Here is a 72,089-nt window from a genome sequence, read left to right as displayed (position 1 = left end):
TATAATCTTTTCACAATTCTTAACAAATTATAATGTATTTTGTACCAACCATAAAAATTTATTCTGTTGGAGTCGTTTTCATTGAACCAGACATAAGCGAAAATGAAAATACTCAATGAAAATGTTAGCGAATATCCATTGGTACAAGTACAAAGGATTAAAAGGAGAGTTAACAACTCTCTTATAGATACTCACTTTGTTAAAATTACCTTTTATTCAGATTGTTTAACCTGAATACATTAAACTTAACTATGTTCGAATGAAGGTAGAAACATTTGTCATCCAGGTTAAACAATGTTTTGGATGTTTTTTCATACGGACACGTAGCCAATTCTCCTTGCAAAAATGACAGACTCTGTAAGGACTGTGGGGATAAATATCACTCTGATGAGTGCACACAACCTCGAAGGTGCACATACACTGTTATGGCCCATACAGTAGTTTATCAAAAATTATGTCCAGAATTTAAGAGACAAAAATTGATTAAAAATAGAATGAGTCACCATAAAGAGGATTATTTTAAGGCTAAGCCTACATTACCCAATATCATACAAAGCAACAAAAAGCACACAATTTAAAAGACAATCATACGCTGATAAAATCAAAACAAATTTTTGACTCTGAATATCCAGAGTTACCTGAATTAACACATAATATATCAACCAAATATCAATACATATAACAGGTTCTCACCTTTGAGCGATGTAATGGAGCAGGATGACAGAGCTAGTTCAAATATGTTCAAGTATAAAAAACCTATATCTAGGGAAAGTACAATAAGCTACAATAGTAAATAAGCAATACAATCAAAAGCATCCAACCAGATATGACAATTCCACTAAAAGAACCACAGAGTCATCAGATATACTTAGCTTAGGTAAATCAGTACCCTGGACATAACCCTAGTAGTGTAAGTAGGGACCAATTGAAAGATCTCCTGCACAGTAAAATTAGTGAAATAAGAAGCAAATTTCTTAAAGTCAATTTGTCAAATGTAAATAGTGGAAAAAAAACAAATGGAAGAGATTTTTTCTTCCTTCCTCTCCAATGAGAGTCCACCCAAGGGAAAAACTGCTAAGCCCCCAGATAAACTGAATAAATTAGTTTACTGTTAAGAGGTAGTAACACAAACATTAAGAGATAATACGTCAGGACATGTCAAATGACCTCAATCTGATACAATGGAATGCTAGGTCTCTAAAGCCTCCCATACAATTATTTAAGACGGAAAAATACATATAGGTTTAATTCAGGAATCATGGTTAGATGAAAATGAATCTTTAACCGATGATAATTATACATTATTAAAAGTAAACAGAGATGACAGCTATGGAGGTATAGCTGTCATTATTCATAAATCTATTAAATATAAAACCATATATGAATTCAATGACAATGTAGTAAAATTATTAGCTATTGAAATTAGAAATTTTTAAAGTACCTATTGATACATACAATATTTATTGTACTAATAAATAATATACCTCGTTCCTTTTTGGAAAGACAAACTTTTTTAAACAAGGATAATGGATATACAATTATTTTGTGGTGACATGAATGGACATCATCCGATTTGGGGCCCATTAAAGGCTAATTCAAGAGGCAATACTATTTTTGAAGAATACAGTAATTCATCATTCATATGTATAAATGATGGTAGGACTACAACCATACCAACATTTTGTCATCAACCAACCGCTATTGATCTGACTTTTGTGACGCCTAACCTATATTCACTATTAACATCTTGGGAAATAAATAAAGATGCACTAGGTAGCAATCATTTCCCAATTTCAATCAAATTTGACATAACTAGTATTTGTAATAGGCCTAATAGAATATTAAACAACAATGTAGGTGAAAGTAAAAAATTCAATTTTAAGAAGGCGGATTGGAGTAAATACAATAATTTAATAGAAAATAAGATTAATAGCATACTAATGCAAAATTGTAATATTAAAGTGTTGTATAATATCATTCTAGAAGCTGCAGATAAATCTATACCTAGATACAAAGTGTGTAATAATATAAACTTCAACTTTAGGCCTAATGCATGGTGGACAGATGAATGTTCCCATGCCGTAGCTCGCAGAAGACTGGCTTTCAGTAATTTTTAAAAATAATATGTCCGCACTCAACTATCACAAATTTCAACTAGCTCAGGTAGCAGCTAGAGAAACAATACAAAATGCAAAACGGCTAGGCTGGGTTAAAATATGTAATGAGATAAGCAAACACAAATCTTTCTCCACTCGCTTGGAGAATGATCAAAGAATTAAAGTGTAATCAATCTAACTGTAAAAATGGAAGCCTACTTAATGATAATGAACAGCTTTGTGAGAATTTTATGAAACAAATCACACCAGATTATGTTCCTAATAGAGAAGATTTTGTTTCATATAGGCCTATGTGACACTAATAACAGTACTTACCCTTTCCTAGAAGATGATTTTACATTCAAGGAATTAGAGTTAGCGATTTTGTCTAAAAAGAAAGATACCTCACCAGGTTTGGATGGCATCACATATAAAATGATAAAATACTTACCATCTAATGCACTACAATATCTCTTAAATGTTTTTTAATAATATATGGAATAATAAATCGGATATACCACAAATATGGAAAAAATTCAGAGTGATAGGTATATTGAAGCCCTCAAAAGACAAAAATGATGAAGCATCATACAGGCCTATATCACTTATTCCGTGTATGGTTAAAGTTTTCAACACTATGATTAAGAATAAGCTTGAATGGTACATCGACAGGTCAAACATAATACCAGACACTCAATATGGTTTTCGAAGGAAAAGGGGTTGTAATGATTATATTGTAACATTATTAACCGATATTCACACAGCATTGTCTTTCAATGAGACACTTATTGCCACATCATTGGATATTACGAGGGCGTACGATAATGTCGCGATCCCAGTTTTGTGTAGTAAGATGTTAGAACTTGGTATTCCTAATAAAATTGTTAAATACTGTCATCAATGACTATCTGATAGGGAAATAATCATGAGTCATTCTAGTTCAGTAATACCAAGACGCAATTATAAGGGCCTCCCTCAAGGCAGTGTTTTTGAGTCCTATATTGTTCTCCATCTATATTGCTGAGGTTAATAATTTTATACAACAACCCACCAGATCTTTACAATACGCTGATGACGTTTTTAATATATTCGTCTGGTAATGGATTTGAGAAATATGTTGGCCAATTGCACCTACATTTCAATGGTAATAAAAGTAAAGTAATTATTTTCACGAGAAAGAAAAATGTAAGCAATCTAAATTTGTTAGTGGAAGGATGTGTTATTCCTGTAGTGGATAATTTAAAAATTCTGGGAGTCACAATAGACAACAAACTCACGCTAAGACCGCATATTGAAAATGTTAGTAAGTTATGTTTGAAAGATATTGATATAATTAAATTTATGGCCTGTGGTACAAAAGGAATTCACCCTGATTTTTGCCCTACAGATATACAAAGGCCTTATAAGGTCCAGATTAGATTATTGTTGTTTTGTATATAGTAATGCTCCCAAAAAAAGACCTTCGTAAATTAGATTTAATTCAGAATCTAGCTTTAAGAACCGCAATAGGAGCTATGAAAAGCACGCCAAATTATTGCCTTACTAGCAGAATGTAAAATAGCCCCACTGGAAATGAGAAGAAATATGCTAACAGATAGATTGATATACAAGATTTGTACAGGAAAAAATCATCCTACCTTCTATAAAATAATGTACTTGAAGTTGTTAACTTCCAACTTTACATACTGGAGGAATAAAAAAGCTTCCACAAATTATAAAATCGGTAGATAGAATAAGCAAATACAATCTAAATTTTGATACCAATTTGGAATATAAAACCCAAAATGACTTTGAAAAACCTTTAGTTATGACACATATAAACCTCACATGTATTGATTAAGTTTATTATAATAATAGTATAAGTAAAAAGGGAAATAATATGACAGTATTAAAACAACACTTTCTAAAAAAAATTATAAGTTAACCTCTAATGCAAGTAAACAACATCTTGAGGCTAGCAAGGAAAGTATTAAAATATTCACTCATGGGTCAAAGACCAAAGAAGGCGTAGGCGCTGCCTTCTACATACCCGATATTGAATACCAGTGTAAAGTTTAAGTTAAATAAATATGTATCGAATTATACGGCTGAACTAATCGCAATCATAAAGTCAATAGAGTATATAAACAATACTGCATATAATAGTATATATATTTATACAGATTCTCAATCAGCGATCAGGGCAATAGAAAAAGCAAATCGAGGTTTTCCGGATACAGATAACATAATCCTCAGCCTTTTACATGAAATATTAGCTAAAGGCAAACATTTTGTGATCCACTGGGTTCCAGGACACTGTGGTATTTCGCAGAATGAATACGCAGACAAATTAGCAAAGGAGGCTATATTGGATGGAGTATAACTTAGATAACATTAATATTCCATCAACAGACCATAAGAAAATAACTTGCAATATAGTATTAGACCAATTCAAAGAACTTTTTAACGCAAGTACATCAGGTATATGGTATAAGTCCATAGAACAAATTCCTCCGAAACAATCATGGTTCAGAAATGTTAGGATTAAGAGACACGACATAATTATTATATGCAGACTGAGATTTGATCATGCCAGAAACAATAGCCGACTACACTGGATCAAATTATATTTCACTCCCTTGTGTCTTAAATGTACATTAGGAGTAGAAGAGACCATTAGATCACTTAATTCTAGGATGCCCAATGTACAGTTATGCTAGAGATCAAACGTTCATCAATATTAAGAAACAATTCAGTAATCGCCCATATAATTTAATTGATGTACTACGTACAAACGATCTAGATATTTACAGCGAAATTATTAAATTCATTAATCTACTCAAATTAAAAATATAAATTAGCAACACAAAAACATATACACCTCAGACATAATTGTTGCATCAACCAGGGTTCTTATAACCGTGGCCTACCTTTCGGTTTAGAAATGCCTGACAGGCCCCCAGGCGAGAAGACAACCCAAAACACCTATGCAAAAATTATCCTATAATAAAATCCATCTTAGAATTTTTCCCAAATCCTTCTTTGAAACTAACCATAACACTTGTAGACATTAATGTTGAACCCACTAACACAATAATCAAATAATTATAAACAAATAAGATCGGCAACCACAATATTGTGATTATAAGTAATTCATTGTTTTTAGAAAAGACTTTTAATATTAACATAGTCAGTGTACTTTCGTGGCTTCATGGTCAGTCCAAAGCCGAAGAGAGAAAAAAAAGAAAAAAAGAAAAAAGATGATGCAATTATTGTGACCGCCATGTTGACGATGCCGTCTGATTTGTATATGTGACGAGTCGTGTTTATTAGTAAGTTTTCTTTGTGTTTTAGTGTTGTGTTTAGTGTGTGGTGAGTTGTTAGATATTGCAGTAGTGCAAATAAATATATTTTAGAATACATAAATTTCTTTTTACTGAAATATGTTTGATGAATTATCGAATCTGTGTAGGCTATGGCAAAATGACTTGGCTAAAATTCATTTCACGTAGTTTGTTATTGTTTTTCACTCACTAAACGTTATTTTAGGCACTGTTTTAGTTCTGAAAAACAATTTTCACAACCAAATATATATTTACCGTAATATCTTTGGTTATGTACGATAACTGTTTGGACCATTCCAGGGTCATTGTTAGTCGCGTAGGCTATATACTGTTATTTTAGTAATACATGTAGTTGTAGAATCAAAATATATGTAATATATTTAGACACAGTTTATGGTTTTCTAAAACTACATAAAATTTCCCATCATATTTAAACCATATATTTATAAATTTGGATATAATACAAGCTTTGAAACACATTTTATACTTTGCTGTTTGAAAATTTTCACAAAAGTTTTGAGTAATGACAAAATGAAACTTTTTCGACTCTTTAAAAAAAAGTTATGGAATTTATTTTACTACTGCTGTATAGTTTACTTCATTCTGAGTAATAAAATATGCAATATAACACGTATTGAAGTAAAACTGTATTAGTAAAACTTTTGTTAGCAAACTCTTACATATACACCCTATTTTCACAATTTATGCGCATCGCTGCTTTTTGTTATATAGTGTTATTATAGTTTCATAAATTTGTATAATGCTTATGTGTTTCTGAAACTAGAATACATTTGACACAAAATGGCAATCTCACTTTTTTAGAGTTAGTTTTCTTACTATAACTTGGTTTGCTAGGTATGGTCCCCCCAAATTAAAAAACAAAAAATTTTAATTTTGAATTTCATGGAAAAACAAATTTTTAGTAAACATTTTTTTAAGGCCAAATTTAAATACTAATATTATTATATGTTTAATTCTAAACACAAAAATATATACTTCTATATATATTACTTTTAATTTATATTGTTAATAAATTTTTTTTAAACCCCTTGCACGAGGCTCGAAAACATGCCGCCACTACAGGAAAAAATGACCGCCACTTGGAGGGTTAACAATAAAAGTGAGTAATAAATTGTTTCATTAGAGGATCTTAATTTGACTGGTAGTATAAGATGATAACTATGTTCGTTAAATCTGTAAGCAGACCAGTACAATTTTATTATTCATCGTATTCCATCACCACAAGGAAAATTCACAGTGCTTTTTGTTTTGTATTAATTTCAGTAGATTATCGATGTAGAAATCGACTAAATATATGGTTTAAGCTTGATATATAGATTTTCTTTTTCTTATAAAAACTCTAGCATTGCTATGGTATATTATGTTTATTAAAGAGTTTAAATTACTAAATTTAATCTCATAATGTATAACTTATAAATATAGGGTTAATAATTTTAAGCAATGTTTTAACACCGTATAATATTGTACCACTGTGATGGCGGATATTGCAGTGATATGGTAGAATTGATACACACACAATTCACAACATTTCAGTGTGCACATCATTCTGTCTATTTTGTACCATTTACGCCCGAACAGAGTGGTTGAATTTCTAAACGCATGTTCACTCACTTTGGGTCCTGAGTAGCTATAATTTTATTATGGATTAAAAATCTAATTTAAAAAATCATCAGCTCCGAAGGTGATTCAGAATTTCCATTCTAATTAAAAATTATACTGTTATATCCATACAATAGTCACCGGATACATTTATTTTGCAATGTTTTAAACGGGTAAATTAAAATAAAGTTACAAATTAAAATGAACTTTACAATCTAGACACGAAACAAATGTATGTAAGGAATAATGCCATGAATTATGTCAAAACTTTAAATGTTGTCCCAAATATGCTCCTTCGATTACTATGAACTCAACAAAAGTTCGTCCTTATGGAATAACAAAATTATGTCATTTCTGAATGTCTCAATAACAGTTGTATGATGGCTTATTTCGGAACATATCCGAATTCGGTGGGTGAATTTGCCTAATATTATTAATTGACCAAGAGAATGTTAAATTACGTTACTCAGAGTGTTGAGTTTATTACAAAGTTATTAATTAAATAATTATTCGTTTGCTTTTCCTAAAGGCGTAATTATAAAACGCTTTAAATTGTCATCAGTGAATTCAGAGTTTTTAAGTATTTATATTAATCAAGGTTTCGTCCTAAAATGCACATTTTACCAAATTTGTAAAATTGGCGATTTAATCGCAAATTTATCTTAAAACAATGTTATCTGGCTGGGACCACTAACGGTTGCCCTATTAGTATTTTCTATTTTATAATGTTTTCCATGTAAACCCTATGCTTTTTTAACTGTAACCAATGTATGCATGCAGCCATGAAACAAATCAGCTGTGCCTAAGCCTGTTTTTAGTGTTCGACAGGTGTGCACTTCTCAAAGTTTATAATAGATCATTACACAGTTTCTGATTTCAGTTTTAGTAAAAAAACTAGCTCTGCTATAATCGATTAAAAATGAGTTTTCCTCTTTGGTTTACACAGCTTCGGAACATTATAATTCAATGATTTTCGTGACTTAGACTGGCTATTACTCACTGTCATTACACAACAATGTTGTGTTTTCTGTAAAAGGTATGTTTTGATCTACTTCTTCAAAGTTATGGTTCATGGTTACTCAGGTGCCTTCGCCTTCCATTGATATTTCTTCTGGAGGAACTCTTTCATAAACCTTTTCTTATTACCTAATAAAAGTAGTCTATTGTTACTTTCCTACTCAAAGTATTGCAAAACAAATGCAATATTCTTTCATGTCTGAAATATATATGCTATCTCAGTACACTTATAACTTAATAGTTTCATATTTGGAAACTAAAAATTACAAAAATGTTATTTTTACATTATCTAAGGAAAAAATATAAATTGAATATATAAACAAATTGTGGAGTCGCCTGATGAGAAACATTCGGTTTCGAAAGGCCTCGCCGGAAAAATTAATAAATTGGAAATTTTATGTATTCTTTACATTAGTAATACCTAAACTAACGGAAAAAAGTATGTCTAAAGTTCACTACTAAAATACTATTCTGGCTAACACTCACTGAACTGAACACTGCCCTTACTCATGGCAACTAATAACTTGTTGAATATTCATTTATGGGAAGCAAATTAGCTACCCCTGAGCAAACTTCCGCTGCAGAAGTCTATTAATTAATGTATCTGTAGAGCAACAACTGAAAACTCAAGTTTCCCTTGTGACACTCGTTTTATGAAATCCACGTCACTAATAAACCACATAAAATATTAGTTTGGTAATAGTTTTACACATTTATAATGTAGTCAAATTTTCACGTAGTTCTGAAAATCTAACTTTATTTTCACTAACTGCAAACAGCCTCTATTTTGGGTTTTAATACAGTTAGTTCTTATAGCTTGAAAGCTAGTATGTAAGTCATTACAGAAACAGATGTTTGGCGACTCAGAGGGCCAAGAAATGGTTCGAAAACATTTCCAAGAAGCCAAGAATCCATGAGAAAGGTTACATCACCTATATGATACTATACTAGAAAAACAATTATTGTATATGCTCTGAGAGTTATAAACATTACATAATGTATAATAATTAATCTTTAACTATTCCTTTTTAAACTTTGAATAGGCGCATTCTTGACAAATTTAGAAATACAAATATACTATGTGGTTTACATTGAATTAATATATTTAAAATTGCATTGTTTCTGGACGATTTTGGGAATTAGTTGAGATAAAATTTTGCGCAATAATCCAATTTCATATAATTAAAATTTTCTACAGTATTTATGTTAAGTGACAAAATATGTATTTACAAAATAGAACACAAATGTTTTATTTTCACAAGTCAAAACATCAAAATATATATTATTTATTACAGAACCGATTGAACAGAAATTAAAACAGATTTTTCCATTAAAATTAAAATTATATTATCTCCTTGTAATGATATTACAGGAATTGTAACAGTCATTACATTATGTCTAATACTAAACACTATCATTAAGACATGGATATTACGATATCCTCTTAAGATGTTTTCTAAATATGATTTTATAATTGATTTTATATACATTAAAGTTGTAATTTGCAAAACCAAAATTCTAATTGTGATAAATTTGTAAATAAATGATACTATAACAGTAAAAGAATTTTGCATAAACATAGTAGACGTAGGACCTCCTCTTAAACTATTAGTGAATAATTGTACGACTTTTGTGAACTTATTAAAATAAACCATATGGAAAGAGTAGAACACATAAAACTAGTTCGAATAAAGTCTATAATTCGCATGTCCAATTTTATTCACTGATTGTGTTGGAATACACAGGAGAGTGATTAATCAATACCCGTACCACTCATACCCGTATTATTCACATTGCAAATCAACATTGCTGAGCCCCTATGGAATAGTGTATAACTAAAACCCTCAGGGCAGATTTTGGTACGATTGATTGGGTAGGCATGATCGGTTTGTTCCATACATCCATATTAACCATAGTGTATGATGTCAGTTTTCATGAATTTATTCCATCAAAATTGAATATCAATACATTAATCAATATTTAAATCAGTCATTTTGCTAATGTTAACTAGAATTATGTGAAGTTTATTCGTTCCTTCTGAAAGGCACTTATTTATTATAATAAATAACTACGGTGGACTCATAATACTTTATGTTAACCAAGACTATTTGAATCTTCATAATATTTTGAAGTTGAAGTTGAATTAGTATTAAACTTCCACTCCTATTGCAGTAAAACGAAAATAACACTTTTATGAAGAACAGGTTTGAAAGTAATATCACCAGGAGAATTTACTTTTAGTTCCAATTGCACATACATTGGGTACAACAAAAATCGAAGCGTCATCATATCTATATGGATACACCCATGGATGTCCAGGAGTGGCACATCACTAACCGTAGATTTAGAGATATTGAGGTTAAAGGGTTAATTGATAGATCTAGTTTACTGCAGAGAATGACTCTTGGAAAGGATGGAGTCCAAGAATGATTGAGCAGATTAACACAATACTGATATTTATTAAAAACTACTTTTGGGCTCAATGGGCCATGATCATTCAAGTTTTCCTTATGCTGTATTTATATTACTGGCGATGAATTAAGTAAAGATACATATATACATTTAAAACAAACTCCAATAATATACTTTTCTTTCCCGTGAGGCCTTTCGTGCTCAAGGAACAGATCATCAGACCCACAAAACTTAATAAAAGTTTTATTAAGTTACGTGGGTGAATTCCAATAAGAAAAGAGCTCCCAGAATGTGAAGGAAGATAATGTGATTGCTGTTAAACTAACTGTTTAACACGTATAGTTGGAAAATGAAAAAAATGAATTATTGGACTGTAACAACCAAAATGTTAAGACTGTAAACCTTCAACTGACTTTCAGGAAATTCTGCGGTGAATGAACGGGCCCCTGATTATTTGCGGGTAGGGAACAATGCGTTTCTTTAATTTCAGTCTGTAAACCTGCTAATTAAACTTGCAAATGTCCAGTCTATTATTCCACCCTAAAACAAAACTCCGGATTCTTGAAAAATACTGCTCATGGTTGAACTATTTTAGAAATTTAAATTTCCAATAATCACTGATATTAATGTTTACACCAATATTGATTAAAAGGGAACTGAACTGGTTGAATACAAGTTTTAATTCTACCAGTTTGTTTCTATATAAAAAACACAGAGAAATTACTTTAATCTGTCAAGTAACCTTTTCATTAATTTAAATTTATATTTTTTGCGTCCTCGTGCGACATTGGCAGATCCGCGTTAGTCCTCTTTCTGTCTTCCAAAATACAGTAACAAACTTCAGAAATGCGTGCACAAACGATTATCACAAGTATTTTTGAAAATTTTAAATTAGCACTTGTCGCTGTGGAAGTGCTTTGAACATTATGGTGGTAATCTACATTCTACTGCTTCACCTTTACCGTAGCAAAACTAACCTTTTATTTAATTTTATGAATTGAATTGTGTGTGATGCCCAAGGAATATCTAAGGCATCTTCATAAATATTAAAAATACATTTTAAAGTGATTTTATAACAAATTTAGTTGTACAAAGAAATTAGTTATCGAGGTTTACATACGCATACCATAATTAGGTGTTAGAATCATTATAATGCGTCAAAAGTAGAAGTACGCCACACATTGTGTGATAGGCTTCACTAAAGTTTGCCTGAAACATTTCAAGGACATAACTCTCCCTTTATTAGAACAACAGGCAAACAATATTTAGGCTACACCCTTTATAAAAAAGAAAGACATTGTATTAGTCTACTGAGTGATAGGTTTAAAATATGCTCCGCTAAATTCTATAGTTGGGCATGCAATACATATATATATATATATATATATATATATATATATATATATATATATATATATATATATATATATATATATATATATCTAAACTATTACACTTATCTAGTCACTCATTCCTGCCTGTCTATAAATTATGTTTCATGTCGAATTTAAAGTTTTTCCAGATATCTTGACAACGATACAATGATTACATTGGGTTTAGTATAAGTTTTTCAATATGCAATGTGTGGGGATAATTATTCTACATGTGTTAATGTATCACGTGTTGAAATCTCTTATGAATATATGTCAATCTTTTAAAATGTATTTACTGATATTACGTTTACATAAAAGAACTAAATACGTTTGGCCATTACATAAAAATATGAAATTCAAAGAGCAATATTGGTTAAAAGGTTTACTTGCTCACCACTGATGGCATTCCGAGTCATTTGTAGTTAATGTAGTGATGTAATAATTTCGATCATTTTTAAGCATAACATCGTGAATTTTTAAAATATTTTAATAGTCGCAGCAGCAATTAGGTTTGGTATCTAGATTGACAGAGATCAATGGTACTTACTCGAGACTTATATTCATTAGAAGTGGATTGATCCAAAGCAAAAGCTGAGAAGCTTCGCTTGCTTTGATTGAAGACTCAAGACTAGGATGAGAAGATGCTTCAGTCTGTCTAAACCCCAACACTTGACACGAAAAAGCGTTTCATACCCGTTTCAATCTTAGAACATATTTTAGTTTTCGTGTTAGACATGTTTCGTAATGTCTGTTTCAGTTATTCTTCCACCATATAGCAGCAATGATTTTAGTTATTTGTTTTGTTAAAATTTTAAGTGTTTCATTATGTCTTTTATGTATGTAACCGATGCTTGTAACTATTAAAACATCAAAAGATCCCAGAACGGATGGTATACAATGTAGTTTAGGTTATCCTGTATTCTCCTTGTGGATAAACATGATTTAATTAAAATCGAAGCCGGTCTGTCAAATATTACAAATAAGGACTATTAAGGTAAATATTTAATTTATTTATTTTTGAAGCAATCCAGAGCCTTTCATATAACATCTTTTACCAGACACATGTAGTGCTATCACAGATTTAAAAAAAATATGCTGCTAAGCTTAGAAATCATTTCCCAGCGTACTACTGGAAGTTAAGACGAACAAGTTCACAATATTCGATCGATATGTCCATTAGTCTTGTAGATTCCCTGACTTTAAAACAGTCTCCTTAACTGCATTTGAACCTTTCTAGAGATTCAAATATTAATTATAAAAACACATAAAATGTATTTCACCCTATCTAAGTATACAGCATAATTGCAAACATAAAGTCAACTAAATGTTATAAAAAGTAAATCATTAATAAATATCACAGTATTTGAAATAGAAAAACTCTGGATAAGGTTATTTGAATATGGGAAGAGTAAGGGTCCCATTAAACAGCCCTGGGGTACACTAAACTTGGATTTTACATGCTCTGAATGAGTTCTACGCGCTTCTAAAACTGTTGGTGGTTCAATAGGCAAGATCTGAACCACAACTATTATAAGAGTCTAGTACCATATGCTTCAAGCTTATCAGAAAATGTGTTCCATTTGTTCGAAGTCCTTATTACAGTTACAGGACCCATCCAGCGAATGCTATCGATCCTCAAGTTAATATAATACGTCCTGCATAAAATCAATGATTCCTTGATTTTGCTGACAGTGCCCCTTTTTGAAGGTTACAAACTATTTGTAACACGTAAACAAATTTTTGGAAACATACCCAGAACTTATGATTAATTGAATAGGCTAAAAAAGAGACGCGGAAAAAAAATTTAATAGAAAGACATCTATGGCGAAAAATAGAAATGGGATTAACAAATATTTCAGTTGTTCATAGTATAATTAATATCGTATTTTTCTTGATTAGGTTAGGACCTCAAAATTGTTTTGGTCTCTTGAACTACATAGTAAGGTAAATATCGTGGAACAACTCATATTATTCCTGTAGATTTCCATAACTGAATATTAATTGCATTTAAATGTAATTTACAGTGACAGATAAAAGAAAAATTACGTTTTATACTAACACTAAACCATTCGGAATTTCTCTGCGCTAAACTGGCAGGTATGTATCTATGTATCTTCCAAAATTTACAGTCTTCTTTACAGGCAACCTTTGTTACATTTGCAGAGACTCAACTTAATAAGCAATGAGTCTAGGATAACGTATATAAAACTACTGCATTGAAGTGTGTTCATATATTTGTAAAGATGTCTCTAGATTGAGATTCAAAAATTTGGTTTACATTTTTGTCATAGAAGTAAATGAATATATCATAAATAAAATGATCAATACATTTCGATACACTCTTACATGATGAAAGTAGGCTTTATTGAGTTACTACAGTACTAAAATGGGAAACATTTACAACAATCTCAAAGTAAAGAAACATATTCAAAAGTTGTAATAAGATGTATAAAGTATATTGCATATACAAAACCACTGAACTAATATTATTTAAAATTTAAACTCTAACAATCAGGTACTCAAAGCGGAAAACAATTATAAGATTCATTTTAAAGTTCACAAACGTTTTCTGAAAAGCATCATGCATTTGAAATAATTTGCTTTTTGTAGAGATTTAGCTATATAAATTTAAGGGAGAAAATATCAAATTTTACTGATTAATAAATATTATAAGGTACACTAATTTTATTACAGTGTATAATAGTCAGTCGAAACTCAAAGATTGCCTTATTGAAAATAGTCTGGTTCCAAATAAAATCCAAGAAAACTGCTTTTATTTTTTCACGTGTGCTTATAAAAAGTTGCCAATAACTGTTAGAACTTTAAATAGTATTACGTGTGAGAAAGCAGTGCTTCTATATACTGTAGTGATTATGTGTCCCATGTTATGCATGCGTATTATATTACAACTGCAGTGATAGAAGTCTTTAAAGGTATATTACACCACATTAATTGTATAATTTAGAATACAAGCTTATTAGATTCAAGTTTAAAGATTTTATTTACATCTCTAACATCAACAAACTCTATAAGGGAAGGTTTTGTAAATTCCTGTATTAAAATATCAATCCTGTAATTCTGTTTGTAATCTCAACCATCAGCGACGAGTAACTTGACCTCCTTATGTTGTGAAAAACGCTATGTTGCTAACCAGCTCTTCATTTTTGGGAACAAGTGAAAGTCATTAGGAGCAAGATCAGGATCGTAGAGAGAATGAGGAAAAACTTCCCAGTTGAACGAATTTAAGAGTTCTATCGAACGGTTTGCCGTGTGAGATCGGGTATTCCCTTGCAAAAGCATAGTTTTGGATGACAACTTTCGAGCTCTCCTAAGGTTTTGCAATGTTTGGAATTACCCCTTAGAGTTTACTGTAGTACTATTCGCTCGAGAAAATCAATAACAAAAACACCTTACCTGTCCTATAACATTGTTGCTGTAATCTTCCTTGCGAACAAAATTTGTTTACATTTGGTTTTTTTAGGGGAACTGGTGCACCTCCACTCCATACTCTGTGATGCTGTCTCACAACTCACAAATTTCACCCATTCGTCTTAAGTTATGATTTGATCCAGTAGTGTATCACCATGACTGTGGTAGGCCTCCAAAATATCGAAGCTGCCGCAGTTCGTTGTGCTTTATGGTGATCTGTAAACATTTCTGGCGCCCATATTACACAATATTTGTGTTATCCTAGCTTATATTAAACAATTTAAAACAATAAAGTACCTGTGCTACCTTTGGAAAACAGTGAAAGGTCAGTTATTGTGAAACAGTGGAGATCGTCAGTCACAATGGTCCACTCTTCTCTTGATCACGAACGTTTGTTCCACCATTTTGCAAACTGAATGTACCTCTTCCCGACAGGAAGTTAATTTATTATGTTGATCTCGTACGTTAAGAACATTTCCTGATAAGTTTTTTGTTGGTTTTAAGATTTTTTCCAAAACAAACCGAATCACAGACCGCACTGCACAACAGGTGGGATTTGTTATTGCAATCTACATTTAAAATTTGAATATAACGAAAACGAGCAGTACGGAAAATATGTCTCCGTTGTCAAGGATGGACGCTGCCTGAGGTTCTACGCACGTTAGTCAATTTCCGCGCGTCTGGCGGCGTCAGATTGTTTGAGCTGTAAATAAAATCTTAAATATAATAATTTTAAGATACGCTGGTCACAATATTAGTATGGAGTTCGCTATTTGTGCCCAATGTTGTGTGGGTTTAAAAGTGAAACGTATTTGAAATAAATTACAACTGTTTGTAGAGCACGGCTGTGTTCTGAAAACTACTTTGTGTTACACATTTTAAAACGTTTAATTCCGTTTAAAAAGCCAAAATCTGTTTATCTAGTCTAGGTAGGTTCGTGCTTGGTCTGGAACTGGATCAGGATCACCAGGTAAGTTGTCACCGCTCCAGCCATCTGTATAGACAGAACATATTCTCAGTATGTATAGATAAGGGATATTTCGTTAGTTAACCAACCTTATTTGAGAATTTGTTCCTAATATAAGATAGAAATCGAGTCAGAGAGACCTAATAGTTAAACTTGAAATAGAACCTAAAACTATGTTCAAAATGTGCAGCATTAAATTTGTTATTGTAAAGAATTGATTCTGCCGAAAGTAAGCTTGAATAAAATATTTTTAATATTACAGGATAAAAGTGGTTGGCATTCCGACCTACAGACATGGTGTTCCAGTGAGAGTAACCATAATAATTCAGGATTAATTTATAACTTTGATGCACTGAAAAGATATAAGCTAACCTGAAATGAGTTTTGAAACGATGAATAAATAAAAATAAAATAATAAATAACTTTATTTGAAGCGATTTTCAACATTACATTGTTGTTTTTCAAAATAACTCAAGTAATACATTTCCTATCAAGGCACATACACATCTATCTATCATCATCCGATAAATACAAAATTAAACTAATAAAACCGATAATACATTACATTATACAGCTATTTAGGGGTGAAACACTCCTCCTCCAAAGCCAGTCTGAGTTTGTTTTCAAACGAGGAATATCCATAAGCTTTTAGACTGTGAGGGACGCTGTTGAATATCTGGGAGCCAAAGTATCTAAATCCATTTCTCCCGATCTCTAGCCTGACCTTGGGCACCTCCAGCATGGCGTCCTGCCGAGTGTGACAGTCCCTAATCTCAGCCCGGGTCTGTAGCATCCCCCTGAGGTAAGAGGGTTTTCCCGTCAGCAACACCTTGTGAACAAGGCAAGCCACCTGAAGTTTGAAAATGCACTTTATCGGAAGGCTCCTTGCTGTACGGCGATACTGGCTAACGTGATCAAATTTCCTTAGGCCGTACACAAATCTTACAACAGAGTTCTGTAACCTATCAATCAGGACCGTACCCTCAAGGGTCAATCTTCCCCCAAATTCATGAAGAGCATAAACAATAACTGGGAAAACCACAGCTTTGACAATCTTAAGTTTCACTTTCTCCTGGAGTAACTCATTACACCTAAACAATACTCTTAACCTATTCATTACAGCACGATTGATATTTTGAACACGGTTCAAGAAGATTAACTGCTTGTCAAAAGTAACGCCAAGGATTTTTACTGTGTCCGAAACCTGCAAAGGAACACCTCCCAAGGAAACTCCCAAGGGTCCATTTTTAAGAAAGACTGCGTTTGAATAGGGGTAAAAATTAACAAGTGAACACTTTCTTGATCGTTAGCCCAGAGCCTGACCCTCAAAAAATCCGCATTAATCTGCTGCATTGCCAAGGAAGACTGTAATGGAGGATATGACAACACAAGCTGAGTGTCATCAGCGTAGGAGTAAAGGGAACAGAATGATAACTCAAGATTAAGATCCGCAGTATACAATAGAAAAATAATAGGATCTAAGCAGCTACCCTAAGGAACCCCTGACTCCTTGAGAGCAATCCCTGAAAGACGATCATGCACCCTGGTTACCTGGGTTCTGTCGATCAGATAAGAGCGAAACCACATTGTTGAAACCTGATCAAAACCGTAGTAATGCGGCTTAGCCAAAAACATATAAAAATTCACTGAATCGAATGCATGTGAGAAATCAAGAGCAACTAAACTACTACAGATATTCTTATCCCTGGCGGAAAACAGTTGGTTTGTCAAACATAGTAGAGCAGATGTCGTACTGAAACCCTTCCTGAAACCAGACTGACTATCGGGCAAAACACCGCTGCACTCTAGGAAGGAAACCAACTGATTTGTCACAATTCTTTCCAATACCTTAGACAGAACTGGTAAAATGGAAATGGGCCAAAGCTCAGACACACGTGTAGGATTACTATTTTTGGGAAGAGGGATGAACAGGCTTTTTTCCATCCAGAGGGGAATTGGCCAGAGGAGAGAGAGAGATTAATGATATGGGTGATAGCCACGATACAGAAAGGACTAACTGCTCTGACCGTGTTGATTGAAATTCCGTCAATGCCAAAGGCTGCTGTGGAGATACTGTTGATAATGTTTTTTTACCTCACTCTCGCTCACCTGCCGAAACTGAAATTTATCTTGCACCTTTTCGCAAGTAGCGTGCTTATAAAAAGCGAGCCTTTCCGGGATCACACTGTTATCGCCGCCCAAGCCAGCAAAGTAGCGGTTAATTTGATCCGGGGAAATATTCACCGATACAGAACCGCCAGCAGTGCCTACCTTTAGATCTCCTGCGCGCAAGGTTGCCCAGAAAGATTCACTGCACTTTAACTTTGCCGCAAAATAATCTTTTTTGCCTTTTTAACGGCGTAATTGAGTTTATTGCGTGCGCTACAGTATGCCGCTTTCGCACGTGCATCATTACGACAGAGTAAATGTTTTTTTAATTGGGTTTTTGTGCGTGTCAGAAGCATTATTTCTGGATTTCGCCAAGGCGTCTTCCTTTTGGTCACACGCTTTTTTACCAATGGAGCACATGCATCAAATACCTGTGTAATTCCCGCGGTTAACATATCCACATCATCGTCAACATCACTCTGCAGTTCAACCCTATGCCATTCAATGGAGGAAAGCTCTGAGGAAAACATTTGCAGATCCACCTTTGACAGTTCTCTATAAGAAATGAATTTTTCCTTCATCCTTTCCTTAGTCTTGCAAGGAAAGTCACAGAAAACCAACTTGTGGTCAGTGATACGCTTGCCTCGACCATCCAAGATCCTAGACATGTCAACCACACCAACAGTCATGTTGCTCAGGGAATTCCTAACGATGATATGAACAATCAAGGCTGCGGTATTGTCTGTTTCGCGGGTTGGCTCATTGACGATCTGAGCAAGGTTCATCAATGCCAAGAGATTTCTGAAATACTTGAACTCCGGCTTATTGTTCACAAGAAGTTCAACATTAAAGTCGCCCATCAAAATCACCTACCTCATCAACTTGAGAGAGCATTTCAATGAAGAGGCCGTGGAACAGAGAAGTAAAGCATGGGTAAGGGATATTCGGAGGCTTGTAGACCACACAGACACACAAGCGTAACCCCTGAACTTTTCCCAACACGCATATGTATTCCAGCCGGCCATCAGTATGACCAAGATAGATCCGCTTCATATCGAATCTTTCCCTGAAGTAGACGGCGTTACCGCCGCCATTTGAAGGCAAGACAGGGCCGCACGTCCTATCAAAATGCCAAAATGAATAGCCCTTCAAACTGTAACAATCCGAAGACATAACAGGAGAAAGCCAGGTTTCTCAGATACTTAGGAAATCAAAGTCGAAATCCTCAACTATAGAGCAGAGCTCACTGAAACCCGTGTTAACTTGAACGAATGTTCACATGGGCTAATCTGCAGAGAGATGGCGGCCCATGACTGCGTTTCCCGACAAAGTGGGAGATAGAGGTGGTTGTACAGAGCTGGCCACTGAGGGCAAAACATTTAAAGAGGGGTGACCGTCTAAGGCTGCGGTCTCCGAAGAAGTAGGCGCTAGAGGAAGAGATACAGAGCTAACCGCCGAAGGCACTACATCCACTCCCCCCCGAATATGAGAGGAAATAAACTTGCCGAGAAGATGGTTCCCCGTTCTGTTAAGATGACAGACAATAGACGATGCAACAATAATTCTTGTCGTTTCAATAATAATTAAATTCTTAAAGGTAGACACTATTTCTCTTCTGAATATAGAAGATGTAATCGCACTGAAAGATATGTTGGTTTCTACCATATAGATAAATTAAAGCATTGCGCGTATCCATGTAAGACCCTGAATCAATCCAAACAAGACTTGATGCTTACGAAAGAGAAAAACATCAGACAACTTGGCTCTAAATGCAACAGTCAAAATAGTCTATAATTCTCAATAATAACAACCACAATAAAACCAAATAACTTGGAATATAAAATTAATCATGCCCTCTGCCACGAAGCACACGATCAACTTGGAATCTGTCACTTTTCATTTAAAACACCGATGGCACACAGACTGAAAGCCTAAATTTTAGGAACATTCCAAGTAATATACACACATTGCCAAACCCTCAGGTACGTACAACATAGCAAGATTTTATGGTCAGATTGCAACGTGATAGAAGTATATATAAATATTATTATATATATATATATATATATATATATATATATATAAAACACAGAGCGCTTACTTTTTCCAATTCAATTATTTTGTATTTGGCCGTATCTGTCACATATGCGTTTAAATAAGCAAACTAACATATGATCGGAAGACCAAACACCTGTCAAACGACTTTTATTTACGTTAAATTGTATAAATGGCAATAGCCTTCGTTAATTTTCAATTATTTTGTATTTGGCCGTATCTGTCACATATGCGTTTAAATAAGCAAACTAACATATGTACGGAAGACCAAACACCTTTCAAACGACTTTTATTTAAATTTATACAATTTAACTTAAATAAAAGTCGTTTGACAGGTGTTTGGTCTTCCGATCATATGTTAGTTTGCTTATTTAAACGCATATGTGACAGATATGGCCAGATACAAAATAATTGAATCGGAAAAAGTAAGTGCTCTGTGGTGTAATGGTAGCACATTCACCCGGCAAGTGAGAGATCCGGGTTCGACTCCCGGCGGAGCAAGTACTTTTTGTGGTTCAATGTTTATTGAAATTAAATAAGGCTATTGCCATTTATACAATTTAACGTAAATAAAAGTCGTTTGACAGGTGTTTGGTCTTCGGATCATATGTTAGTTTGCTTATTTAAACGCAAATGTGACAGATACGGCCAAATACTAAATAATTGAATCGGAAAAAGTAAGCGCTCTGTGGTGTAATGGTAGCACATTCACCCGGCAAGTGAGAGATCCGGGTTCGACTCCCGGCGGAGCAAGTACTTTTTGTGATTCAATGTTTATTGAAATTAAATAAGGCTATTGCCATTTATACAATTTAACGTAAATAAACGAAGGTTTATGGAAACACCATAAAAATTTCAAGTTGATATCTCAATAACTGCCTGAGAAAAAAGATAAACTAAAAAAATCAAAGTTTCGGGAAATTCAATAAACCGGTAGGCCTATCCTAGCTGTAGATGTCTTGCTGTGTTGAGGTCAACTGACTTCAATATTGTCCTGCTCAGTATGAAGGGTTGTCAGGATCCTCTTCTTTTTCAAATTGATCTTCTAATCTCTTTCTTTTTATTGCTCTAGAGTATCTAAGTTTCTTCTGTAGGTCTTGCGCTTTTTTCTGCCTTTCGTACTCGCGACGCTTCAAGTAATTTCATAGCCTTCACAAGATTTGTACCCGGCCATAATCCTAACTTTTCAATTATTTTCACTTTGCTCTTGAAACCATCATCATTGAAAGCACATACAGCAGAGTATACTTGAGTGTTGGCAACGTCACAAATACTCGCTTCGGAATTATGGACAATACTGTGTTGTTGAGTGACTCGTGGGGGTTTTGAGTCTTTCTCTTGCTAAATTTGAAGTACTGAGTCAGGAAGATCTTTCAAAATACTCTTTATTTCCTCCATCACAACTGTAGGTTGCTGGATATGCTTACTTTAGACAAACCAGATAATATTTAATAGTTAAAAATTTAGTAAGAAATTGTACTGATATTCACTCGGAGCTTACTAATCAAAAAATATTTTATATCGTCTTGGATGTCTCATTGATAATATCAATCTTAATATTCTAGAATATAATTATATCTACAATCCAAGTTGTTATAAAGAATAAAACATGTTGTATTGAATTGTTGGGGATTATTGAGATTTGTACTACCTTTACTCTTACTTTGTACCGTGAGATTTTCTCCAGACTGATGGAAAGGTACGGTGTGGTGTATGTTACACTTGTGATTACATAGTGTTTTTTATAATACATGTGTTTGGATTTGCAATGTTTAGTATTAATTTGTGTGGTTAAATTTTACTTTTAAATTCAAGCAATATGTTTAAATATAGCCTGGTATTCTTTTAAGTACTTGAAACTACCGACTGGAGCTAACATCTGACTTTTAACAAAGTAATAATTGCTTTCAAAACACTTTGCTTTATCCAGTTTAAAGTTTGTTTACTTTAAGTTTAATTGCGATTGAATTAGGAACTTAATACTAAAAGTATATTTATATCGACATGAGTATTAAGCTAAAGCGTTACCGATGTGAGAGTCTCGTTGTGGATCGGGAAATACTCGCGAGCAGATGATCTTGCGTTGTGATGAACCAGCTACAGCAGAAGCACCTCCAACCGGAAACTCCATCACATCAAAAGGATTAGAACAGTTATTAAAATCCTTTTGCGTACGAATAGTTAAAAGTTATTAGTTTAATTTAATATTAGCTTTATTGCCTTACTACTAACAAACCCCTGATAAACACAATAGTTCAAATATTCAAGTAAAACTGCTAAAAAACTCATCCAATGTATTCAATACTTATTTTCACATACTGTGAGGCCAACCATTTCTTAAAAACGTTCATCTTAAAACGTGTGAGCATTTTCTATATTGGTTGGGGAAAAATACTTTTTGGCCCAGCAGGGCCTTTTTTGGCCTGGGTACGTTGGACTCAGATATTAATACCGACTAAAAACCTCCTCTTTATTCGGCCTCTGTGAGTGTGCGTGCGTGTGCGTGTGTTTGTGTGTGTATGTGTGTGTGTGTGTGTGTGTGTGTGTGTGTGTGTGTGTGTGTGTGTGTGTGTGTGTGTGTGTGTGTGTGTGTGTGTGTGTGTGTGTGTGTGTTCTGGAAGACATTGCGTGACCAATACGATGATGCAATATATTTAGGTATAATGAATTACGTATAATGAATCGTAAATATTGTACCGTACGTAATTGTTCCAAGGCCCGTCTAGGGTCATAGTCTCCAAAAGCGGGCAGCTTTTTCCTTTTGCCCTCTTTGCGATAATTTCCCTTTACTTACTTCATACAAATAAATTATCTATTTAATTTAATTTTAATATTAAATGTATTTTGACTTCGTTTTGTTTTTTCTTATTTCTTTGAAGTTATACTAAAATATTTTACGGTTCTAAATTCCATCTAAGCACTTTGCTGTGATTCGTTCTCACGCACAGACTTTTGTAGCCATATAAGAATATTTCTTAATTATTAAATTAGAAATATAAATTTACTTTACACATTATATTTAAAAAACCAAATATTAGTTGGATTACATTTTTAAAAACAAACTTCAAATTAGTAATATATATTTTGTAAATTATTGTCATTATAAACGATTTTGATTGGATTGGATTCAAAATTTACGAGGTACATCACGATATTTTGCAATTAGGTTATGAATTCTACTACACAACAAGTGAAAAAAAGATTATACATCCTAAAATAGCCTAATGGATTGAATTAGATGCCTAATTGCTAAGTAGTGTAACCAGCTATAAACCTAGAATTAATTGAAAGTAATTTTTTTAATACTAACTATAAATTTATATCAAATGTTATAGGAATTGAGTTTCAAGTTATTAATTTGAGAATTTTAGAAGGTAAATTAAATTGCTATTACAAGTCTTTCACAACATAACATGGCAGGATTAAAAGGTATTATTTTTTATAACTTAAAAATCTTATTCTTATAAATATTTTTGTAACATCGTGTAAAACATTTGATCAGCATTTAAGTGATTACTACCTCTCAGCTCTTACTTATAGGAAGGTTTAACACATTATATACTAATATTGCACATTACATAACTTGATGTGCTTTACTTTAAAAAAATCATATATTGATTTTTAAACTAATTTACATGTCATAGGAATTTCTTAAAATGTATAATTGTACAATCATTACAAATCTATAAATTATTTACTAATACTCTTCACGTTAATCCCGTTAATATCTAGCATGTAAAACGTTTCATCTACAAGTAACAGAGGGTCCTATTTGATTGTGGTGCAAGAAAGCAACATGTATATATTGATGAGTAAAGGGATATAAACTTATTTAATTCACACAATGACAATGCATTACAGGGAAACTAAACTTTTACGAGTTTACATTACCTCATTTCTAATGTCTGGGTCTAAATCTGTGTTTATCAAGCTGCAGACCATCACCCTGGTTTCATCAGCCTGGAACAATTAAATTAATACAATAAAATTACTTTATTTGTATCATATTCCTAATGTACTTAAGGGCGAATTTAGGGCCATAAGGCTTTGTCTTACAATTAATCATAGTACAATATACTTACAAAGTTAAGTACAACTTATCCATTTGAAAAAAAAAAATATAATAAAGGTGTTTTTAAGAATTAAATACGAATAACTCATTCTTACACACATTAATTAGCACTTCATCCCTTGATAGTTTCCAAGCCCTTTAAAAGAGCAGGGAGAATGCTGATTGGCCTGAAATAGTTTACTTTAGTGTAAGAAAAAATTTTGTTTGTGGACGTATAAGGCCAGGCTTCCAATGTTCAAAGAAAATGCCAGTTGTTAAAGATTATTTTACACAAAAATCACCACAGGAAGTGTAGCATAAAGAATATTTGACAACATCTTTAATTTATATTTTTATTAGTTCCCGTGGATTACTTTGAATCCTGTTTATAGCTCTTAGTGTCACCCTGAAGGATATTTTTTAAAGTGAATTTCTCATACAGCAAGATGGGTGGAGGTTGGTTGTGAATAGTTCTTGCAGAAATGATTTAATGCGATTTGCATTATTTGCTTGTGTTTGCAGTAATAAATATTATTAAGATCGTTTGGTGGTGTACTGCAATGACTATCCGTTTTCTGTTTGCTCATACCTAAAGACATTAACATTTTGACACATTTCGGTGGACGAAGACCTTCTTCCAAGAAATAAAACTGTGAATATATATCGCAGCTGAGAGTTATGAAGGTCCTCTATTGTGGAGCTGACGTTCTAAGCGAGGATATCCGGGTCATTGGTTCTACGTGCTCTGCTGCACAAAGAGCACGCCGAGCCATAAGACTGCGTATAGCTGGTGCCTATTAATTACTAATACCTAGTGATCTTTAACCTAGTATCGTCCAGATTATCTGTACTTTATTGTGCGTGCAAAGTCTATGTGATTGTTGGTGAAGACGGCAGTCGGCGTTGCATCCCCGATACTCATGGTCAATGTAATTCGTTCTACCATCCAGAGTCCTCGCCTTCTTCACAAAGAAAATGGCAAACGCTTTCCTACAGACCTCAAGACGGTCTTTCGTCAGCTCCTCTCTAATTATTATTCCAGACCCCGCAGCTTCTTCTTCACGCCGAAGACCTTCTAACGATCCCGATAGCTTATATAACGCACAATAATCGGTCGGTGCTTCACGGTGCCATCAGGTTGTGGTTCGGACTTAGCGCCAACCCGGTGGGAGCGGCAGATATCAGCCTCCTAAAGGTGAGCTCCGAGCTTCTTCTGGCAGATATCGATGACCAGCCGATCTGTGTTCTCTCCAGTCGTCTCAGGTACACCGAAGGCAGGTCAGACGCTGATACTGTTCGAGGTTATCTGTTTTTTGATTTAGCTTCTCGGTGTATATTTTCGGTGACGTAGTCGTCATTTTAATGTGATCGGCCAGCTTGTCGACAAGTTTACCGAAAACATCTTCCTTCAATAACAGCTTATTTTCTCACTCCTCTATAACTTTAGTATCAATATCTTTATACATCTCGACTGTCGCTAGAATTGGCTTATCTGAGCGGTAAAAGGTTGGTGCAGATATCGATCTTTTTGCCTTATGAGCTAACCCCTGACGGGTTCTTCATGGTGGTGGTGAGGTAATCATTTAATATTCATACGATTTGTGGCAGAAACCACTTAAGTTAAATAAAAAAAGTTTTCATATAAGTGTAACGCAGATAACCAGGTATAGATTCTTACACGTTTGTACAGATAATGTATAAATAAATCTTCATAATATAAAATTTAAAATCAAAGCTGAAAAGACAAGCGTCTACACAGCAGACCACATCCATTCTCTTACATTATTTGTTCGCAAATTAAAATGCCTCAATAAATGTTTATTCCAGTGAGTCAACACTCAAAAGGTGTTACGTTGGAAACCGTAAAGACCGAATTAGTGGAAAAATTTAATTATGATAAAATGCACGTTACGTTTTGGATGTGAACTTCATCACGAAAACATCATTACTTAACTTGAGTCAACCCTTACTAAATTGACTGCAATATAGTTTGTCATATTAAGCAGATGTCCTAACGAGTATGAACTTATAGCACTTCCATTTCTTTTCAACAGATTATTGTATTTAATAAAAAAGTTATTATTAAAGGCTAATTCCTTCTCTCCTTAAAATAATGTAACCAAAACCGTTCTAATAGGACATATAAAACTGTGTGATAACGATAATATTATGTTTTGAAGGAGTTAATTGCTAGCAATTTTCTTAATACTAGACATTCTTATATTGCAATACTTAAAGCAATGCCTGTTTAAATTTCTTGAGTATGAAGTATTTTAATTTGGCTAAAAATTGAAGAGTACACTTAAAAATATTTGAGACAAGTCTCTTAGAGATTCTCATGGTTAATATTTCTTATTCGAAACTCCAACTCTAGATAATTCGTTTCAGATATTACTAAAATATGAAGTACTAAAAGCATAAACTATCTTTTATCAAAGGAGACGTTACCGATTTAGTGACTTCCATGCTTGAGTTAACCAGCAGGACCGCATAGCAGATGTGGGTCAGAACCCAGGCCGCCTGTGTTGTGGAGGCGAACACGTTACCATCTCTAATTAGCAAGAAGAAGAAGTAGGACTTGATAGTGACGTGGACAAATAAGGAGAACATAACGGCCATCAGCTGATCGTAGTAGAAGTCATTAGCCTGATGTACAACGTCACACAGCATCCAGTAGGTGTTCATCAGAGTCTTTATTTTCGTGATCTTGGAGAAAATTTTTCCTAAAATCAAAGAAAGAAATATGGTAGCTTAAATTATAAATTTTTAGGTAAAAAACTACTTCACCGTGTTTTTGGCTTAAAATATGCTATTAAAACGTTTTGTGGTAACCTCCGGTGTAAAGAGGTGATCTAATCTAACAATTCCACTCTGAAATCGGTTGCTAAAGTCAAAAGTCATTTACACTGAATACCCAATTGTATTCATTTTTACCACTTATTAAATGAGTACATGCCATTACATTAGGAATCCTTTGTCGTACTTATTTTAGGCATGAGAGAGTAAAGCTAAAACTTTCTAAATTCTAAGACAGACAGACCCTTCATCAAGTAATCTTGCATGAAAATAATACGACATTAGGGGCTATAACATTTTTATTTTGATAGATTCGAACTTAACAGCCTGTTCCTCTATTTTAGCGGTTTAAGACTAAGAAAATAATTCAAAACAGGTTCTCCATGTACCTCATGAGTGGTAATAACACATTGAATCTTTCCTATTTAACAGTAAATTATTCTTCTTTCCTAATAAAATTAAATTAATCAACACAAGACACAAAAGACAGGTAATAATATAGTTAGTGCTCCACTTCCATACTCGGATCGGTAGTTTGTTAGTTACACTTAGGTTTAATACTGATAACGAAAATCATACTATTGCGTTATTCGTTCTTTTGTTACATTTGAAATTAGTACTAAAATAATGATACTTAAATATTGTAAATCATGTAATTAAAAAAAATTTATAATAGGCTGTGGCTCCTAAAAATAATGTCAAAATAAAGATACCCTGAAACGGAAAATCTTTATTTCATCAATCTCATTGATAATTTGTAAGTTGGCATTCATTACAGTAGATAATACCAAAATTTAAAAGTTCATTCATATTTTGAGTAGAATAATAAGTGAGATATATGATGGACACAATATATTGTTTGTTATCAACGTACCGCAAACATTTTATTTGCTCATTCTCACTCAAACATACTTGGATGATAGATTTCATGGATAATGGTATAGAGTTTAAGATATTTTAGTTCCCTACAGGTGCTAGAAACAGATTTGTTTGCCCAATGATAAACAAGAACCCATTTATTTTAAATTCGAAGGAAAGAATAACATTATTGTTAGAAACTAAATAAAGCCATTTTGAATATTTTCTAAACAGTTAGTTCTTTAACTCTAGCTCAATAAAAACATAGAATATTTAATCCATTTATAAATACTAGCATGAAAAAGATCCAATTACAAGGTAATGAATAGCGTCTAGTCACTCTAACTTTTGCAAAGCCTGAGAAATACATTTTATAGAGTTATACATGGTTTGAAGCTAGTAATTTCCTGTCACCTATTATAATATATGAGATTACACCATTATATAAAGAGAATTATTTTTTATTTTGATTTAAAGACAAAACAAAGACATGTAACATGAATTAGATCATGGGACCAGTGGGAGGATTTTTACATTCATACATTACAAAAATAAGTAATGATATGGTCATATATTGTTGATGCATAACTTTCTTATATTTCTACACTGAAATATAAGAACATAAGAAAATATAAGAATATTTCTACACGTATATCATCCATATATTCCAAGAATATTATGAATAACACTATCTTAAAGGCCTTTAGTTTTACTTCCCAATTTCACACATTAAACCACCTTTAATTGGCAACGAGAAAGTTTACAAAATAAAAAACTATAATAAGTGTACTTACGTCTTTTTTGAATGTACTCAACATCAGAGAGTCCTCGGCAGAGTACCGTTCCATGAATTATGTTGTGTGTGATCTCCTCTCTTATTCTGAAGTTAACCATTCAGAAAGCCTTAGCGATTCTTTGAGCCACATGTGTAAACTGGAGGAGGAATGCAAGTTCGATAACGTGTGTCAACATGATGGGGATATAGCTTCATCACAAAGACGTGTGCCTTTTCTAAATCACGCATTGCAAGGTTTGCGAAGCTGATGATATACATTAATGTTGAGATGATGGTGATTGCGACTACCTCTTCTCGGATCTGGATCTCTCCTGTCATATAATGAAGACCTTTGTAGAGTCTCTGGAATGTGCTGAAGACGTCGATAAACTTCGGGTACTTCCAGGTGCCACTGAAGAACGTTGCACCTGTCACTAATTGCAAAGAAATCACATCGAGAATCATTGCGAAACCTAATGGTTCTGTTTTTACCAGGATTGGACGTGTCTCCCTTGATTTTCATATAGAGGATGATGCAACAGAGTACTTCTTGCAGCAGGGATAACGTCAAACTCCATATGAATCCTGTTAAGGAAAATGTCAGTTGCTTGATGTTTTTAGTTCCTGAAGTGCACTTCAAAGGCAGACCACCAAATAGTCGGATAATCCAGAGTAAAATATTTGGAAGATTATCCATGATGTGTTGATCCTGAAGTAGATAGTTAGAAAATAATATTCAAATAATATAGCCAGACGAGGTTAAATACTTTATTCATGATATTGGTTAAAATGGATTGGATTTCACAAACATAAATAGATTAGTAGAGTTTCTTGGATTGAACTTTATTGTTGTACATCGCTTACAATAATGGGCTGTGATTTTTGTTGATCAATAAGAATAAAATATTGAAAGGATTAAAGTGCGATGCGCTTTTGTAAAAAGAGTCCATACAATTTGATTATAAAACAAAATAAACATTGACAAAATAATATTAGGAAACAGTGTTTCTTAATAATTTTAAACTCAAAATAAGTAAGTGATTTTATTGCTAAAAGGGCTAATATGTATTATGATTTCATTCAAAAATGTTGAATTTTTAATGCCTTGCAAAATAATTAACTAAAACTCTAGAAATACAGTTTAATTAGTATTTAAGTAAGAAATTCATTCTGTAAGAATTTATAAAATATACTAAATTAAAGTAGCTGCAGAATTCGTAACATGATTATTGATATATAATTGTATTGGTCTATTAGTATTCCATTATTTTTACGCAGAGTTCCAGTATTTAAAATAAGTTTGTTTGAAATTCAATATTAAGGAAAATATAAGGAAGTGACGTTTACTAAGCAAAGTAAAAACTAGTTAAGCTAAGTTTGCTGTCATTAAACTTGTATGTTCAAAGAATTCTCACACTATACATGATACACGCTCTGTGCAAAACTGATTTCTGATCCAGATAAATAATCGGAATAATAATTACGTTAAATATCCTGAAACGAAATTTCTTTTATTCACAGGACACACTGATGCCGAAGAAAGTGCCGGCGTTGAGTTTCTTGTTAATATCCCACTTTAGGCTGTGCTTGTGCGATGTGTAATCGTGTTACTTTTCTTGCTCGCGATTCGTGCTCGTGTCTCGTGCTCGCGATTTGTTTGTCTCGTGCTCGTGTCTCGTACTCAAATCAAATCATTCATCAATTATGTGATGTTTTAATAATGATCAGGCGGGAACTACTCTCAGAGAAGCTGGATACATATGCAAATAATTTATTACACCGAAACAAAACCAATGCTCACCGGATGTAAAACTCATAATTGACTTACTTAAATGATTTTCTTTAATTGCTTAAAAACACATTCAAGGAGCCGAGAGGTAATGTTTTACAATAAATCTGTAAAATAATTATATATCGACCATCAGCCTTGTTAGTTTGGATGGTAGTTGATACAGGAATGTATCAGAAGGGTTAAAGGTATGAAGCGATAATTTTGTTCTCATATGTAATTCTTTCTAGCTTGATGGCACATAACTAATAGATATATAAGCGTTACACTATAATTGAGAGCGTAAGCCACCAATCTCAGGGTCTGTAATAGTTAAGTAATGCTGATTTAACATTGTAAAATAATGTCTTGGCCACTGAAATATCAGTTAAATCTGTTGCAGTACGAAGTTAATGACTGTAAAAGGAACAAATATTACTTATGGAATAATAAAAAGTTTTGATTTTAATTACGATAGCATGATAATTGTTTCTCACTAACTTTTAATTATTCCCACCTGTATCTCACATATTATGCTGCAGTAGGAAGCTAAATCTTGGGATTTTTCTATATTTTTAATGTTTTTATAGTTGACCATGAAACTCTCCGCTCTTTACTGTATATTTATAAATGGATACAATGAGGCAGTTTTAGCTAATGATTTTGCGCATTTCCTCATTGTATACGACTCGATTGGAAGTTAAAAATGAGGTATTTTAAACGCAAGGTTGCATTAAACTACCATTAAATTAAATTATAGTGTACTATAGTTTAAAATTGATATTATCTGTTATTTTCTAACCTGAGTGGGCAATATCTCATTTGAGCAGCTACAATGACAAGTTAAAATTAGGATTTTATCCCTCTAATGCAATTAAGAATTAAATGTTTACTCGTCTGATACACCCTATTTCCATTACAAGCGACGAGTGACCCAATACAAGATATAAATATACACCTATGTATTTGATTAGTAGTTGTTCTCCCCAGCTTCCCGTATAATCTACTGTATGTGTCCCCTTTTATGTTACACAATATCACAACCCTTCATGGTGAAAATTAGAATTATTACAGAGCTGTTTTAATTGTACCATTTCCCGATAATACCAATAATTACAAGGTTTTGGTACAAACTTTGCTGTTAGCTCTGATTTCATTACAAGCTCGGAAGCACGATCAGTGCATATTGTATCCATCGCTGTTGTGATAAATCTTAATTTGACATTAATAAAGTTTGTTACAAGTGCAGTCACCTCAGGGTTAGAGACCTCCCAACACTGCCAACTTTCCATAGAGTAATATAACTACTAACATTAACACAAGTCTACATTGCAAGTTACGTTAACATTAACACAAGTCTACATTACACGTTACGTTAACACACATGATCAAATTTCGCGTAATGGATTCCTTTTAAAGCTTGTTTTGTTGGGTGTCTTAGTGACATTGATGTAAAACTTCCAGATTGTTACTAGTTCCACTTATTGTGTGTTATATAGGTTAAATACATGTAAGACAAGGGCTCAGTAGCAACGAATTCACGTTTATTGTAGGCTAATAAAACTTGATACATATCGGAACTTGACATTCCATTCAGTAGTTTTTCTATTTTGTTATACTTTATTGTTTCCAAACCCCACCATGAAAATACGTGAAACACCTTATATAGCATTAAAATATTAACTCCCATTTTGGTTAATTTCTAACTTATTTAAAGATTATTAAATATAATTTAGCCCTTTAGAATATAATATAGTCCTCGGCACCTCCTACTTTGTTTGAATCTCTCCCCTTTAAGGGATTATTAAAGTTATGTAACTATTAATATAAAAGTTTTCTTTCTCCTAATGTGGTAGATTTTCTCACATTTTTTACCTAGTTAAAGTGATATAGCTGTGTATTTTATGAACTCCTCATTGAAAAAGAATTGGCCATAAAAATATTGAGACTCTCTGTACTTTCCAGCACATCCGTTGATGTACAATCTACACTAAACATACAGTTTTATCTATAACTGTGTGAGCTCCAAATATATTACTTACATTTTTGGACGGCTCTGTAAGTTTTTAAAATGACAGAAAGATGATTACCTTTAAATCTTCCGGGGTTTCATCACCACGAGTATAAACTAGACGATACCCATAACAACGGCAAAATAAGCCTAAATAATAGGACTAATTGTTTTTTAAAGTATATTTACACATGATTACGCTCAAACAAGCGTGGTTGAATTTTAAACTTAGGTTAAATATCATTAGCTTAAAGTACTTTGCACACTCACCATTCATGCATAATCTCATAAAAACGCTGTTTTAGGAATAACATCTTTGGATACTCAGGTTCCACAGTATTTTATTCTTCTACGGAAGTTTTCTCTCGACAATCCCTTAATCCCTAATCAACTAAAAATGCTCCAACACTAAAAAACCTAATTCAATGGAAAATTTCCATAGCATTAATTTAAAAGTAATTATTTGATGATTCATCCTTATTCAACAATGATTGATTCTGCATAAACGTGGAGAATATTGCGATACATGCACTACGTACAACATTATCTTTTAGAAAGAATCAACATTAAAACATCATACATTACATTTTAAGTACATGTTTTATTTCAGTTTTTAGTGCATACAGGTAAAACACTATCTGGGATTAACAATAAAGTAGACTATTTCATTTTAACTTTTATGAATATAATTTCATAACTTTGTTATAACACGACGATTAATATAACATCATCCTGCTATTTGTGGTCAAGAATATGAATAACTACTATTTTAAAATAGTAATTTGATATAGAAATATCATTCTTAAATTATGATTGTGACAATATAAAACATAACACAACGTTTTGCTCTTATTTTTTAATACCAAATCCTGTTTTTTAAATTCTAAACCGGTTGTTGCTCGGTCTGGAACTGGATCAGGATCACCAGGTAAGTTATCACCGCTCCAGCCATCTGTACAGACAGGAAATTGGATTATTATGTAAATACGTTTGAAGAACTCCATTGCTTCCTAGGCCAGACGCATTTTACACGATGACATGGTAATGTATGCGGGTCGACACTGTACTCTCTATGGGTCGGGAAGAATAATTAAACTACACATTTAGAGTAACATTGCTCTAGGACCGCTCGTAAAGGAACGGACGGGACGCGGAGGTTACATGACGGTGTCTGGTGGTGGACTCGGGTGGACTGCTGGCTGGCCAGCTTGGACCGTTTGGTTGTAGGGTAGTGGCGTGATGTGACGTCACAGGAGAGCAGCCCCTATGAGCATTCTTTATTCTTTTAGACCACATCGTATGTTACATCGCCTGACAATACATACTGCCAACATCACTGGTGCAGACATTAAATATCACTATGGATACCTACCAACTTAGTACTTCTCACACTAAATACACTACAATCCTCCCCCTTAAATACATAAGTCCCCTACAATTTTTAGAAATTTATCAATTACAATTTGTTTTTACAATTCTCCAATTTTAAATCAATTACAATGAATAAGAAAATTGACATTATACTCTTTATTTTTGTAAGTATAGATTATAGAGAACAAAATACAAACTCAATATAATCATTTAACACAAATCACAAACACTTCAATCAAAACCAATAAATCAGAATATAGCAATTAATAACACATTGAATGAACACAATTAACAAATCGATAATAATAATGCTTAAACAATATTAATTATATACAAGTCACAATTGGGTTGTATTTACAAGTCCATTTTGGACTAAAGGTTTACGATCCCTTAGATGGGTTATCGTCTAACAGGTGTCATTTGTTTCGGTGAAACGCTGGGAACTGTTATTGTTTACATTTGTACGTGGGCTGGGGCTTTGCCCCTGAGCGTTTTCTGTTATTGTTATGGTTTTGCGGAGAGGGGGGCAAGGTCGTTGCTAAAAGTACTGGCGACCTTGCGCTCGCTCTGTCCCGCGACTTGTATATCGATCGTTTCCTGCGTGTGCTCTGTTGCCACGCTTGCGTCTGGGAGGCTAGGCATTGTTGTCAACTCAGACATTTCCGGACTACACTGTAAACCTACCAACTGGTCGGATATGTCGTTTCCACCTCATGCCCGTATTCAGTTCAACTAAATACGTGACTGGTCCTAATCGTGAAACTACCACACCTGGTTATCCACTTATTTCTACCTCTGTAATCTCTGGCTATGATTGGTTGTCCAATAGCTAACTGTCTAGTTTTACTACCCCTATAGTACAATCGTTGTTTTTCTTGATTATCTGACATTATTGCTTTAACATTTGGGCGAATTAAAATCTAACCTAGACTTTAGCGATCTGCCCAACATTAATTGAGCTGGCGATAGATTGGTAGTAGAATGCACTGTATTTCTATAAGTGAACAGGAAGTTACTCAAAGCTAATTCTAAATCCTTGGAATTATGAAGAGCTGTTTTCAATTTATTTTAATAGTTCTGACTGACCGTTCTGCCAAACCATTGGTTTCTGGGTGGTATGGTGGTGAAAACGTGTGTTTGATACCATTTGACATCAAAAATTCTTTAAACTCTTGACTGGTATAAAGGGTGGTCCGTTGTCGGACACTATGTGGTCTACAATACCATACCTACTAAATAATTCCCCTTAATTTCACAATCGTGTGGTGAACAGCTGCCGTTGAAGCAACGGGCAACACCTCTGGCCACTTAGAGTACGCATCTTTTACCACCAAAAATAACTTGGACTGAAAAGGTCCAAAAAAATCAATATGAATTCGAGACCAAACTCGTTCCGGAACATTCCAATGATGCAGGAAAGCCTTGGGCGGTTTTGCTCGTTCCTCCAAACAGGCTGCACAGCTGTTAGCTAGTTGTTCTATGTCCCGGTCGATATTAGGCCACCATACATATGCACGGGCTAATGCCTTCATGCGAACAATACCTATGTGTGAAGTATGCAATTCGTTCAGAATGTTTTATTCTGAACCTTTTAGGTTATTACCACCCTGTACCCCCACATTAGGATTCCTTGCTCCAAGGTTAATTCCGACTGTCTAATTTCAAATGGCTTTAGATCTGGTTCAGTTACAATAGGCCAACCTAATTCTACATAGGATATTACCTTTTTTGATTTTCACTATCTACCATTGATTCTCTTTTTATGTCTACATAGCTTAATGGTATGTCATTTTCAGCTAAACACTGCAAATAGGTACCTATGACATTAATATTAAGGTCATCATCCGAGATTTCATCTTTAATCTCACTATTTACAGGTAATCTAGATAAACCATCGGCATTGCCATGGTTTTTGGGACTTAACATACACAATCTCATATTGGAAACCACTTAAAAACAAAGCGTATCGTTTGTAACCTACTGGCTGCGAAAGCAGGTAACCCTTTCTTTGGTCCAAAAATAGCCACTAAAGGCTTATGATCAGTCTTTAACAAAAACTGTGTACCATATAAATATTGACTAAATTTCTTAACACCAAATACAATGCTTAATGCTTCCTTATCTATTTGTGAATAGTTTTTCTCAGCGCTATTTAACACTCTACTTGCGAATGATATAGGTCTTTCTGTACCGTCGTATTGAATCTGACTCAAAACTGATGCAATGCCATATGGACTAGCATCACTGGCTACCACTAGTGGTAATGCAGGATCATAATGCGCTAAAACTTCAGCAGAGATTAACTTTTGCTTAATCTCTTGTAGTGCCTTCTTACATGCTAAATTAAATACAAAATCGGTATCCTTTCTTAACAACTGATACATTGGGGTTAAAATAGTGGATATCCTAGGAATGAAACGTGAATAGTAATTAACAAGACCAAGGAAGGCTTTAAGCTGTGTCACATTTTGAGGTTCAGGTGCCTTGACAATTGCTTCAAACCTTACTAGGTGCGGTATGCAACCCTTGTTTACTGATAACAAAACCTAAAATATTCTAAACTGTCACAGAAAAATTTACATTTGTTCTTGCTCACTGTGAACCCATTGTCTTCAAGTCTTTGACACACTAGTCTAAGTCTATGCATGTGTTCCTCATTGTTTTTACCTGTTACTAGAATGTCATCTAAAAAATACAGTTACCCCCGGGATACCTTGTAATGTTCGTTCTATTATTCTCTGGAATATTCCCGGTGCTGAACTGATACCAAAACATAGGCGATTGTAAGCATACAATCCTTTGTGTGTGTGCTAATTTGTACAATACGTTTGACTATCTACATCTAGTTTAAGCTGCTGATAAAGCTGAAAGATAAATCTAATTTTTTAGAGAATTTTTCTCCGTTTTGTAGGCTGGCAAATATTTCTTCAATTTTCGGTAACGGGTGTCGGTCTACCTCCAAGAAAGGATTTACAGTTATTTTATAATCCCCCACAAATTCTTATTTTCCCATTAGCCTTAATTATTGGTACAATGGGAGTCCCCCATTCACTGGTATCTACTGGTGAAATAACGTTCTCTTGTTCTAGTCTAGTCAGCTCGGCTTTCTACTTTTTCTTTAAGTGTAAAAGGTAACGTCCTAGGTTTAAAGTATTTTGGTACTACATTTTCTTTTAACTTTAATTTAACTGGTGCACCCTTGAAACATCCCAACTTATCCGTAAATACATTTGGAAAACTCATTGTACAGTAATTCTACCTTGTTTGTTGTTGTTGACAACAGACGGATTGACAGATGTTTGTTTGTTTACCTCTACAGGTGTGTTGTGGCTTTCCACTGACAGGCGTGCATGCGTCTGCCGCGCTGCCGCCTGCAGTTGGCACAACCCCCACCATGCTCGTGCGATCAGCTGACTGTACATTGTTTACATTACTAGGCACTCTAACTGTTAAATCTAATGCTTGCATCCAATCACGCCCTAACAAGGGATTAGCCCCATTAGCTACGATGTATAAAGCTAATTGTTTCTCTTTACCTCTATGTTGTACATTGACCATAACCTTACCTAAAGGCCTGATCTTTTCATGTGTATATGAAACTTAATACTAAGCTAGTTGGATACATGTTTATATTTCCTAACTTAGTCTTACAATCTTTTTCTGACATAACTGAAACACAAGCTCCACTATCGACTTCAAATACAATTTCCTTACTTTCCACTAATAACTGTACCGTTATTGGCTCAATTTTATTAATCTTAGTTTCTATTTCTTTACCCGTAAATAGATTTGGAAATGTCATACACATCGTCATTGTCTTTATGTTTCCCGTGATTATCTGAACCGGACTCTGCTGATTCTTTACTTTCCTCTACATAGTGCTGCCTACCTTTATAAACATATTGCTTTTTTATTGCTGTAAAAACTGTTTCCCTTTAGCTGAAGGCTGCTTAGACCTATTTGTAAAAACATTTTGGTTTGTTCTCATTAGGTTTGTTAAACATAATTTTTCGATCTACAAACTCTTTCAAGGTGTCCCTTCTTTTTTACAATGATTACACGTGTACTCACGAAACCGACATTGCGATGCTGTGTGTGATCCTCGCTTGCCGCAACAATAGCAGGTGATGTCTCCCAGCGCCTTCCCGCCGTCCGATGACCGTCTCGCTGCGATGCTCGCCGCCTGTGTCCTTTTCGGTATCGACCCGCTGCTCTGCATCCGGTGAATACGTCCTCCTGCAGTTGTCATCTGGGCCGCCCCCTTCTCAGCAAATTCCATTGCAGTAGCTAGTTTGCACGGCTTTTTCATAAGTGAGGTTCTCCTCCCCGAGAAGTCTTTTCTGTATCTGTTGGTCTCGCAGACCCGCGACTAATCTGTCCCTTAAGTAGTCTGGCAATTTATCACCAAATTCACAATACTTAGATAACTGTTTTAAATGCACAATATAATCGCTAACCGTTTCATGATCCAATTGATTCCGCCTACTAAATTTAAATCTTTCCGTGATAAAAGAAGGCTTGGGATGCAGATGATTCGCCTATAGTGTCCACAATTTCCTTGTACGACTTGTCAGACGGTTTGTCTGGTGTAATTAAGTCTTTCAGTAACGTATAGGTCCTTACAAACCCATAACTGTCAACAAAGTGCTTAGTTTCTTTGAATTATCGATATCATTACAATCAATAAAAAACTCAAATCTCTCTATATAAGACTGCCACGATTCTTCCGCACTATCAAAATAAACCCATAGACCCGATAGTTGCCATTTTGTTTTCTTGTACACTCCGTAATAACTGTTTAAAAATGTCCCCGGTAAAAATAATCGTCTAACGGCATTAATTGCAACGATTAAAATCAGCTTGTGCGCTGCTTACACCAAGAATAGTTTATATCGATCGGGCGTACCTTACTACTCCCGACCGTTGGAATGTCCGGAATGTCCTTGCACATTCGCGGTTATTTGCACGTGTTCATTACGCTTGTTGCCCTTCCGCACTAAAATCACTGTAATTCACTGTTGCAGTTGTTTTTCCTCGTCGCCACTGTAAGCGACGTTCCACTGTTGCAGTTGTTTTCCTCGTCGCCACTGTAAGCGACGTTCCACTGTTGCAGTTGTTTTCCTCGTCGCCACTGTAATGTATGCGGGTCGACACTGTACTCTCTATGGGTCGGGAAGAATAATTAAAACTACACATTTAGAGTAACATTGCTCTAGGACCGCTCGTAAAGGAACGGACGGGACGCGGAGGTTACATGACGGTGTCTGGTGGTGGACTCGGGTGGACTGCTGGCTGGCCAGCTTGGACCGTTAGTTGTAGGGTAGTGGCGTGATGTGACGTCACAGGAGAGCAGCCTATGAGCATTCTTTATTCTTTTAGACCACATCGTATGTTACATCGCCTGACAATACATACTGCCAACATCACTTGTGCAGACATTAAATAATCACTATGGATACCTACCAACTTAGTACTTCTCACACTAAATACACTACAGACAGCATTAAAAAACGCTTTTAATTAAATAAAAACACTGTATAAGCCTACACACAAACGCCTAGCATTAAATAAAATAATTAAAAGCTACCCTAGAAGTTTTATCAGATGTAAACAGTATTTAAATATAGAGAGATCATTCTTCCTATTTACCAAATACATCTCGCTATTATTGAACCCCTATGAAAAATATGATGTATCCTGGCGGCAATTTTCCGTCAAAACTGTACAGTCGTAGTGATCATATCAAGTGATCACGTCTACGATTCAAACCAAATCTACGATTTTTGTAAAGTTTTGTCACTTGTTGATAATAACGGTCTACAGAAGGGGGTCATACTGAATAAACTCTCGCTCATCTGAAAACGCTTTATATAAAAACTTGAACTCTTATCAAAATATTGTGACCATAATACTTTCTTAAATTTGTCAAATTTCACAGTAAAACTTCGCCAAGTTTATTCCAAAAATAATGTTGCATAACCTTTCTCACAATATTGTTCTCACTAATCATTGGAGCGCACATAAAAACTTGTTTTGTTATAAGATTGTACTACTAATATGGCAATAATAGAGGAGGGTGATTAATATTTAATATTTGGTTAAACACATGACTACTTGCAATAGTTATAACGCAGTACCAGTTTGGTGTGGATAAAATCAGTCTAATTTATTTAATTATATACTACGTATTATAATAATTGTTTGATATTATGATGTGAATTTTGTGGTTTCTTGTGTAAATAAAGATATATAAGTGAAGCAAAGTACCGATGTGAGAGTCTCGTTGTTGACTTGGAAAAAGCCACGAGTTGAGAATCTTGCGTAGCGGTGAGGCAACTGCAGCAGGAACCCTTTCACCTGGAAATCCATTACAAGACTTAAAGCGTGTGATGAAAACATATTTATATTTTAATTTTGTATTCAAGTTTTTTGGCACATATATAAAAATCCTAAATTTTTAATGTTCTTGAAAATACATTGCAAATAAAATTGAACAAATAAACTCAAACTCAAACAAGACTGATTGACTAATTTAATCAGAGTTAAATGCATGAAGAAATTAACTTTGATTTCAAACCACATTAAAATTTTTATCGTAGTACTGAAACGCATAGGTTTCTGCATGGATTTGGAAATTTCGCTGGATTTGTTAAGTGAGCTTGATAGAGTACAGTTTTGATATTTTTGATCTTTACTCCCACCTGTGTGTAATTTATTCCGAATAGCATGAATAAATACAGTTATTACACCATGCCGAGTTGTCCTAAAAAGATTTTGTACAACTAAGATGGATTAATCGCTTGGGAAAGCAGCATGTTTTATTCATATATATATATATATATATATATATATATATATATATATATATGTAAATATAAAACATGTATATATATACATACATATGCTTATATACGCTGGTAAAAAATAGTTCAAAGAATTCTTTTACTTCGTTTCAAAAGTAAATTTCGTATGTATACATATATGGAAACTTCGCTGTTTTGTTATTGGGATGCTCTTAGATATTCTCTCAGTAAATAAAAAATAATTACAGATTTTAATTGCTCCGCAACGGTTGTATTCATTCCTGTAGTAGTTATGCCACCTGGATTTATCCTTGATTTTGAAATAATGAGGTTGCATAGCTTTCCTTTCTTAACTAAGTGGTTACTGTAACCAGCGTATACATATTGATAAATAAAGGTTAATTTATTAAAAATTAAAATTTTTAAATAAAAATAAAATTACACGCATCAACAGTTAATATCCACACACATGCAAAAAAACACTCAAGAAAACTAATAAATGCGAAATATAGTTTAATTTGAATGCATGAGCGATCTTGAACAGGAGAAATATAATAATCCAACTGTTATCAGCTCTTTTGAATTTGCCGAGAGATTCCAGTCCATGAACCATATTATTTTAGTTTAATTTTAGCTTATTTTTCAAAATATAATTTAACGATTCTTTTGTGGTTTTATACGTGTTGAGGAAATTTATAAATAATAGCGATTTTCAAACATTTGTCTTGTATACTTTAATTGTGATTAAGACGGATTAGCCTACTCCCTGATTTTCCTCAATCGGTTATCCTGCCATCTAGGATCCCAAACCAGTTTTGTGGAATCAAATCGTTTGTGGAATGAAATACCTGGTTTTACTATTTAAAACTTCATCTAATCAGTGAACGAACTTTTATAGAAAGGTATATCACTAAGGAGTCATTATTTTCTCTTATACGAGAAAAAAATAATGACTCCTATTTGAATTTCAAGTTATTTGATACTTGTAGGCCAATGTGATGTTTTCTTTTTAGTTTGTTTTCAATGGCATGATGAAGACTATTTCCAAATTTCCATTAATAACATCTATGTATTTAAAAATTTTAAGTTTATTTTTATTAGCCTACCCATTCTGATTCGTTGAGACTTTTTCACGAAGTCTGTTAACAAAGCTGTTGTAACTAGCTACCTTACATGCTTGACAGCGATTAGGTGTAACATGCATTGTTAGATCTAGTCATTGGTTTCCTGAAAGCCCTCACAAAATTTAGTTTTGTTAGAATTTAGTTAAAAATAGTTCAAAGCATTCTTATGCTTCATTTCCAAGACAAATTTCATCTGATTTATTATAAAATATATTTTTTTACAAGTTTAATGTCTTGAATGTCTAAAATTGTAACTGGGCCGCTCAATATTTTACAAAGTAGTATTTTATTGCATGATTTATTTATATTAGGAGAAAATTAATTGAATTTGGAAGTTGTTTTTAAAGGGATGTTGGTAAAAAAAGGTCGCTTTGTTTTAAATAAAATATTTTATAGAAGATATAGTATATTTGTTTCATAGTAATTTGCATTTTATAGAAGATATAGTAAATTTGTTCCATAGTAATTTGCAGGAGAACGACGAGGGCATTTATCGCCTTAAAGCTCTGAAAACAGTTAGCAAAGCAAATTTTCTCTAAAGATTTCCTAAGACTTGATAATCTGAACTTTGGTGTGAACAATACCTACATCAAATGACAGCATTATATTTTATTTTGTATTTTGATGGTATCAGTCAAATTTAACATTTGAGGCCAAATATTACAGCCCCTAGAGAGATAGGCTTAACTAAACCTTAGCCAATAAGTAAACTATATCTTCGTTTACTAGGTATATTCATAAGACGTATGTTTAAAATTGATATTTTCTCCTAGGTCAGTACCAAATTTTTCTGTGTACGTCAATATATTTTAATTTGACACGTTTCACCAAATATTAGATAGAGAGTTGCGTTTATCATTAAACTATTTATAAAATCTAATTAAATAATACAGTTTTTCTCCATTTTAATAAGAGGTACAGTAATTAAAAACTCCATATAAACCACTACGATAAATATCTTTACCTCTTTTCTAAGGTTTGGGTCCAGATCATTGCTCATCAAATTGCAAATCATTGTAACTGTCTTGTCAGCCTGAAAATATATCAGTAATTTGAAACTTATAATATATTGATGAATTTCTCATACCAATAATATATTGACACAGGCTCTGCAGGTGGCACAATATAAATAGGAAATATTTATTTATAGGATCATGTACTTATTGTTTATCCATGTATAATATTTCCCGATTTGATCGCTCCTTAGGAAAGAAGGACAGATACCCAGGATCGAGATTTTTAACTTAAAATAAATATATAAATCAGGTAGGCTATATATTGAAATAATGGTAATGAGTTTCAGGACCTAAAAAAGCAATTCCAATTTGACAATTTTAATTTTTAAGCATTTAAGATCTAGTCTCTGAATTGTAAGCTATGTGAGGTTGGCCAAGAAAAGATTGCACACATTCAAAATAGTTTTTACATTTTGCGGATTCTTCTGAATCTTCGACCATGGAAGGATAGCAATATTTCGATCATTTGATGGAATTTATAATTTGTTTCAGGTATTATAATAACTAATACACGTTTGTCCTCGACTGTAATATCATAATAAATTACATATTTACATACTAAGGTTACATATTACATACTAATTAATGTAATCATAAACTGTTGATTTCTCAGCAGATGTCTTACACATTTAGTGACTCTTGTGCTTGAGTTCACCAGTATAAATGCGTAGCAGATGGACAGCAGTACCCAGACGGCTTCTGTAATGAAGGCTATCACTTCACCAGCTCTGACGTGCAGGAAGAAGAAGTAGGACATGATAGTGACGTGGACAAATAAGGAGAACATGACGGTCATCAGCTGATCGCAGTAGAAGTCATTAGCCTGGTGTACGGCGTCACACAGCATCCAGTAGGTGTTCATCAGAGTCCTCAGTTTCTCGATCTTGGACGGTGTAGTGCCTAAAAGCATAGAAACATCGACTACAAATGGTAAAATTTTTGCACTGACCATAATTCGTCACGATAATGAATAAGTCTGGGTGATGTATACAAGTGTGATAATTTAACCGGTAAACAGCGATTACTAGAGTTCTTGTACTATATTATTCACTATTAACTTCAAATATAATAACATTTTTGTATAAATCCTACTGTATTACATAAGTTAACCTCTTCAGTCTATTCCATAATATACATTGTCCAAGTTGCAGTGAGCCGCACTTATGTTTATTTGTTTATTATTATTATCTATATGCTTTAAGATTGTTTTCTTCGTTAAGCAGTCACCTATTTAAGATGTGGCATATTTATAACTGCTAAAGTTTTTTTACGATAATAAACCACTATTACCTTGAAAATCAATTATTACTACTATTTTAACCAGTTGCGGATGTTCTGTTTAACATTAACTATGGGTTATCAAAAATTTAAAACTGTACACACTATAAGTTAAGAAAAATAAATACAATGGTACATTTGCTTGTAATTTACTTCTACTAAAGATACTTTAGAATTGCTCATAAAGTACAAAATATTTTGTACCGCTGTTTCTTAAATATTAGTGCTTCCATTACATTTTTAATCCAATGGGTTTAGCTGTCACTTGGAGAATAAAGCGGATTATTCGCCCATGTTATTAAGGCATAAGTTTCGTAAATCAAGTAATTGAACCATAAACTGTTATAAAAAAAATAAATTTTTTAGCCTGTTAAAGATAATTGATAAAAAGAAATATCATTTCACTGAGGGCTATACAAATTCAGTAATGTATAATATTTTAATAATGAACCAGTAAAATCCCTCCAAATCCGTTAGACTGGCAAAATATCCGGTTATAAATGTAACAATTTCAGTTTTGTACGGTTTTGTATTGGTTTGTCCGTCCACTTGACATCTCATGGAGTAAATGAGTCAGACTTGAAATGTCGCATAAAATCTCAGCGATGCATGTCGTGCTGTAGTGTTTTATAACTTATACAACACGAAAGGAAGCCGGTTTTGTACTGTTTCTCATATAATTGATAGTTTATAGGGAATTTAGGTAGTGTTATTACTCCCAAATGTTTCTATGTTCTAAGACTAGCCTGAAATGATCAATATTACGTTATGTAGTATTTGTTTGAATTACACAAACAAATATGAAGATTAGAATTTAATTTGAATTTTAAATTGTATTTCAAGCCTAAAATTAATTATAGCCTAAAATTAAAATTAACTTCGTTAAATAAACAGAGTTACAAATATAATCTTCTTTTACTATATCTCTCTATTATTACTCAGTTGTAGTAGTAAGTGAAGTATCGACTAGAGTGGCACATAAGACAAAAATAAGGGAAAGAAGATAGATATCCTTTTCCAACGATAATACAAGTATCTCCCCTCCTCCTTATTCTTTTCTTACAAGATACTCATACAGGCCAGTACCCGTTAAGAAGGAGCAGAATACGGATTAAAAAAGAGATTCACCACTTCTTAAAGAATGATGTGAGTACAGAGGGATTTATCTCAATCTATTGAATATAACATAATCCTCTCTAGACAATCTCAATCGCAATAAAGCTTTCTAAGAGAGCATATGTATTTAATTATAAATTTCAACATATGTTGAATTTTTTTTAATTAGTTCTTTTCTATACATGTATATATGTGTGTGTAATATATATATATATATATATATATATATATATATATATGTGTGTGTGTGTGTGTGTGTGTGTGTGTGTGTGTGTGTGTGTGTGTGTGTGTGTGTAGGTATGGTCTAAATTTAAGATATGGATAGCAGTATGTATAAATTACACCTAACAATTTTTATTTATAACATTACACATTATATACAAATTTAATTTATAACTTTATATTCCTTGTATTAAGCAAAATTATTTACTCTTTGTACGGAATTCAAAATTAGTTGTATAATCATATGATGTTTCTTTTGTTTATTTTTTTTTTTGTTTATATATTTACTTATTTACCTATATCTCTTGAAAATGTCTTAAGACGAAATATAAAGAATTTTTATGTTCTTTTCTTCAATTTTTTCTATTCTTATTGAAGATATATATATATATATTTTTTGACATTCTGCACATAGGGTGTTTTTTTACTATCATTATGATAATTAATTTTATATTTTTATCCATTTATATGTTTTTGTTGATGTTCTTAGAAAAACAAAACTTGTAACATACGTGTTGTATGAAGAACTTCAACATCTGGCAGACCATTGTCCATCTTAGCCCGTTGATTTACGTTATAAGAAACCTCCTTCACACTGACATTAACCATTTCGAAACCCATGGCGATGCTTTGAGCCACATGTGTGAAATGAAGGAGAAACACAAGTTTGGTCCTGTCCGTGAATAGAACGCAGACATAACTCATCACCACGGACACTTCCATATCGTTTACCATGTTTGCAAGGCTGATCATGAACTGTACCGTATGGACAATGAAAAGTGCGGCGACCATTACTATGATCTTCACGTCCCGTACCTTATACTTAGTATCCCGGAAGATTCGCCCCAATGTGTTGGAAACGTCGACAATTTTTTGGTACTTCCAGGTGCAGTTTAAGAATGTGACAACCACCATTATTTGTAGAGATAGTACGTCCAAGATTACTGCGAACTTTATGGTTCTGTTTCCTCTATGCCTGAAAATTTTTTTTACGATGATTAAATAGAGGTGAATGCAAAAGAGTAGTTTTTGCAGTATGAAAAGTGTTATATTCCACAAGAATCCTGGTAAAGAAAACTTCAGACATTTGAAATTTTCATCCATTGAAATCCTTTTCAATGGCATACTACCAAAAGCTCGGCAAACCCAAAGGATATAATTTGGAAACATCTTCATGATGTATAAAACCTCACTTCAGACTTTCCTCAGAAAAGTAGACATTTAAAAATTCTAGACAATATGAATGTTTTATTCAACAATATTGATTAAAGTGCATAACACTTAAGAATGATGAAAGAGAGTTCTTGTTTTAACGTACATTGATTAATATCACATGCCACATGTCTATGATTAAATTGGAAATAATGCATTAACAGTGCTTTTATTTATGTAAGTTGTATTGACCCACTAATCGTTACCCGCGAATACGAACGCAATTTCGATACATTGAACGTTTTTATGCACTTCTGGTGTGAGATAATTTTATTTTCATTTTTGACGGCAATGTTTGCGATTAAGAAAATATTTCCAAAATTATATAATGATATTACAATCAGTATTACTTGAGTTTATAGCGAGGTGCTTTGCCAAAACCGTACAGCTTCTATATTCCAGTTAGTTGAAATTGATAATATGTACTTGCTAACGATTAATTTTTCCATCAAAAAATTCAATTAAAAATCTACAGTACAAAGAAGCCACGCAATCTTTTCCTGTTAGCGACATAATTGGACTTTTTTTTAAGGGAGAGGCAGGAAAAATGCAATTACGCACGCAGGTGGCCAGCCTGTAGTGTGGGACTCCCCTAAAAACGGGTTTACCCGATAAAAAAACCTCCTCTACTCTTTAGGATTCTAACCTGGGATTGTTTATCACATTACTTCAGGCCAGGCCTAAATTTGGCTTAAGCCCGTGGGGCTCGCTCCTTATCCAGCCGCTCGGTCAAAGGATCTGGGCCACTTCGCGGTCCAAATCGGGTTTCTTTTCCAGGAGGATGCCCCGGACGAACTGTGACAAACAAGTTCAGTTCTCCTCATCCTCCATTATCTTTTCGCAGACCGTATCCACCGAAAAAACCCCGAGTCTTCTTGTGGCCTCTAGGCGGGGCCTTTCCCAACGCAGACAGCGGAAGAAGATGTGTTCCGCGGGGTCGGGAACGCCCGGGCAGTAGATGCAATCCGATGAACCGGTCTTGCCCATCCGGTTCAGGTACGACTTGAAATAGCCGTGACCTGTCAGGAACTGCGTGAGGTAGTAGTCCACCTCGCCATGCCGCCTTTCGACCCATAGTTGTACCTGCTCGATGAGTCGCGCAGTCCATCGTCCTCGGGTTTCGTGCTCACAACTGTGTTGCCACTGCTGAAAGGTTCGGGCACGCTCTTCGGATCTTGCTGCGTCCTTGCCGACCTCGCCTTGTCTCTGATAAATCGCCTTCATCTCCCCTGCCAAGAGCTTGACAGGGGTGACTCCGGCAACCACCAGGACGGCAGGCTCGGATACTGTCCGATAGGCGGAACACACCCTGAGCGCAGCTTGACGCTGAACCCGGGCGAGTCGCAACCTATAAAATTCCTTGGTAAGAGCGTCTGCCTACACCTCTGCCCCATAAAGGAGCATGGACTAGACTGCGGACATCAATAACCGTCTTTTGCTGGACCGAGGACCCCCGACATTAGCCATCAGCTTACTAAGATAAGAGACCACCTTAGCAGCCTTGTCCGCCGAACGGAAGATCTGGTCTCTCCAGCTTAACTTATTGTCCACCATGACTCCGAGGTACTTGGCGACACGCGTTGACTAGACCACTTCCCTTCCCACTCGCAGCGGGACGACGTTGTCAATTCTCTTTTTTGAGAGAATCACGATCTCCGTCTTACTCAGAGCAAGCGAAAGACCGTGATCGGACATCCAGTCGTTGACCACTCGCATGACCTGGTTCAACTTTAGCTGGGCTAGCTCAACGTTGCGTGCGGCGATGAGAGCCGCAACGTCATCGGCGTACCCAACTAAGACGGTTTCCTCTGGCATCTCGGATCTCAGGAGGCTGTCATAAGCGATATTCCAGAGATCCGGGCCGAGTACTCAACCCTGCGCGGCACCAGAGGTGACTTCCACCGTCCACGCTCCGTCTCGAGTGTCGTATATCAGACGCCTAGAACGGAGGTAGTCCTCGATGAGCCGCAACAGATACGTTGGAATGCGGAAGGTGTCACGAAGTGCATCCAACATATCGACCTATCTCGCCAAGTTGAAGGCATTCTTGACATCAAGCGTAACAAGAAGCACTAATCGGCAGGAGAAATGGTTGTGGCTCTCGGCTCTCTCAACTGCTTTCCGTACTTCCGTAATCGCGTCGATTGTTGATCGTCCTTTTCTGAAGCCGTACTGACGAGGGCAAAGGTCCCCGACAGCTACCACAGCAGAAATCAGGCGGGAACGGATCAATGTTTCAAAAAGTTTTCCAGCCGTGTCCAGCATGCAGAGAGGTCTGTAGTACGACGACAGTTCTGGATCACCTTTTCCCTTGCTAATAAGCACCAGCCTGGCGGTCTTCCAGGGAGATGGAAACACTCCTTCAACCAAGCAGGCATTGTACATTCTCAGCAACAACCCGGGATTAATGGTGAAAATCTTCTTCAGTGCCTCGCTGGGAATCCCGTCTGGGCCGGGAGCCTTGTTGCTTTTCAGGGTGAGAACGGAGGTTTCCAACTCCTCAGTAGTAAAAAGCGGAACGCTCTCCACCCGTTCGAAGTCAACTAGTGGTCGCTGTGGATGTACAGGAAACAGGGCAGTGACGATCCTCTCCATGGTGGCGCCCTCCATGATGCAGTGTGGAGAGCGGGCGCCGAGTTTCTGGGTTACAACTTAGTAACCCATACTCCAAGGATCGGATTTGACGTCGTCCCGAAGTTTCCTCCAGCTATTCGCTTTGCTCCTGTTGATAGCTCGGCGGAGAAACTTTCTCGCAGCTTTGTACACATCCGACTTACGAACTCTATCATCTGCAGGAATTCTCGCTGTAGTGGCGGCACGTTTTGCTCTAAGGCATGTTCTTCTGAGTTCCGCAATCTCTTCAGTCCACCAGTAGACGGGTTGCTTGTCGCGGCGGAGTTTCCTTCGCGTCATAGGCCGGTCACAGGCCGAGACAAAAAGTTCCATCGTGGATGTTACTAAAGCTTCGGCGCCAGCCTCACCAGGATTCGCCTGCGCTCCCCGAGAGATGACCTCGGTGAACTTGACCACGTCCAGTTGGACATAATTGGACTTTGGCACGTCATAAAATGTATTAATAACTTATTAAGGCATGTCACATAATTAATCTATAATATACCATGTTTGTTACAGTTATGTTTATTGTGTATTTTCTTGTTTATATGATGTAAAATAAATTTAATCACCCTAACCTCTTTCATAGATGTAACGACCTAGAGGCTGTAAAAAAGAGTTTTACACCAAATATTAACCTTGCAGTTCGGACAGATCCACAAGCCAAACGTTCTGATATTTTGCTATATTTTGAACATCCTTATGTATTTACTAAATGAAATATTTAAATATCAGTGTGACGGAGTCTTGCAGTAATTTATGCCCTGTAATATGCAGATGAAATTATACCCCGTTATCCCCCCAAACCTTGAACTTGTTGTATGGACAAATTAACAATCTAAAGTGTCTAATATGAATTCAGTGTTGTCATAAAAAAAACTTTATACCTAATTTTAAGTCCAAAGGACAATTTATTTTCACTATACGGTATGGACACACACACAGATATGTGTACAACTTGTCAAGCCTTACTAGAGTTTTGTTTTTATTCAGCCAAAAATTTTACGCTTTTCGGTATTATTAACATTAGAAGAGGTTCCTCTTGGATTAAATTTATTGTTTTATAGCTAGACCTCCAGAGCTCTGCTCGAGAAACTAAAATCAAATATGTTTTTCAATCATGTTTATAATAGTTTTCATATTTTAGCCAGTTATGTGCTAATATAATACCAATAAAACATCAAAGCTTGCTTATGAAGAACGTTAATTTAAATGTCATAACCGTTTTTATTGAACATTATTATTAATTTATATAAAGGTACCAATGTACAGAAACTAAAAATTGTTTCAGTTTCTGATTTTGATCATTTCGTCGGAACGTTGGGATATAAGTTTTTGAATAACTGTGTACAGATTTCTCAAATTTAAATTGGGATGTATTCCGAAGTATTTGTAAGAAGATTCTTACTTTCATAAGATTATAGTTACTTGGTACCTAAATTAGATTTTGACGAATCCCAATATTACCGTACACAGTAATTTGAATCCATTTATTTACATTTGAAATTACTGTAAATAATAATAACTTAAGAACTTCTAAATAAATGCAAGAGAAGTAAAATATTAAGACTTAATTACCTAATATATTAATTGCTAAATACTTGAAAAAATTTCTTCACACAAAATTAAAGCACACCCGTAAACAAAGTCAGTAATAGTGCTGTTCCAGGACAAAATGCTTAAACCTGTAAGTTTCAAAAACAGTAAGTTTCCTTTTTTATAAATTTTCCTTTAAATTTCTAAATTTTCTTCCTCTAATTCTTTTGCATTTTCCCACTGTTTTATTCCTTCATCCATTTCCTCCGATTCACCTTCTATTTAACCTCCAAGTATGCAGTAACATATCCTCGTTTGATAAGTATACAGACAGTAGAAATATATCTAAAAATATTTAGTTGAAGACACAGCATAACTGTGCTCAGCATTTATTGTATGAAGTTTAAATTGGAAAGTAAAATTTTATAATGTTTGAACACATAATCTAACGTATTATTAAAAATGATGTGTATTATAAAAATATTTTATTACAAGCAAGATAATTTAAATTAATTTTGTTTATATTACTACATATAATGTATTGAAATTTATTTATTTAATATTCTTAGTTGTTAAAAATCTTATAACATATTTAATAACCGAGCCGAGTGGAATATTTTGATAGAACATACAGTATAACGTGAAGGAAACAGAGTTTGTCAGACGTTTGTTATTGTTCAGTGATACAGTTCAATCAGTGACGCTACGTTTTGAGATCTGTAATCCGATCTCTTCTTGAGGTAAATGACTAAACTAATGCAGGACTACAACCCATGTTAAAGTAAACATAACATACCAGAGCGTTGTGACATTTTATTCTATTTTTTTGGCTTCTGAGTGCAGATCTATTGTGACCTGTATTCTCTAGTTCAATTTGAATTATCAGTGTTTACTTTTTATTAACAGCTGGTTTTTGTTTTAGTGTACATGGAGTAGACACGCAACATGGCTTTTGTGGTCCCCTGACATTAGCCTGTATATTTTATTTATTTTATTTTATTTTCTTTTATTTATAAACAGTTGTTTTACATAGCCTTGGCCTCACCAAGTTCAACAAAACTTGTCGGTGAGGACCACTTGAAAAAGTATGTAGAATACATTGATACAAATATTCAACTTTTAACTTTCTTTTAATTTACTAAACTATAAACTCAAATTCGGCGGTTTAGGGCAGGCACTAGCTTAGATATCTTGTGCGGTAAATTTGATCGAAACAGTACATGTTTTTAAAATAATACTTAATAGTAATAGTTAAAATCAAACGCATATTTGAGTCCCTAAAAATCCTAATTAATTCTTCGCTCAGCAGCGACGAATGGCAACCCTGTCATCAGGAAATCTGACAACGCCGGCTACCGGAATTCCCAAATCTCCTTATCTCTAAACAAATAAGCAAATAAAACCTGCCCTCAGTCAAATCCCAATATGTTTCTAGAGTGGACAGTGCGGTACTCAATCCGCTACTCGCTTTAACATGACTGAAGAGGTACGGGAACTCCGGCGCGCGGTACTGTGTGTGTGCTCCCCTTACAGTGTTCACGGTGTCGGTGTTTGTGTGCGTTAGTTATAGTGTGTGTCAATGCTAGTGTGTTTAAATTATCCAATTAGGTTAAACATGTGTGTGCGCAACACCGTGCTGTGGTGCTCCCCGTGAGGTTTATAGCCATTCATAGCCACTAAGAACGGAGAGAGAAACAGAAACCATAAATAACATTCTTAAAAAACTAATAACAATATGAAAACTAACATGTAATTAATTTATTTTTAAAGCTAGAGTATCAACGGTACAACAAAATCTAACACCAAGCATAAAATACAGAGAAACCACTAATTAACGATTTACAATAAATATTTAACATATAGATGACAATGTCAGAATAACTTATTTACTTCCAAAACTGTGCTCTCAAACCTTTAAATATCAGTGATTAACATTATGATATAATTCAAATAGCCAACAATATAATCTATAAATAGATAACGAGTAACAATAAATTATCAGAGAAAATATCAATGTTAACCACTAATTAACGATTTACAATAAATATTTAACATATAAATAACAATGTCCGAATAACTTATTTACTTCCAAAACTGTGCTCTCAAAGCTTTAAATATCAGTGATTAACATTATGATATAATTCAAATAGCCAACAATATAATCTATAAATAGATAACGAGTATCAATAAATTATCAACGAAAATAACAATGTTACAATTAATATAACAATCCATTTAACTGCAGGCCTACGATACGCGGTGTTCAGTGTTTGTGTCACTCGTCACGTCATTCAATGCACCAGAGTGATGTCCACTGTGTATATATGCATATGGTATATATCAAATTTGTGTCAGTGAACCAGTATTTCACAGTGATCCAGAGCAAGTTGTCGGTGTTTCATCACTATTACGCCATTGTGGATTTCTTTCTCAGGTAAATCTCAGCCATAGTTCAATACATTTTTTGTAAGTCTTTAAGTGTGGTATATTCTCAATTTCATCCGGCAATGCATTAAATAACTTTGGGACTATATAATTCGCCAATCTCCGCCCGTACGGGGGATTTATTAAGGTTATAAATCAGAATAAGAACAGTTTTTTAGTTACTAAACCACAGCATACAGCAAATGCATTTTTTTAGAGTACTAATATTTCCAAGAACATGAATTACATCAGGGAAAACAAGGCAATAACGTATCCTCAACATAATTCAGTTAAGAAATTTCATACGCTTATCACAAAATCACGACATATTATCAAGTGTGTTTTTTTGTCAATTAGGAGTTAACTCAAAACATGTGCATTTTTTAAGTGAAAACTTCTTTAGGCGCGTTGAGCATTTTGGTAGAGGGTAAAATCCTCGGTTCGCGTCACCGACATGCTAATGATACTAACCTGCATGAAAAAGTCAGTCTCGCTGTGTTAAAACTGTCCCGGCGGAGTATGAAAACAGACTGCGAAAATCAGTGACCTTTACGGCTTCCTCTCGCGATTTAAAAGTGAAGCCAATGTCGTACAATTCTGTAAGATGCGTCAAATTAAAGCTCTTAATATTGGCAATCTATTGGTTACATTTTTAAATATTAAAATTTTATTTAATTCACGACTCTAATTTAACAAATGTCCTCAGGAGTTGTGTAAGTGTAGAAATTATTATTATTTTTCATGCCAAACTTTATCAAAGGCTAGAACCGTATCTACTATGATAAGGTTTGTGTTTCCAACGCAGAAACCTTGTGATATGGAATAGGTTAATTGGAATGTTAGATCCAGGCTGTCACACATTCCTTTGTCTATATGAGCCAGTCAGCCATTGCGTTAGACCATAGTTAGCATGTCGGGATAGGCTGTGTATCCACACAGTTTCTGCTAAAACTAAGTTTTCCTCAATAATTTTCTAAACTATAGCTGATAAAATTGTAGTATAACAGGTTATAAAAAATATTATAAAACAAATAAAAAAATTACAAGTGTAGACTTTACCATCATGAAGAATTAAATGAACATTTTTTAACATAACTTCTAAAATAGTAAGAAAGATTTTTGTTTTTTAACTCAAAATATTAGAAGAATAATTTATCTCCCTCTCTCTCTCCTTCTTTAAAAATAAAAATATTTAAAGCTCTCTTCCACTTTTATTGGTATGCAATTCTTGTGGATGGAGAAAGAAAAAAATATTGGTTTTAATTAAAGTCCAATATTGAATTCAGTAGTTTAAAATGATTACACTTTCATGTTTTCACAAATAAATTCCCATAATGGTAATCATGACAAAATTCATTAGAATGTTGGTGTAACGCAAAATAAAATGTTAATATATCCAACAAAAATACATATTACATAATAAATAAAATTTCGCCTATGTAAAAATGTTTTACAACGAATCGTTTGGTATATTATATCTCAACGAACTAACCAATTGCATCGTATTACAAAACAGATTATATAATTTATGGGTAATAGCCCCTCTAGTGCCAAGAGGCTATATAACTGAACTATAATGTATAAACATAATCTTATTATTAATTTTATTTTATAATCAAAATTTCTCTAGTGTGAAGTGGACAAAAACACAAAATAACCATAGACTAACAATATTAAGACATATATAAATAAACACACTTACGGTACAAAGATAAATATCATTATCAAAATATCAGATATAATTATTGTGTGAGTAAAGAATAATAATATAAAGTATTATACGCTTTTGCCTTTACGGATACATAGGATCAACAAGGTATATAGGTAAACCAACCACAAATGAATCCAATCCCATCAAGCAAGTTGAGACTTGGGCAGTTTTTAATTGAAACGTTCAACTATGGGTTGAAAACTCTACCTTATAAGTCAAAATCAATGATGAACAACTAACTACATAAAACTTTTACCGGTAATAATATTTTACACAGAGCCAGGTTCCAGAGCCACTTTCTGTATATTTCTTTCTAAATAGCCTAGTTCATTCAGTAACAGTAACATTCAGCTATTCAGCAGTGAAACATCAAAGGCAGTGGAATATTTCCGTACCTTTAATAATATCTAAAGGTTTCTGCCTAATAATGAAATCAAATTGGCTAGTTAACAGATACAATCCAGTATATAATATATACTTTTTTGCTCAACATTTATAAAGTCAATAGAATTCATGCATTTGGTTGGATTTCGTTATACCGAGATATACCTTATAGTTTTACTGCTCTCATGTAAGTTTAGTCACATGAAACATAACAGGATATGGCACCTGATCACAGTCATAACTTGAACACTGGAAACATAGTACACTGTTCCCATCCACTAGACTAAACTGCCACTACCACATAATGATCACTTCCATTACAAGTGTTGTGAACACACAAACAGGGTATTGGTGTCATTGGCACTCCATTATCTGAAAAATCTCTTTTATTCTGCCATCTTTGTAAATCTATGACCTTGGAATATGAGTCTTTACACCCAAACCCTTGAATCTTGGTTAACCCTTACGATAGTGTTGCCCCCTTCTACTCACGTGGGTAATCGGATAGTGAAATTAATGCTAAAGGAAACTTATTGTAAAGACTTCTTCAGTTTCAGTCGGATGAAGTAGTTGGATATTGTTGGATACATTCGTTTATATTATAATTTGTTTCATATAGGAATTTTACACGTAATTTATATCTCAAAAAGAACTATATAACTATATATAGGGGGATATCTTCGGTGTAATTCTGTAAAAATCTTCCTAAAGTCTGACCATGAGGAGAGTTCCAATTGTAAACAAAATCTACTGAAAACAATTTTTTAAATACCGTAAAATATTGCTTAATGTCGAATAGAGGGGGATAAAAAATGGAATTTTCTGATTGTAACACACAATGAAGGCGAATATTCATATTTCTTTCGTGACCATCTTCAGTTATTAAGTTACCAATAAACACCAATTGTTGATACAATAGAGTGACTAACTTCTTAAATTAAGCATAATAAAAGTAAGATAATTATTAAAACCAAATAATTGAATAATTAGGGGTTGCTAATTAAAATATCTTCTTATAGAGGTGAGTTGAAAATGGCGGAGCTATAACGTTGTTGGCTATAGTCTAACTAATCAAACGAACAATATTATAAAACAGTGATATGGCCTCTTAATCACAATCTGTCAGCTTTGTTATAGTTTCATACTATTTTGCTTATTTTTTCTTCCATGATTTTTCTATTATTTCCATAGTATGGAGCTTTGCAAGGACATTTGTTTAAAAAATAACGCAACTATGCAGGGAAAAGGCTTATTCTATGCGACTGTTAAGTTTAGCTCCAGTTCATTTTCTTCCTAATTGCAACATCTGAAATCTGATGATGCTACCGACTTCACTCCTGTAATCTAGAGTCAGGTTTGTCTAATGGGATCCAAAGGTAATCAGCGATGAAAAACGAAGGAGCTCAAAACGAACTCCCGGCATCTTTTCTACATAAAATACACCCAGATTACAAAAATTAGTGCAATATATGTGAAGAGGTATTCCAATTGTCTCATCAGGAGCAAATCTGAGTGCACTACGATGTTGACTAAAACTATGAAGCGACCGAGTCTTCTACAAATAACGCAAATATGATGGAACTGATTTAATTCGAATGATCTACAATTTCTCATACGAGCACGACTCAATATTTCAAGAGTCAAGTGTGCAAATAGCATCAAATTTCAGATGCTGCAATTAATAGGAAGGTGAAATTGAGCTAAAGTAAAATTTTTTAAATTTGTTGTGTCGAATTATATGATTATTAATTTTATTTGCTATCTGTGTCCTGTTATGATCTTTATTACTCTATTTGCACATTCCACATTTTTCCTCATATGCTTACTAACTCATTTACATATTAAGGTTTTTTCAAGAAGTTCAGAAATCTATTAAATATTTAAAAAAAATACTGAAAAAAAAACTACTTGCCAAAAACCATTTGCAGCAAAATAATTGCAAAACATATGAACAAACTTTTTGTTGGCGATAAAGTGACGTACAATTTAAAACAATAAAGCATGACTTTGATGTAACCTGTTACATATTATTCTACGCTAAGAATAGAGTTGATGTTTGGTTTCAAACGTTGAGCTTAAATTAATTTCTTAATGTTATTATCGGTACAGTTAATTGAATAGTGCTACCCATGTATAGATCCATTGTATTGGCCTCATGTAGAGTCTCTCAGATGTACGTCTCGCTTTGTGTTTATATATTACTAATGAAAAAGGTTTATTTCGGTATTTCGAAATGTCACATTTAGTAGACTTTGTTTGTAATTGCAATTATCCTCATAGTCACACTAAATAAAGTCATAGTCATAGTCATACTTCTGAATATCTACAGATTTTCACTGAAAACATTACTCCTAAAACCATCTTCCATTCCAAAGTAAATATGATCGAACCTATGCTCTGAAACGCAAAATTACCCCAAAGGTAACTGTCCATAAAATCCCAAAGTTAAACTTCTTACAAAAATTGCTTTATATTTATTTAAGCTAACCATTTTATTCTAATGCTGGCAGTAAACGTAGAAAAATGAAAAACTGTATTACTTTTAAACCAATATAGACAGTAAAATAAAGTTACGAATGAATATATCAGTTTCTAAATCTGTTTATGTAACAAAAATTGGGCCTTAAAAATTTCTACTATATAAATAATGTGTAAAGATCCAATATGAAATAAAGTGTAATTGTTACAAAATCTAAAGACTTCTTCGGACCAAATCGGAAGGACTGTTTAATATGTGTTTTACTTAGTTATAATGTTAAAAATTTATACCCATTTACCCATGTGAGTAGAAAAAACGCTACGCTTTAACGTGATTGGTTAACTAGTCAAGTTTCCTATTCCCAGGTCCGTAGATTTAAAAACCGAGAAGATTTTAGGGTAGATTACAGATAAAGAAGTACTAATTAATACCCTGTATGGTGTGTTCACAGCACGTGTAATGAAATGGTTATTATTATAGCTTTAGTTTAGTGTAGTGGATGGTAACAATATGCGAAGTGCCCAGTGATCAAGTGTTACGACTCCTCGGTTATTACTGTGGCTAGATGCAAAAATTATAAAGATTCATTTGGCTAATTATGTTTTAGATCACTGAAAGATAAGTTATGTCTCTGTATTTCTGTATGTCAGTGCATTTAAATTAAACAAAATGTTTGTATCATATTATCTTTTTAAATCTTGAATATTCTTTCTTGTATTACATACAGAAACATATCAGCCAGCGTAACTTGATGTCAGTATTGGGTACAAAATTTTATATCAAATTTAAATTAAGCAGATATATCTACTAAGGCAATTTGTCTTCTATTTAGTTTGTTTAATTTTATTCTAACATGAGATTGTATGTAATACAGAACTGAATGTGTTCCATTCATTGTTTATATTGGTTTTAACTCAGCGTTTCAACTCTGTCACTCCGTAATGGATGATTGGTTGAGTATCTTTTTAGAGCCAGTGGAAGTATATTTATCCTTTATTGTTACTTTATCACTTTAAATAAAGAGAATAATACTTTATAAACACAAAAGTATCAGTGCAAAACTACTCCTAGACGTTCCAAAACTGAAGTAAACCTAGCCATAGATGGTCAAAATTGGAACAAAACTAGCCCTAAATGAGCTAAAATTGAATAAAACATAGTTCTAGATGAGCCTAAATGTAACAAGAACTAACCCTAGCTGAGCCTAAGTTAGACGAACCTAGCCCTTGATGAGCTTAAAACGGAAGAAATTCTAGCCATAGATGAACCTAAACGGAACAAAACCTAGCCTTAGATGAGCCTAAATGGAACATAATTAGCCCTATATGTGCCAAATTGAAACAGGATCTAGCCGTAGATGTGCCAAAGTGAAACAAATTCTTACCCTAGAAGTTCCAACACGAAATACAGTAATATAGGACAATTATTTTTACTGCTTCTCTCTTTTATCTAGAGAATTTGTGACAACATATGTGATATAATATTATATTGTGTAAATATAATACGAAAGATACTCAATTAAATAAACTATCAAAATATAAAACTAGTATGATATCTAAATAAACATATCTTTATCTTCTTTTTTGAATAAAAGCCTCTTGAGTTCTGAATGTAATAAATCAGATCGAAAATTGAGTAAATAATAAATGTATATTAACGGTAAGATTTTTTTCAAACACGATGGCAAACCCTTGAACGATTTTTAGTACTGATCACTCGGAACTAATCTCACATAAAATAAATAAATAAAAGTAAAATATTAATAGGCCTCGTGCCACAATCTTCACAGTGAAGGAGCCTAGATTCAATTTCAATTGTATATTGATCTTTTGTTACGTTAGTTCTTATGGGGATATAAATAGGAGGGCATAGATAAGATTAAAGATATGAATTGATATTTATTTCTGAGATTCGGCTTTTCTACCTCGATACATCTAAAATAGACCAGTTCGTAATTATATCACCGTCCGAAAACTATGCAAAGAAACTAAATGCAGTAAATTTGTGTAATGCTCTGTGTAAGGTTAGCTAAGGCAGATTTAACAATGGAAATTGTCTTTTAGCTTCTGAATTAACCTTTTAATATACATAGGTGTGAATACTTAACTTCTATTTACGAAAGTACATTTTTTCTCCAAATCATTTTTTTAATTTTTACCAAATATACAACACATATAATTCTTGTTTTCGTTACTTATTCGTTTATTTTATCAGTCTCACATTTTTTGCAATAGTAGGAGTTTAAAAACTTAAATACGTTAAATATTGAAGCTCTTTTTATGATTGACTGTTAATGTTTAAGTTCTCTATCTTGCCTTCCGAAACATTGGATGACAACAAAGTACCGTTTTACTGACGATTATTAACAATCTTCGCGTTACAAGAGTCAGTTGGAAACTCTAAATGATGCATTTGACATATTTTCCATTTTACTCCTTGGATATAAGTAAAACTCCCTAGTATATCATACATAATCTCTAATATAACGTTATATTGGACAAAAAAAATACGAATAAAATATTGATCCTTTTACTGAAATTAAAACAACTGATACACCACTATATTTCCTTCTAGTGTAAGGATAGTACGTATCAATCTATCTGCAAATAACGCATTTACTAATGCAAGTCTGCAATATCCAGTTCACAATCTGCAATGACAAGTTTAAATTAGGGCAATCAAACTTATTTGCTTTACTGCAAATAAGCTCACAATGGTGTACCTGTCTACCACACAATTTTTCTGTTGAAAACGAGGAATTAGTCCATATGAGATTGCCAATCCTTCCATTAACTCTGATTCCATTAAAAGTTAAAAAAAACCACGATTAGAGTATATTGTAACTATTACTGCTTTACTAAATAACACTTTAATTTAAATTAAATCCGTTACAACTGAAGTATATGTCATTTGACTATTCCAATAACGGGGCAGCAGGGATCTGGAGAATGTAGCTGGTATTTAATAAGTTCTCTAGTTCCCGGTTTATTTATTGAGTGGTCTAGTACCTTAACTCATGTCTCCATAGTTCCAATATGTTTTTGCCACTAGAGAACGCCTGAGAGCAGGCGGTGTCTTGTAGAATCCTTCAGTTCTTGGGTTTATATATATGTTAAGCATTCTGTTCTCTCTCGTTATAACTCGTACGTGCCAATATTTCAAAAATTGTGATGAAAACTAGAAAACCTTAAGGTGTAGTCTGTTTCATTTGAAATCTTACAAATCTTGTGTTAAGCATTCCAATATTCTCTTAATATTACTCACATGTGCCTATACAGCCCTTATTAGAGTACTACAGTAGTTAGAAAAGTATTCTGTGTTTAAGTTCTTTAGTTCCTGGCTTTATATTATTTAAGTACACTAGTACTCTGTAATTTTTAATAACACCAAAAACCTCAAAAACAGCAAATTTACCATGTTGAGTTCTACGCTTAAATATAACTATATCATAATTAACCCTATCGTTTTAGTAAGACAGAACAACATTTCGTTCGATATTCTGCTTCCAGACGGCTTCGGTTAATCTTAACTCAATGGAAAGCTAAAAAAGATTCGTGTTGCATTGTATTAACCTTTCCATAGATTAGTGTTGAACAATACATTTAGTGATTAATTTAAATTTAGAAGATAAAATTGTATAGACAATTAATTGAATACATTTTACCAGTGTCTTCTTATTGGAAATTCTAAATGCTTAATATATGATCAAACACTCCAATAAAATGAAAAAGTTTCATTTTGTGAGGCCTTTCGTGCTCAAAGAACACATCGTCAGACCCACATAACTGAAATAAAAGTAAAGTAATAATAGAAAAATCATGGAAGAAAAAATAAGCAAAATAGTATGAAACTATAACAAAGCTGACAGATTGTGATTAAGAAGCCATATCACTGTTTTATAATATTGTTCGTTTGATTAGTTAGACTATAGCCAACAACGTTATAGCTCCGCCATTTTCAACTCACCTCTATAAGAAGATATTTTAATTAGCAATTTCGTATTAAGTTAAGTTAATAAGAATTTTCAATGCAAGGATGAAATATTTTAAGAATTCAATATTTTAATATTGTTTGAAACTGGTTTTTAACGTAAAACTAGGCTGATGCCTAACACTTAATAAAAATGTAAAAATATAAGAGCATAAACCCCTAATTATTCAATTATTTGGTTTTAATAATTATCTTACTTTTATTATGCTTAATTTAAGAAGTTAGTCACTCTATTGTATCTATATTATGTTAGTTTTTCAATGTTCGTTATTTATAATATTATTAAAATTTATTTGAAGTTGGTTCAACCTTTTTATTGTAATTTACGCCTTTGGAACCACAGATTATTTTACACTAATATTTTGAATAAAACTCGCCTTGACCTAAAATAACAAATATTTACATGCATTTAATTTAATTGCACCATATCTGAATTTTGTTAAAGCTATTTATATTTTCAAATATTTAACCATGTGTGTTTAGTTAAGGTTACATCTTATCTATACTAAAATTTGTATAGCCCGTTGTAGTATTTTAGAATATATAATAAACACAATACAGCCCCATTACAAAAAACATTGAACATATCTCAGTTATTTCATTAACTTTGCTATTTAGATGAAATTAAATTGCAGGTGGAATGGAATTCTCTCCAATCAACGCCGATTTCTTCTTGGAGATTTTTAAACGAAACAATGAATATATTACTTGGTAATAAAAGATTGTATACATTTTGTTCCACGTGACAAAACTGTTTAATTCTGTAGCTTTCTCTTTACGTCAGAACTGAAATCTTAAACACTCTTTTCTTAAAAGTATTGTTAATCAAAGAGAAATTATTTGCTATACACCATTCTTTAAACTTATTACTTATTTATAACGGCTGTTTACGCAATATGTTTAAGATCCCTATTTGATTTAAATTTTTGTTAATTTGATTCTTTAAAAAAATAACAAATCTATTATTGTGATGAATGGTAAGTACATAGACAGATATAAATAACAATTGCAAATTTAAACACTATTTTTTCATCTAAAATCAAATTTAAATCTCAGCGTAATTATAATGCAATAAAAATACAAAACAAGTATATTCCAAAACCAGAATAAACGAAAATAATTTGACATTACAGACCAATGTACTTGGTTGCCCAACACGTATTACTAAATGATTACTATTTTAAACCTACAAACTGATAAACATTCCCAAGGTACGAACTATTGTAAGGGCGATTGGAGACTGAAAAAGTAAATGGTCATCGCCTAGGCTTATTTGCGTAACAGCTGGGAGCTTTGATTTAATCTTTAACTTTTATAATAACTTGAATGTAAATTCTGTCGACTCCATCTGTCAGCGAAAATGGTCCTACAAATATATTACTCAATCACTCTTTAACCTTTGACTTGAATATAAATAATGTATATATTACTACATGACGAAATACTGAAATGAAATTTTGAAACTATTACAATTGTATAAAGCTAAGGTAATTGGAAAGGACGAGTTCAAGCGGGATTTTCTTCTGGGAATTTTATGAGTAATATGACAGCCTCATAATTTCGTGCAAATGATGTATATCATGACTATATCACGTCTAAAATCTTGCGAATAATAGTTTGACTAAGCACTCTTGAATGAAGAAAATATGAACATAATTGGATATTGCATTCCGTAAAATAATATTGGCCAATAACTTTTAAAGAAATATTATGTCTTATTTGACGTGAACACAAACATAGGTTTAAAGAAGGAACATCACAATAAAAATATTTAGCATCAATGCAAAAAATCAACGAATGTCGAATAAATAATGTATAATTAGTTTGTAAATAATTAATAAATAAATTAATAATTGAATCTAATATAATAAAAATTAGTATATTTAAATGCAAAATAATACAGTCTAGATATTGTAACATAACCCCGGCAGATGAAAGCGATTCTCTCTCTCTCTCTCTCTCTCTCTCTCTCTCTCTCTCTCTCTCTCTCTCTCTCTCTCTCTCTCTCTCTCTCTCTCTCTCGGGTGTTAAATTTGTTTTCTTTAACTTTTGGTCTAAATATATATCTTCCATTTCTGGAAGATTTTTGGACTACTAAACTTACCCACCACTGATATGATAATAACATAAAAATAAGTATATCGTTAATTGCATGTAATATTCCTAAATGCATGTTTTAACTCTTTCCGGGCCAGGCGTCAATATATTGCCGCCATAGATCGTGTCTGAAAAGTGCCAGGCGGCAATATATTTTTAGTTTTAAGTTTTATGTATTTTTATTCCCTGGTATATTTGTAGATAATTAATATGAATATCATTTTTATTTTCGAGGTCTATGCATTTTTATTTCGTAATTGTCACGTGACATTATCAGCTGACTCGATCTATTGTTGTTAATTCTATATGCTTTAGTGTAGTCGTACTATTGTATGCTGGATTCTTCTCCATTATTTTATTTTGTGGTTGTAAATATTAGTAGTGTTAGTAGTTACCTGCTTAGCTATTGTGTGTAGTAGTTACAGTGACTGACAATTTGCGATCTCACGGGAGTGAAATTGTAAGTAGTATATTTGTAAATAGAAAAAGTGTAAATAAATTTCAAATAAAATTGTGTAAATATTTCTTGGTAAATAGTGTTTTTAACTGTATTGAAACTGTTTATGGATCCTACAATCATCTGTTTACCGGTACATCCATAATGTGAATATTTATTTTAAGTCTCTTGCAGCGTAAGAGTCAGTTGCTTTATCATTTATAAAATGTTGTGAAGTACAATTATGCGTATTAATATAAAATGTATCATAAAAAATTTATTTATGAGAGAAATAACACAAAATTTTGTATGGTTGTTCCTTTCTAAATTTACAATATAATAACATAGCGTCCTACGGTAAAATTATTTTTTCCTTTTCTAGTTATTTACAAAAAAAATTAAAAAATAATTTTTTTTTGTATGTAATCCATTAAAACATTATTTTTTTTATTTAAATTACTTAAAACTACATCTATATATTTTTTTTGTTGATAGTATATATCTATACGAGTAATTTAGTGCAACTTGTAGGTCATTCTCTAATTTTTATGAAAAGTTATAAATGTTAATCTAAGAGACTGCAAAATCGCCAATTTTAGCCTGGCACTTTTGACTAGTCACAAGGGGATATGATATTTGAAAAAATTTTGCAACATCTCATATTTGGTCCTGGCCCTGAAAGGGTTAAACATTGCGTAACACAATGAAATCAGACTGTATCAGTGATTTGCTAATGTCAAAATTCATTATTGTTTTCATACTTCAGAAGATTGCTTATAACAAAACCGGTACACATAAAAAAATTATCGGTTTAACACGTCTAAATATTACACTGCGTATTAGTAAATCACAACAGTATCGATATATTAAAAATATTCTTTATCCTTTAATAATCAGTTTAAAATCCAACTAAAATTTTCTATAGAGTATTTTAAGCTAGATAAATAGAAAAAATATATTCCTAAGAATTACAAGCCATATACATGTATACAAAACGATCTTCACCACTCCAACACGCATTGAGTTTTGAATAAACCACCCATTAGATGTATACGGATTTGTAAGCATTCAAACATCCAGGGCTTGTGTGTCAATACGATGATAACCGCTGTAGCCCATATCCACATGGAAAATTCACTAAAACACTGTTAAACTGTAACTGTAGTTTGAGTTCCTGATACAGGAGACAAGTCTCTACATGATGAGATAAATGTGTGTGCCAACATTCCAAGTTGTGGCCGCATCTTAGGGAATTTCCCCTGCACTGAGACTGTATTGTTTGTTCGTTATTAACTCAAACAGCACACTTCCGCCGTAGTCAGGTGTATTTACTGTCAAGCTACAAGGTAATCTTGATAAATAAAGTATTCTATGAGCTTTGCGTTATGTACTTTGAGAAGTTTCTAAGAAATTTTTAGATGATTTTCATATATTTTTCTTTAGAGTTGATAGAAAATGTTTCTTTAATTATGAATACTTCTATTTAAGTGTTATACCGATACACCCTGTAAGAGGATATAGCGAGATAGATATGAACACATTGTTTTATTAAGACTTAATGTGCATAAGCAATAAATGTAAGAAACGATGCCAAGTAAATATAAAAAATACTCTAATAAAAAAAACTTAAAATAAGGTATTTTTTTTAATTTACATACAAACAGACATATTTTTTTATGTAATATACTGTTTGAAAATGGTGAGATCTAGTTAAAATTTACGATAGTATGGTTCTTGGTATTTTAGGTCGTTGAAAAGGCACTCTGAAGATGTATATAGAATTCCAACTTGCTGAAAGCCCATACTTTGCTATGGGATCAAACTGCACTCAGTTTGTTATACACTAGCCAATACTGTAATAAACTAGTCAGCCATTAATGGTACAAATGATACATAGTAATCGTTGAAAACTGTAACACCTAACACGCAGTTTTTGGCAATGGTGACTGTACTTGATATACACGTTGTTGTTATTGTCAAACATTATAATCCAGTATGTCACATGTGCCTGCAGGTTTGTTCAGTGCTAGTTGAATTATAGGGGCTGAAGTTTAACTTTCAAATGGGTCGTGAGTTATGGGTTATTGACTAAAACAATATAGTGGAAAGTCTATAAAAAAGCTGGTGACAATATTTGATTCAGCGCAGTCTTTTGATGTAGTACCGTACATACCTCATCTTTTAATATTTGAACATTGCCGTGTAACGTAACTTGATGGCAAGATATGTCGAGAAATATTTCATCCCTAGACTTTCAAATTTCCGTTAAACTTTTTTGGCTGAGGTGTACTGACTTCTATCACTGTGGAGCGACATAAATGTAATTTTTGTCTGCCTGTCTGTGCCCACTATACAGGGTGAGTTTTAAGTCCCTTCCCCCCCTATTTTTTTTAAACCGTATAAGTTAGGAGGTTTAAACTCCGTACATATTCGTTAGACCTAAATATCTTGTTTTTCATGGGTTCATTGACTCTCCACCTCCAATGGGGGACGGTCCACGAGGAGTAAGCCGAGATTCTTAAATGTAAGCATAGGTTGATATGCACATCAAATTAAAGGTCTCTGTAAGTAGAATACAATGCCGCAAACCGGACCTCAAAAGGTTCATCCTAATGAAAATTACAGGGTGTTAAAATGTACAAAATAGTAATGTGTTATTATCTGCGTTTTATCGCGCAACTTTTTAAAAGTTCATTTCAAAACAATTTTTCTATTGCTGTTTATTCTTTAAAAGAAACTTTATTTTGTTGTGTTTAATGATTTTAAGGGATCACTGGAAGTCCGAGATCTAGGAGTTAACTAAAGGATTTAATAAGAAGTTGGTCATGTGATGTGTCGTTTAACATCGCCTTTTAACGCTGGAAACGGTGCTACAATCTGAATTAAAAAAGGATAATTCGTAATTTTTTTAATAATAATTTTGTACAGAATCTGGGGTCTGCATTTTTAAATGTAATCTTTGACATAGTCCCTGTGTCGTTGTAAAAGTGAAAGTTGTTTGTTATCTGGGAGACATGTTATGTTTGGTTTCAGTTACTTGGGCCATTAAGTATCTGACCTTGTTAGTTGCAGTGTGGCTACTGACCTTGTTAGTTTTAGTGCTGTTAAAGTTAGAAACATGTCTCGCACTCTTCAAGAAAAAGTTGACATGGTGTTTATTTTTGGTGCTTCTGGGAATAATTACCACGAAACAATGAGACGATTTAATGAAAACCATCCAGAAAGACCTGTTAGCAGAACCTATTTAAGGCAGTTAATAACAAAATTTAGAGAGACTGGTAGCGTTACTGATGCAAAACGTTCAGGCCGTCCTCCTTTGTCAGAAGAAGTTGATTTTGAGGTTCTTTGTACAGTCGTGGAAAATCCTCAAACCTCTTCGAGACAAATAGCAGACAATATCGGGGTATCACAACGCAAAGCAATAACTACCCTGAAGAAGCACAAATTTCATCCCTACAAAATTATGCTACATCACGCATTAAATGAAGATGACCCGGACAGAAGATTGCAGTTCTGTGAAACTATGGATAGACTAATTATAGCAAATCCAACAACTGTAAATAATATCTGCTTTAGTGATGAGAGTACATTTTACGTAAATGGTTTAGTGAATAGACACAACTGCCGATACTGGGATAACTCTAATCCCCATGTTCACAGAGAACATCATACCCAGTATCCCCAGAAAGTAAATGTTTGGGCAGGTCTCTTTGGTAACCAGGTGATTGGACCACTGTTTATTGACGGAAATTTAAATGGAGAAAGTTATTTACATATGCTCCAAAATAATATTCATCCATTAATAGAAAATACAATTCGCACTAATGTTGGGGAGTTTAATCGAGAAGAAGTAAGGTTCCAGCAGGACGGTGCTCCTCCACACTACGATGTTAATGTTCGTGGTTACCTTAATGTACATTTTCGTGAGAAGTGGATAGGACGACGCGGGGAAATAGAATGGCCGGCACGGTCCCCTGACTTGAACCCACTGGATTTTTTTTTGTGGGGACACTTGAAGTCTGTGATTTATTGTACACCAGTCGCATGTGTGGAAGATCTTCGGAACAGAATTACTGAGGCCTGCAGGAAGGTAACACCAGAAATCCTAACCCGTGTAAGGAGTGAATTTGTTAACAGATTATACTACTGTCAGGAAGTAACAGGCAATCAGTTTGAGCATCTACTACAATAAAAGGGTAAGTAACAACCTACTAGTATCGGAATCATACAATATTAGAACCGGAATCGCTGTTGAAATAAAAATAAATGGGTCTAAAACCTTTGTAAGACAACAATTCTTTAAATAAAATACTTACAAGGCGACACAACACATGATCGACTTCTTATTAAATCCTTTAGTTAACTCCTAGATCTCGGACTTCCAGTGATACCTTAAAATCATTAAACACAACAAAATAAAGTTTCTTTTAAAGAATAAACAGCAATAGAAAAATTGTTTTGAAATGAACTTTTAAAAAGTTGCGCGATAAAACGCAGATAATAACACATTACTATTTTGTACATTTTAACACCCTGTAATTTTCATTAGGATGAACCTTTTGAGGTCCGGTTTGCGGCATTGTATTCTACTTACAGAGACCTTTAATTTGATGTGCATATCAACCTATGCTTACATTTAAGAATCTCGGCTTACTCCTCGTGGACCGTCCCCCATTGGAGGTGGAGAGTCAATGAACCCATGAAAAACAAGATATTTAGGTCTAACGAATATGTACGGAGTTTAAACCTCCTAACTTATACGGTTTTAAAAAAAATAGGGGGGGAAGGGACTTAAAACTCACCCTGTATATGAAAAATATAACTACCACACCAATTTTTTATGAAGCTTCGCTTATGTACTAACAACACTGATTCCGATGATGTTGCATGTTACCACATGTGGTATGGTTAAACGTTAGCAGATTATATTAAAATTACAACCATAGAATGAAGAAATGTCCTAATAAATACAATAATAAAATACGAAATTCTAAAATATATTTACCTAAGTCAACCTCTAGTTACAGTTCTCTCCTGTCCGCCCTGATTTCTCTTTGGAGGTTTGTTAAATGAGCAATATACGCATCTTTACGTTAGTTTCAGTTTTTGCTATCAAGACAACACTGATTATTTCAGTACTTTTCTTTCCGCCATTGAAGTTGAGATGCAGGATGACAATTCTACATTAAACGTCGACTTAAGAATAAAACGAATTTGATAAAGCTATAACTTATATACTGAAATTTAAAATATGCTCTCCTGATCTAGTGTAAACACAAACTATACTGAATAACACGCCGCGCTATTGTAACAACAAACTTTAGTATACATAGTAAAAAAGGGCGAGAATTGGCAACGATACCAGCCTAAACTGTAATAGGTTAGTGTGTACTTTACAAAACACAGTTTTCTATTTTTATTCCTCTGTCTATGACAATATTCCGCGTAAATATTCCTGCCTATAGAGGTCTCTGTAGTCGATTTTAATATGTCTGCTACTTTGCCGTGGTCTACAAATGTGTTGTGCTAACGTCACGTTAAAAAAATTGTTTTCAAAATAAATCAACTTATTTTCTCCTGTAACAGTAACTATATACATATTTAAAACTTTGATAACTACCTATTTGTACCTTTGATCAAGTTCCTGTTCATTTTGCACACATTAAAAGTTAAAACTGTAATTATACTATACTCCTAGTAAAATTATTTACTTAAATCTTGATGTATTAAATAATTGTTACTGTAGAATATTAAATTTTCATAAATACCATAAAGAATATTCCAATTGAAAACCTTATTTGAACAAATTTCTACTTAAACTGGTAATAAATTTAGTACCGCCCCTTCTCTAATCTACATTACCTTCTTTTAAGTTTGGTTTTGACGATGGAAGGATTGTGAAGGAAACAGGATTTTTGGAACATTTTCAATCGTCCAACGTTAATAAAAAATCAGTAATACTACGTGTCCTCATACTACATTACCTCATAACCTAAGTTTCCGATCATCGAATGATAAGCCTGAAGAAATGAGTTGTGAACTGTTCTACCCTATTCATCTCGGTTATCGTTTTGACTTCAAGAGAAAGATCTGTCATTTTCCGTACAATTACCTATTATTCTTGAGAAATAACATTTTAAATTGAACTATGTATGAAAATTAAACTTAAATTATAAATTATTTTATTAAATATGTATTACCATCACTATTTATTAATTAAATTTATTTAAAATGTATAGTAATTGCTAGGAGTATCACTCCTTAAAATAATATCTTTTGCTTATGGGACATTCTGCTGTATAATTATGACATTTTTAAAATTCCAAGTTGATTATCTCTTAAAAAGTAATCTGCTATTCTTACAGGAGATTTTTGACCACGTGGTTTAAACGAGTGGAATATGTTTATCAGAACCAATCCCACATCTATGGGATGCTATGAATACCCCTTTTAACCTTCCGTTGTATAGTGACCCATCCTCTAACTATAACACTATATCACTAGTCACTAGTTACCTCCTTTAAAAGTGCCCGGTCCCAAAAGTTGATTTGTAATTTCCCATTTCGTTTGCTAGAAAGTCAACGTTACATGTCCGTTCGTTTCACCAAGTAAACCAGTCCTAGAAAATAAGTTAATCAAGAGTATTGGAATATTTCATATTGCCATGCTTTACTGTGTACTAGATCTGCTTGATCATTATTTGTAATGCAGTTTTGTTATTGTCGATATACGCATATTTAAAACGTTTAAACTAGAATTTATTTAATGTTTTTATGTTGCATTTCAAAACATACTTAAAAATTAATTTCATATTACGGCTGACTCTGTGAAACAAAATTCCAGATCGATAAAGGACGAATAATGCGATGCATCAGTAAACGTTACTTGAAACAAAATTTTCAAAACAGAATCGGTTATTTAGATAGTAAAAGCTCATATATTATGTTATTTTTACTTAAATACTAATAAAATTACTTCTAGTACAAATATCATCACGACATTGAAAAATTCCATTTTATTCGGTATAACCTAAGAGCTCTCATAATATACAATAGCTCTTAAAATATAAAAGCACTTATTTGTTATGGGATCAACATTAATAAAATCATTATTATGCATTGAGAAGAATTTTGGTACATAATCAAATAATGTTTGCAAGTTAAAGTATACGACCTTTCACACAAGCCGCAAAGCAGCTTCATAAACGCTCTGAACCTTTACTTCTTATTGACTAGTAACACTCCCCAAAGACTATTACAAGTGATGTTGAATAATAGAAGACAAAGGAACAAACTTGACTATTACAATAATAGTCTTCAATTCAATATAATTGAATCAATCACACCAATAAAACATACCGGGTGTGCCACGAAGAGGTTTAAACGTTTGATTTTATATTACTTACCCATTTATGCACCGAAAACTTTCTATCTCTACACAATTCATTAAAGAGATTTTAAAAGTATTCTGTTAAAAGTTTAGCTCTCTACCAATTGTTGAAACAAAATGGTCACATATTGAAAATTTTACCATTTTGTTTCCTATAAAAATTCATTTCTTGAATTACCTGATTTGATTATTGCGTTGCAGTTTTAAAGAACAGGTGTTTAATAAAGC

The 72,089-nt window shown here is 33.4% G+C and overlaps 1 protein-coding gene across 1 annotated transcript; it reads right to left on the bottom strand.

Annotated features, from left to right (window-relative positions):
- Positions 1-33,543: 33,543 nt before the first annotated feature.
- LOC124368125 (gustatory receptor for sugar taste 43a-like) lies at positions 33,544-46,505 on the bottom strand. The gene is made up of 5 exons (XM_046825399.1): positions 46,103-46,505; positions 43,630-43,874; positions 42,923-42,991; positions 40,299-40,388; positions 33,544-33,612 (listed from the first exon to the last, which is right to left on the bottom strand). The coding sequence occupies exons 1-5, from the start codon at positions 46,503-46,505 to the stop codon at positions 33,544-33,546; spliced, it is 876 nt and encodes a 291-aa protein (XP_046681355.1).
- Positions 46,506-72,089: the final 25,584 nt, after the last annotated feature.

This window comes from Homalodisca vitripennis, chromosome 8 (assembly GCF_021130785.1).
Source record: "Homalodisca vitripennis isolate AUS2020 chromosome 8, UT_GWSS_2.1, whole genome shotgun sequence".
Classification (NCBI taxonomy): domain Eukaryota; kingdom Metazoa; phylum Arthropoda; class Insecta; order Hemiptera; family Cicadellidae; genus Homalodisca; species Homalodisca vitripennis.
The sequence above is the reverse complement of the archived record's forward strand: the minus strand, read 5'-3'. Positions and strand labels throughout refer to the sequence as shown.

Bases quoted from the DNA above. Each gene is read 5' to 3' on its own strand.
- LOC124368125 (XM_046825399.1), bottom strand. From the start codon at position 46,505: ATGGTGGTTGTCACATTCTTAAACTGCACCTGGAAGTACCAAAAAATT. The intron at 42,992-43,629 runs GTGAACTCAAGC...ATATATTTTCAG, and splicing joins TCTGCTACGCATTTATACTG to GCTGACAAGACAGTTACAAT. The intron at 33,613-40,298 runs GTACTTTGCTTC...CTGTCTGTACAG, and splicing joins ACAACGAGACTCTCACATCG to ATGGCTGGAGCGGTGATAAC.